The sequence below is a fragment of the Eumetopias jubatus genome, unplaced genomic scaffold (genome assembly GCF_037043125.1).
Source record: "Eumetopias jubatus isolate StellerSeaLion01/CBP00866 unplaced genomic scaffold, mEumJub1_p1.0 scaffold_16, whole genome shotgun sequence".
NCBI lineage: Eukaryota > Metazoa > Chordata > Mammalia > Carnivora > Otariidae > Eumetopias > Eumetopias jubatus.
The window spans coordinates 41,064,426-41,136,514 of NW_028274822.1; the positions used below are offsets into that span (position 1 = coordinate 41,064,426).

At 37.4% G+C, this 72,089-nt stretch overlaps 1 protein-coding gene and 1 pseudogene across 1 annotated transcript; one reads left to right on the top strand and one right to left on the bottom strand.

Annotated features, from left to right (window-relative positions):
- Window positions 1–13,598: 13,598 nt before the first annotated feature.
- DSG4 (desmoglein 4) lies at window positions 13,599–54,402 on the bottom strand. Its single transcript, XM_088019396.1, is given in 18 exon segments — window positions 13,599–14,366; window positions 17,084–17,292; window positions 18,604–18,667; window positions 18,820–18,959; window positions 21,634–21,939; window positions 24,003–24,230; window positions 26,768–26,907; window positions 28,219–28,490; window positions 34,751–34,936; window positions 35,972–36,106; window positions 36,375–36,541; window positions 38,438–38,582; window positions 38,888–39,043; window positions 40,717–40,848; window positions 42,434–42,469; window positions 48,954–49,125; window positions 53,221–53,285; window positions 54,277–54,402. Coding segments are annotated over 18 exon segments (3,447 nt in total).
- On the top strand, window positions 30,097–30,595 carry LOC148162269 (EKC/KEOPS complex subunit Lage3-like; annotated as a pseudogene).
- Window positions 54,403–72,089: the final 17,687 nt, after the last annotated feature.

Genomic DNA, 72,089 nt, shown 5'->3' on the forward strand with positions numbered 1-72,089 from the left:
ATTGGTTCACCCAGCTCCAAACCAGGAAATGACTGTCTATCCTAGAACAAGAAATATCTCTGCTCTGCCTTGTGCGGGCTTCCTGGTGAGGTCAGAGATCAGATTGGGCAGGTGTGGCTTGTTCCAGAGTGCAGCGGCCATCTTCAGGCTTGTGAGCCCAGTAGAGGCTCTGAACCCCTTTTCTGGATATGTGTCTCCTCCAGCCCTCCAGCCTGTCTTTCTGGGTGCAGCCCACTCTCTCCATTCCTGTTCCTCTTCTTCCGGTAACCCCCCCATCCATTCTTTCTTTTCTATTATTGTCCCCTTCTTTCTTTTCCCTCTTCTATAAGACCTCTGGGTGGAATGTAGATCTGAAATTTGTATTAGTCTGTTTATCAAAGGAAATTTTATGTTTCCTTTTTTCACTAGAAAACATAAATCCCCCCATTGTTTTCTTACTCTTAAAAGAAGATCCAACTAAACAAACAAACAAAAAGATCCAACTAATAAAATTGCTTACTGTTCATTTAAATTTAATTAAAATCCACTCTGCTAGAGCTTGTATGTCTGGTGAGGGTGGGGGCAGTGGAGGCACTGAACCTAGCCTCCGGAAGCCCCCTGCCCATGAAGAAGGGCAGCACAGGAAAAGGGAAACAAAAATCTCAAGGAATTCTGGAGGTTCTTTAGGAAGACTTGTTGCTTGGGGAACAATAATTCACTGCTCTTCAAGGGGCTTCATCCCCAACTTTCTCACTTGACTATAAAACATCCTGGGGATTACATACCTGGAGTTTTACTCACAGAGGATCCTCCACAACTGGTTTCTTCTTGAACAAAATGCCTGGAATGCCTCAGGTCACTCTCATTTTAGGAAAGATTTCATGTGTGATAGGGATTATCTTGTTAAGCAGGAGCAGTTCATACAGTTCCATACCCAGGGACATATGTTGTTCCAGAAACTTACATTTGGAAGGTGGTAACGGGGAAGTCTGGAGAGGTAAGGGACTTGCCTGCCATTGCATGTCTCATCAGTGGTATGGCATAAGTGAGAATCCCATCCTGTGGCCAGGTTAGAATGACAAGTTGCCACTGAGCAGGAATCATGGGTACATGCCTCAGCATCTACAAAGTGCCATCTATTTCATACTCTAAAAGTTGAAGATCAAAGCAAAGATTGTCAAAAGTGGGGTTTGCTAGGTTCAGTGTAAATGAAGATATGCTGCACCTACAACCCACTGGCTTTTCTCCATGTAGATGAACAATCTTTTCTTAGTTATAATCATAATAGGTCTATGGTAGGTGAGGATCACTGAGTGCTCATTTTACAAATTCTTCCTTAGTATTCCAGGGATTGATAACAGCCTTGCTTTCCCAGTGCTTCCTAGGAAAAGGTATTGTATATAAGAGATCTGACTAGTGCTTATTTTCATGTGATGTGAATAATATTAAGGGCACTAAGATATCTCTCACCTGAACTGCTTTTGCTCTGCTCCAAGAGGCATTTGCCCTCTTTTGTTGCTCTAGCTTCCCCATTTCCAGCCCTAAAACCCTTCTGATTTCTCTTTCAACTTGTTAAAAAATTCAAGCATTTGAGAACCTGAGGAAACTTAAGATGATCCAGTCTAGTGGTTTTCAGACTTCTTTTAACCGTAGTCAAAAACATAGTTTGTCACCAGCCAGTGCACACAGACACAAACACATACTCTTACTATGTGTGATGTACTCTGCTATTTCTTTTTCTTTTATATTCTGTTTAATTCCATTAAAAATGTTCATCGAGCCAGGTATACTAAATTGACTTAAAGACCTATTATTAAGGAGTATGACCCACAGTGTGAAAGACACTGGTATAATCCAATTCTCCAGTTTTACAAATAAAGTAAGGTGAACAGCTTTAAGTGACTCGTCCAAGAATTGGTCCCAAATATGAATAGAATTCTCAGTCCAGTTATGCAGAGCTGCAAGCCTTGAGAGGTGGAAGGTGAATATCTAATCATTTTTACCTCCCGGTAAGTTATTAATATCTCTTTATGATTTCTCTTTTAGAAAGATAGATTCTCCTATAATCTACAGCTAGTAGAAGAGATAATTTTTAAAACAATATTAAGAATTGATCGAAGAAGGGTAATTCAGTCAACAAGTACTCATTCCACTGGCGTTTACTGAGTGTCTAGTATATACAAGGCACAGTTTGGGCCTAGAGATACAAAGATGAATGAGATAGTGTTAGAATCTTAGATCAGGGTGTGCCCTTGCATAGAAAGAAAGTGACTAATTCAGTTCGTGCTGTGAAGGATTTTACATGACTAACTTGGCATGTGAAATTGACAAATATTTAATGAATGCCTCCAGTGGCGATGGCATTTTCTAAAACTCAACCTGTCTAACAAGAATGAGGAGGTAATGGATAACAGGTAGATGATTTTGAGTTAAGGGATGGTGAAAGAGATGGTGATCATTGTGAACCTGTCCAGGAAATCCAGGAAATAAGGTTACTATTAATTATGAACCCAACCCTAAGAATCACCAACTGCTCTAAATTTCAAAACTCATTATAAAGCATTTTTTATTTTGCCCAGATTTTCCAGTTGACAAAGTGATGGATGTTTTCTCTTTTATGTATTCACTGCTAATCAGTCTAACTATCATGGAGCTTAGTGGTTCCAACTTCAGATTTCACTTCTCAGCCTTTTTCCTGTTGAGCTACATGCTTTTCCCTCTTAGGTGAGAGCACTTAACAAGTACTCTGCCAAAACATGCAATGAACTGAACACACCCTTATTTCAGAGAAAGGACACCCTTTTCGATGCCACAGAAACCATAATTCCTAAACCAGTGGGATTTTCTGTAGTCTTTTCTCCCCTCCCTTTCTTTTGCTCTCTAGGAGAGAGAGGAATCTGGGAGGAGTGTGCTGTCTTCTTGACCTGCTGAGTTTTCCTTTCTGAAATAGCCTGTGGTGTAGGGCAGAAAGGCACGGTTGACTTGGTGAGTGACTGGGAGAGGATTGAATTACAGGAGGGTAGGTGTCCTGTTCCCTCTTGTTCTACTGAAGCACTGCTCCCTCTTTCAGATTCTCCTGCTTGCTTCCTCCCAACAGAAAGCAAGGCTACCCGGGGTCTCCTAATCAGAAAATCTGAAGATTGAGGAAGGAAGGCACTAAGTACTTAAAGTAGTCGGTTACCAGAATATGGTCGTGGATTTTCCTTTTCATTTCTTTAGATAATCAATTATTTTTCACTGATGCATTTTATGAAATTGAGGTGGGTGAAAAAAAGTGTTAAGGTTCCAGTTGACTTTTTGTGGAGTTTGCTGTGAGATATGGTCCTAAGTTACTGCTTGATTTCAGCAGTTGGTGGAAGCTCTTGGCTTTAGCCATGCTGTGAAGAGTATGCTGCTGTTGAATAGATGACACCCATCAGCAAGAGTTAATGAATCTTATTAGCTTGTGGTTGTTGTTTGGGGAAAGTTTGGTTGTACTTGTTTTGAAAGTGGTTACTGAATAAGCCAGATGTTCCCTCAAGTGTCCAGGTCTTCTATCCTCGCTGTTCAAGGGTAAAACAAAATATTTTATTGTGATTTTTTTAACATCGTTTGTCCATGGTAACTTCTCTCCTGACAAAATCTCAGTGCCGGTGAAACAAGGAATGTATATTCCCAAGTTAAGGGAGGCAGAGGAGAAACGTTGGTTTGAAACTGTGGAAGTGGGAAACATCAGGAACAGGAAAGCCACACATTGTGGAGTATTAGTCATAGCTTAATGTATTCTGGACAGTGTAAAAATCTCAATCTCCCATCAGGATGGGATCTACAGTCATCATATCAGATTATGTTCTATCCTTGCTGGGCATAGTTCTTTTCCTCTAAAGTATGTACCTGAATCTAAGGATCTTTCTCGGTGGATGGTGAACCTTGTTCTATCAACCAGCCTATAGGCAGTACTTGGGAGATGCCAGTGTTGCATTGTGGATTAGGTTTTCTCATACTTTTTTGGGGAGAGAGATTTTTTTTTCATGGTTCAAATTGTTAGATGATATTTGGTACTTTCTTAGAAAATTACAGCCTATAACTTTGGTTCTAGGATTATACCATACATTGATCAGGGCTGAACACATAGATATATTGTCTTCACTTGAGAAAAATGAGTCGGTTTTAAGGCCATCAAAAATAACCTGGGATCTTTTTTTTTTTTTAAGTAGGCTTCATGCCCAATGTGGAGCCCAATGCAGGGTGTGAACTCATGACCCTGAGATCAAGACCTGAGCTGAAATAAAGAGCCAGATGCTTAACTGACTGAGCCACCCAGGTGCCCCTCACCTGGGATAATTTAAGCCTTGATAGCAAGGCATAGCTATCCAAATATTCCTCTATAATGTTGGCATCCTTACAAATGAATATAAGCTTCATAACTATATGATACATCTATTAGACTCATGGTCTCCATCAGAATATTGGAAGGGAAACTGGAACTCCAGAAATCAAAAAATATATACTATTGCTGTGATTATTGTACTTCAGTGTATAAGGTGTTTTCAAGAATATCCAGGACTATCTTGTTAATAATGTGTACAAATTCTTTCATAAATGAATAAATGTAATGTGTACAAATTCCTTAATAAATGCAGAAATTTCAGTTCCAATGGAAATAATGTAAAGTGCATGTAAAGTCCCACATCATTATTTACAATATAAAGGGAATGAAAGAAACCTCAGTGTTCATTCATGGCATGAATATCCCTTAAAACCCTTTTATAAAGAATTTTAAATAGGAGCACTTGAGTGGTACAGTGGGTTAAGCATCCGACTCTTGGTTTCGGCTCAGGTCATGATCTCAGGGTTGTGAGATGGAGCCCTGCATCAGCCTCCTTGCTCAGCGAGGAGTCTGCTTGAGATTCCCTCCCTCCCTCTCCCTCTCCCTCTCCCTCCCTGCTCCTTCTCTCTCTAAAATAAATAAATAAAATCTTAAAAAAAAAAAAGACTCAGGACGCCCGGGTGGCTCAGTTAGTTAAGCGTCTGCCTTAGGCTCAGGTCATGATCCCAGAGTCCTGGGATCGAGTCTCACATTGGGCTCCTTGCTCAGTGGGGAATCTGCTTCTCTGTCTGCCATTCCCCCTGCTTGTGCTCTCTCTCTCTTTCTCTCTGATAAATAAAATTTTTTAAAAGATTTTATTTATTTATTTGAGAGAAAGACACAGCAAGAGAGGGAACACAAGCAGAGGGAGTGGGAGAGGGAGAAGCAGACTTCCCGCGGAGCAGGGAGCCCCATGCAGGGCTTGATCCCAGGACCCTGGGATCATGACCTGAGCCGAAGGCAGACGCCTAATGACTGAGCCACCCAGGCGCCCCTGATAAATAAAAATTTTTTTTAATGTTTTATTTATTTATTCATGAGAGTCAGAGAGAGAGAGAGAGAGGCAGAGGCAGAGGGAGAAGCAGACTCCCCGCCTAGCAGGGAGCCCGATGCGGGACTCGATCCCAGGACCTTGGGATCATGACCTGAGCCGAAGGCAGACGCTTAACCATCTGAGCCACCCAGGTGCCCCGATAAATAAAATTTTTTAAAAAAATCTTAAAATAAAAACTCTTCCTCTCCATCTGCCCCTCCCCCTCTCTAAAATAAATAAATAAAATAATTTTAAATATAAAATAGGCATAAGCTTTTATATATAATAATTGCAACTTTAAAGTGAGATACAACAAATAAGGGTGTGGAGAAAGGATGTAGAAACAAAGTTTAACAGTCACGAATTTGGATTTCTTGGGCGTTAATCTGTCAGCTGAAGGGTAGAGCTGGGAAAGGGTTAACTGAAGGGAAAACTATCATGGTGTTAGCAGTAGTTGTCTCTGGGTGATGGTGTATGATTGCCATTACCTTTTTATATTTTCTAAATTTTCTACAATAACTACACACTAATTTTATACTAGGAAAATAATGATTTTATACTAGGAATAATTTTATACTAGGAAAATAATTTTTATAATAATTTTTGTACAAATAGCAAAAACCAAAACCAAAACCAAAAAACCCTTAAAATCTTAACACTGACCTGTTTCAAAATTTTTCGTTTCTCTCCTTTATAAATGTAGAAAACATATTATTCTTGAAGTGAAAGTTTGGGTCTTAGTATCCATATTCTGCTCCTTTAGCAGATAGTCTCCAGGGAGAGCCCTACTATTTCAAGGGCATTTACTGGGCTTGGTGGCTTTAGGTTACAGTGCCATCTTTGGGACATAGCTGGTATAACTGGTTGCCACCATTTAGTGATGTGAAATACACAATTATTTTTTTAAGATTTATTTATTTTAGAGAGAGAGCGTGAGGAGGGGCAGAGGGAGAAAAAGAGAGAGACTCTCCAGCAAACTATCCACTGAGCATGGAGCCTGACGTGGGGCTTGATCCCACGACCCTGAAATCATGACCTGAGCTGAAACCAAGAGTTGGATGCTTAACCGACTGAGCCACCCAGGTGCCCCATGAAATACACACTCATACTACGATTTTGTGATATGGGCAGTTAATTGGTCCATTATCTCAAGGATTATGATGGGTAGATGAAACTCAAATCATTCCCTCACTGCCTTGGTTCATTGACACAGCTTCCTCACTGATCTCAATAGCTTTGTGCCCCTTCTGTCTGTACCAGAGCAAACTTCACAAGTGATTTCAAATTCACTATTCTTTAAATATTTCAATGGTTCTCTTTAACTTTCAGATTAAAATAAGAATTCCTTAGTATGCCATACAAATTTAGGCTTCTGACTTCTTGTCTCTACAATTATCTTCCTTCATTCCCCAACCTTACCAAACTCCTTCCAGTTTTCAGAGGAGCTAATCTCTTTTTCCATGTCCTCAGTTTCTCTCCTTCTCTCCCATTCTTTCTAGTTTTGAGTGCCCTTCCCATTTCTTCATCTGGCTTTTTCTCATGGGTCCTTCCAGTCTCTGCTGAAAGATCATTTCTTCTGGGAAGCCTTTCCCTCTTGGCTGGATGCCCCCAGTCTTTTCCCATAGCTCTCTTATTTATTCTCTTGGGTAACACTTGTCAAACTACATTTTAACTCTTTACTTCTTTCTGCATTGGGCTGTGAAGCCCTCGATGGCAAGGACCCTAGTTTACCTCTCTACTCCTAGCAATTAGCTCATGGGTAAATAGTGAAATGATCAGAAAACATTTAAAGAATGAATGAATAAGCTTTGGAACTAGGTTGTGGTAGTTCCCATAAGTTTTCTTTTTCTCAATTTTCTCCATATAGAAAGACAGATCATAAGTGAATTAATGAGAATATGTTTGAAAAGCAATTAGTGTAATCCTTTACATATAATAATAAATAAATATTTGGTTTTTTTATTCTTTCTTTACAACACCTTGGTTTTTTATTCTTTCTTTACAACACCTTGGTTTCATGTTCCCCGCACCTGGTGGCTCATGTCTCACTGATACCAAAGTCCCCACCCAGTCAGTACCTCCTGTGTATTTAAATACATAATGAAGACTTCCCAGTCAACCAGTGTTTATGCTGATCACATGTGTGCACTGAGACTTTTGTACCAACACCTCACCATCACTCACCATGCATATTCACTGCCTCCCTATTAAACACATAGTCAGCCTAAAGTCTCTTGCCTTTAACTTAGTCATCTTGCTAATCACAGAGAAACTCAGCTGTATGGATTTCTAACCCAACCTCTTTTTAAGAAAATTTTTTCAATGCTGAGAGTTGATCTTTTATGCCAACAACAATAAATACAATTTTCAATTTTCATTTGTTCCACTTTTATTCAACTCACTTTATCCACCCTTCCCTACATTGACTGTCTAGGCACAATCCAACGTGCATATGAGCTAATGCACAAGCACTTTGTGTTAGCACATGATGCCTGAGTTCCAGACAATTCCTATCTTTATCTATAAAAGAGAATTTATTTGTGTAATTATGAGAAGGGTTTTATTGCCTTTTCCTTTATTATTTTTTAAAATGATAAGATACCTCACAATCTTTTGTTTATTCACTTTCTTAGCAATCCACAAAAGCGCTGGCAAACCCCATCAGGGATTCCTTCCTGGTGTGAACTCCATTTCTTCAGTCTTACCGTTATTTCAAATAAGCTGAAGTAGAATGTATTTATTTATTTATTTACTTACTTATGATTTATTTTATTTTATTTTGAGAGCAAGAAAGAGAAAGAGAGAAAGAGAGAGAGGTGGGGAGGGGCAGAGGGAGAACCAGCGAGAATCTCAAGCAGACTCTGCACTGCGTGCTGAGCCCCACATGGGGCTCCATCTTCTGATCATGACCTGAGGCGAAATTGAAAGTTGGAGGCTCAACCAACAGAGCCACGGGACTCCTTAAACAAGCTGAAATAGAATTTAAAGAAGTTGTCTTAGCAAGTTAGTTTTCATTGCCTGTATTTAATAATTAGTCCATGTTTAAAATATTGTAACAATGATTTAAATATTGTAACATTCAGGAAATTATACCATATGTAGTGACAATAAGTGTTGGCTTTCTGGGAATTTTTTCCATGTAATATGTAAGTATAATTTTTAGGGTTCCTTTATTTGGTTTTCATAAAAAGTAAAGAACATTTATCTTAATATTGGGAACTCTATTTTTCCGGGCTGTAATGCTCTCTGACACACACACACACATTTTGTTACTGACCTTATATAGAGGAAATGATTTTGAAAGAGAAAAAACCCACAATCAATGGCTCTAATGAAAGGTAATCTTATTGTCTCTCAAATTCTCAGAAATTTTAACTTTCTTCTGATGTATTATTCTGTAAATCCTGAAAGTAAAATCCCTTTCTCTGTAACATTTTAAAATTTATTTTACTCAACTATAACATAATTTCTTTCAAAAAGCACCTGAGGTTTTCAATAACTTTATTACTTTTTCTGCACAAAGTAAATTTCTCCTGAAATTAATTGTGTTTGTGAGTTGTATACTTACATTTTCTTCCCAAGGATGGCATTTATACAAGCTTTTCAAAGATCATTCAAAAGGCTGCTATCCAGAGGCAATGCTGTTAAACAGTAGACAATTCCTTTTAGGTGCCTGAAAGAATTGGACTATATTCTTCACTTCTCAAATTAATGAGTGTATGTTATATGCTAGATATTCTATTAACACTGGAGAAAAGCAGGGCCCTTTTCCCCAAGGCGCTCACAGACTGGCAGGCATAGGCTAAAATCGTGTGTTAGTGGGGGTAGAAGAGAGCTAGCTAGCTAAGCCAGCAGCTTGGGGGCAGTGAAAGAGATACCAGGAAATGCTCTCAAGAAGTGGCAATGCTTGAACAATTGAGTGTTGAAGGGTAAGTAGGAAAAGCTAAGTAGATGAAGAGAGTGAAGAGGGTTCCAGGTTAAGGAACCAGGGAGCGGCAGAGTGACAGAAGTATGAGAAAGCATGCCGTATTCCAGGAACTGCAAATAGTCCATACACCTCACTTGAAGTGGGGGAAAAAAAAAAGGTCAAGGGCATTCACTGTAGAAAAACTTTGATTGATTGATTGGAGTCACTTCAGAAGGCCCAACATATACCTGCTCATCACAGTGGTGGTCCAAGAGGATCGCTGAGGCTTTGGGGCCAGCAATCTCACCTTGGAATGTTGAGTTTTTGGAGGGTCCTTGGCTCTCTGGTCTTGGGGGTGTCTCTGTGATCAACAGCACACCAGCTGTCATGAGGAGTCCTGATGGTTGCCCCAGTGTCATCTCCTAAAATGAGAGCTGGCCATTTACCAGCACACAAAATTTCACTTATTTCCCATTTTATACCAAGTTAAAACCAAACCCCTAATGGGACTCACGTTTCTTTACCATTTGCCTTTCTCACATATCCTTCCAGAATTAAGTCAAAAGAATTTGAAGATTAAGAGTAGGCCATCTTAGGTTTGAATTTTAACCCTGCTACTCACAAAAGCTCTAACATAAAAATAACAATGCTTTAGTGTCCTCATGGATGACATGGGTATCAGTCATACACCATAGTGTTGTTTTACAAATTCAATAGGATCATATATTCTGAGTAATTAGTACAGTAAGCATCATATCAAATGGCTGACCATGTAATAATTTTATAATGCCTATTTTGCTTTAGACATTTTTTATTATATTTAATTTGACCACTTAGTATTCTTTGAATATATCCTATGTTTTTAGTTTTTATACCTAAAAACTAAAGCAATTCTGCTTGGCCTAGCTCAGATCTCACCATTTTCAAGAAGTCTTCCTCAATTCCCCTTACGAAAATTCATCGTTTTCTTATTTCAACAGAAATTAGTGGTTCTGGTAGAGGAACAATAATGATAATTTTATCGAATTTAAATCCAAGGGGGAAAAGAGGATATTTAATTCTGTAATTTATACAATGTCTAGAACAATTTCTGGAATTTATTCAGTTGACTTGTTTATAGTGAGCATTTACTAAGAAAATGATTTTATTGAGAAATTTTACCATTGATGGGTAAATAAATTATTCTGAATTTCAATTTACATGTAAATCCATGCTCCTATATTATACCCATCACAATAGACATGATAATCACCTAGTAACACAATGGGGAAAGGTTTTCTGGATGCGTGTTTGCGTGTAGAACCCTACATGTGCCAAAGAGAAAATGAAACATTTCTTTCTTTATCATATATTTTTTATTGAAGAAATATATAAAACATTATTACATTTGGTAATATATTGCAATCAGAAATATCCAAAAGAAGAAATTTTTTCAAATCATTTTTTTTCTGAAACAAGTTTATAAATACTCTTTATTTTAAAAAATATTTTATTTACTTATTTGAGATAGAGAGAGAGAGAGATCATGAGCAGGGGGAGAGGCAGAGAAGGAGAAGCAGATTCCCCACTAAGCAGGGAGCTTAGGCTGGGATCATATCCCAGGTGCCTAGGATCTTGACCTGAACCAAAGGCAGATGCTTAACTGACTGAGCCACCCAGGCGCCCCTATAAATACTCTGTCTTCTTAATGTCTTCCTTTCCCTTCACCTAATAAGACTTTTCTAAGAGAACCCATTTAAGCATTTGATAATGCCTTCCCTTCAGGTAATTGCGTGGGGCAAGAGATATGACTCAAACTATATGTTATTATATTTATTGATTAAATCTCATTTCTTGGATTTCTGGATCCATTTTCAAACCTTAACATCAATGCTATCAATGCTATATGATCTTTATATCCTAGATAAATCAATACCCTAATCTTCAGCAGTGAAGGGGAAATCTTACCTGATGCTTTCTATTTTGTTTGGTATGATATTTTAATAATATTCCAACTTCAGAGGCTTATCGTATGTGAGTGATATGGACCATCTTAGAATAATGGAGGAGTTCTTCCTCACTGATAATGTTGAAAGAGAAAATAAAGTGGTTCTGGTCTTGTTTCCATGAACAGCATAAGGGAAAACATCCACGAGAGGTAGATTTCCTCTTTTGGAAGCACCCTTAAATCTTTGTGTATTGATAGAAAAGTTCATAGAGAAATTTTCTTAGCCTTCTCACAAATGGTTTCGGTTAAATGCTTAGTACTATTTTCTTCGTCATTTCTCAAATCTTATAGTGTCTTCAGTTTTAAACCCATTAGCACCTTACATTTAATTATTCACTAGTTTTTTCATAATTTTAAAAATTATTGGCCCAGTAGAATGCAGAATTCAAGAGAGAAATATCCTCTTCAGGATATGCCATAGCACTGAATGCATGCAAGGTGTTGCATCGCTGGTTGTTGACTGTTAAAATGACCATGGTACTAATGCTCGTTGGCTGCTATATGGATTCATCAAATTATAGATCTATGAAATGTAGCAGGATCTTGGTTGTGAGTAAGTACAGTGAGGAATGACTATAACAACTGGTAATACATGTAATTTGGAAAAGATGAGAAAACATGTAAATAACCTTCTGGCATTATACTGTGTTAGCCATTCTGCACTTAAACTTCACAAAACCTATTGTCTTTTTTTTGAAAGATACTTCTTCTTCCAATTAGGAAATAGCAAAGACCATGCAACAGGCCAAACTTGATCCTCTCCATGTCTGATGAAGTTATAGTATGGAAACCCGGGCCAGAGTACCCAAGCAATGGCTTCAAGGTTCTGTACCACAACCTGCAGGTTGTGGTCATTTTTACCTCTCCGGTTCTAAATTCCTCTTCTGTAAAATGAGAGAATTGGGCGAGAGATTATGTGAGATGCTCCAAATTCTACAGTAGTTTTATTTATAAAGGAACAAATTAGGCAAGAAACACTATAAATATTTCCTTCCAAAAGGAATAAGCCCTGAAAATAAGTTTATTTCATTTACCTTATTTTACGAGTCACATTATAGTTACTACTATATAGTTTACATATTTTACAGAATTAAATAAAATGATCTTGCTAGAACTTGTTTTTCTCAAGCCCGCTTTATACCTACTAAAAGTAAGCAATCTGTGCATTGTGTTTCCATTTCATTCATTCAACATAAGAAACAGTATTAAAAAGAGAAACACAACTTGGTAATGGACTTAAATATTTTGTTAATTATTCTTGGTAGGAACTCAAATCTGTATCCCCAGAGTTTTAAGTCTAGAAATGCATTAGAAGTTCTAGGAAGATAGAAATCATGTTTGTCTTCTTCATCTATTTATTCATAGAGACAAGACTGGCACTCAATACATAGTAGCTTCTAAGAAAATATTGTTGAATACATGCATAACTACCAGGTGCTTTGCAGAATATCTGATCACCAAATCAAAGTTCTATGACTTGGTCAACAAAATGGAGAAAACCATATTCATATGGTTTTCTGACATAATTAGCAAGAATAGAAAAAACATTCTCTGCAAGAAGGAAATACTCTAATGCTTTCCCTAAGAACTGTTTGTACTCTACTGTTGTCATAATTCTTTTTACTCTCCTGAATTTACAGTTACTGATATAAATCAATAAAGTGCGATAAAAATTCATCCATATTGACTTATGTATATATGCATATCTATACATATGTAATTCTTTTCAGTGAACCATTTTCAGTGATGCACTCAGCTGGCAAACTCTTTCCCTGTATTATATTAATCATGCCCTAAATAGTGCATATCTTGAGAAACTGTTTGAAGGGACAAATGATTTCAGATTGCTAATGAGATGCTCTATTTTCCTTTTCAATCTCCTTTCAGAAATGTACACTTCATTCACTTTTTCAATTAAAAATTTTTAACAGAAATATTTCTCAAGAGATAAATACGACTGGTAAATACAGGCAAGACTTCTTTTGCAGCCTCCAAGAAGAAGGGCATCCTGGCTTACATGACCAGTCCTATAGGCCTGAAGACCTCTAAGATTCGCCTTATGAGTTATGTGCTATTTATTAGACAGTATCAAAGGATAGAACACATTTTCTTTAAGTTTTTGGCACATTATTTAAAACCAGAAAGAATTATAAAAGGCTTATAACTAAAGTGCTTAGCCATATTCACCCCCTAAAAGATATATTCAAAGAGTGGCACTGACCTTAGGATATCTGAATATTTGTTGGCTGTTAAAACGTTAAATATAGTACATTATACACCTTTGATGGATATGTTGGTGATTACAAAGTGCAAGGTCTCCCTATAGAATACTGACCCAAAACACTTACTGTTGGGAGTAATGTATGTTACTATACCGTGTTACTCTGTGTCGAGATGTCATTGGGGATGTGGAACCAGTGGTTTGGCTTATGTGAATGTTGGGACTTACCATTTGTGTCACTTGAATTTCGGGCCCTACCAAAATACCGCCACTCATTACAGGTCCCATACAGCCATCATTCATGCTACCACAGCTCATGTCAGGCATACTAGGACTAGACAGCAGTCTCTCAGTATAGATTACATTGTGTGTGTTGGCTAACTCAGCAGGTACACAGATATTTCCTTGAACATCATAGACAGGTGCCATTACTGTTTCTGTCACTACAACATTAGGTGCGAGCTGAGGATCGAAAACAATTGTAGTGGGTTGCATACATTGGTCAGCCGTTGTGTAAGTCTCAGTCACTACAATATCCCCATGGATCATGGGTTCAGGTATTGCCATTTCTGCCTGGAATTCAGCCTCTGAGAGAGTCATTCCTGAGGAGTCATTAACAAAATAATTAGGCCCCAGCAAAGGCAGGTCAGTACTGATAGGTATACAGGCCTGCTGTGAAGGAAATGGCTCAATTTCTGTATCTAAGCAGATTTCAGCCAGAGTCCTGAATTTTGGATCTAAAGTTTCCATGCAGCTTTCATCTAAATCATCCACAATCCAACTGCAGCAACCAATGGAGCCAACGGGAGACCCCACTCCCTCGTGGTCATAAATGAGCAAGCAGTCGTTTGCTGGCCGACCTTCGTCTTCATCTGCATAAGCATACGCTTTCTAAAATTAGAAGAAAATGGAAATTAGAAGTTTCTTTTCCCTTAAAGTAACCAAAGAATAACAACAGTGCTTTAGAGGTGTTTGATTTGAGATTTTAATGGAATGAACTGAAAAAAAAAAAACCAAAAAACTGATGTTTTTTGCTGAAATTCTAAATGGAATTTTTAAAGGAGATCAGTCTGTATTAATGGTGCATAGAATTTGAATAAATGTGCATTGTTCTTATTCGAAAGCTAACAAATAATTTCTACATTTTATTCAGATTTTGACAATCTAGATTTGTCAAAAGCAAGGTTTTAGTTTTTTGGATTTATAGTCTTTTGTTTCTGAGGTGGTCTAGAAATAACAAAATATATTTAGTTATATTCAACATGTTATTTACTTAAGGAGAAATAGTTGATCAACTTGGAATAAAAGCACGTATAAAGATATCAATATCTTTAAGTTTCAGAGACTTATGTCCAAATGTTCAGTGGTTTTATGTGACCTAAGTGAAGAGACCCAAGATGTCTTTGGAGTTAGGTTAACAGGAAAAGACAATAAGAGGTTACCTACTGTGACTTTTAATTTTTTTTTAATGACAACCCTAGGAGCCCTCTATGTAGAACAGATGAAAGGGAACTTCTCTATTTGAAGAGGTTGGGGTGGCTGCTAGTTCTCTCCTCACTTTCCCTCAGCCGCTGTGGCCCTGTTGGGTTCCATGAAATCCCCCAGGACCTGCTATAATCTTACCCCCTCTCTATTTTATAAATAAGGTAACCGAAGGCCCAGAGAAAGTGAATGGTGTGCCCAAGACTCAAATAATTGTAGAATGCTACCTCAAGTCCAACTATCCTTTTTACACTACATCATGTTGCCTACCCTCCAGTCTGTACTATGTACTAGACTCTAAATTCTACCATTGGAAATAAATGGTTTTAAGTCTTGAAATCAGTTCTTCATGAGTTTGGTATTACCTTAAAACTTTGTTGTTTAATATTTTTTAACTATTATTTTTTATTTATCTGAGAGAGAGAGAGTGCAAGTTGTGGGGCAACGGCAGGGGAAGAGGGAGAAGCAGACTCCCTGATGAGTAGGGAGCCTGACGTGGGACTCGATCCCAGGACCCTGGGATCATAACCTGAGCTGAAGGCAGACGCTTAACCGACGGAGCCACCTGGGCGCCCTGCCGTTTAATATTTTGAAGTGACACCTCCGTAAGAGGATAATCCCCTCCTGCGTGGGGCACATGTTGGCTGTAGGGGTGGAGGGTGGTGGTGTAAAATGTGGCAGGAAGGAAGCACTTCACCATTCTGCAGGTTCCACCTAGTAGAGGGAGAGTCTGTGCCTCACCACCTCTGAAATGTAGTGCCAATTTTTAAGTGTAGAGCTGAAATATTTGGGGAAGGATGACCTCAGTGTACACAGAGAAAGGAGAACATATTTTAATTTTATTTGACGTATCAGAATGCCCAGTACAATTTTGATGTTAATGGTAAAGCTTTTTTAAAATGAGTGTGATTTTTATGAATGATTCGTTAAATATAATTTCTATGACATTTCTATGATACATATATAATTTGTGCCCATTTATTGAGTATACTAAGTGGTATCAATCACTTATTATTTATTTATTTTTTAAGGATTTATTTATTTATTTAATTGATAGAGAGAGAGACAGCGAGAGAGGGAACACAAGCAGGAGGAGTGGGAGAGGGAGAAGCAGGCTTCTTGCCCCAGCAGGGATCCTGATGCGGGGCTAGATCCCAGGACCCTGGGGTCATGACCTGAGCCGAAGGCAGACACTTAACGCCTGAGCCACCCGGGCACCACTCGATCACTCATTTAAATAGTCGATGCTATTCATGCATAGTCTGTGATAGTATTTGTAACCACCAATTTTAGGAAAGAGCTTAGAATTACCACAACATCCTTAGCATCTTGTTGTTGTTGTTAAGATCAGTGGTGAAACTCATGTATTACCATATAGGGAGTAAAACAGGCTAGTTGAAATGTGATATGAAATGGATTGCTAATTAAATGAAATAAGCATACTTAGTAGGGATTCACAAGGGGTTTATTTATCTTTTGTGCTACTCTGTTAGGCCAATCTAATGCCTATGGAGCTTTCTTCTTTGGAACGCTCATAGACCCATGATCCCTTCTCTTAGTGAGGGACAGGTATCCTTGGGATAGGGCACTGGATACAGAATAGGAGACAGGGATTCTAGGCCCTGATCTATCATCAAGTCATGGTGATGCTCTGTTCCTGAGTTACCATTCTCTTCCTTCCCCTGTCCTAGCCTTTAATCTATTTTTTTCTACTTTCTATTGGAGATACCTGCAGAGCAGAGCAGGAAGGACACTGTAAAGACAGGACACAGATACACATTTTTTTTTCTTGATCAGGATCCTCCTGTTTTGCTGCTAATATGGGAAACAAAGTAGGAAAACCAGAAGGAAACAGAAAACAAAAAAAAAAAAAGGGAAAAGTGAAGTAGGGAATGATGAGAGATGCTAGCCTTTTCCACAATATTAAAATGGATGTATGTCAATTGAATATGAAATGCATTTGGTGAATTGGCTTTCTGTATCTTAAGGAGAAATGAAATACTTTCTTTTTTTCCTGATTGGGATAGAGTTGAGAATAACTGAACGTATTTCAGAAGAACCTACTGCCATTGTTGTTATCATTCAGTCTCAAGACTATTTTGAGTAACCGTGTGCAGGGGGATTACCTCAGAGAAATAGCTGTCCAGGAAAGCCATGTTCAGGCCCGTGTCTGCATATTCCCACTGGGTCCCTATTGTGGAACTCCTTCTCCGTCGGGCTCCTGCTGGGTCTCCCACGGCCAGGCCAGCGACTGTCCCCAGCCCTGTGTTGAGTTCCACTCCTGACACACCTCCTTCCACCGTTCCTCCGCCCGCATAGGTGTTAGTGTAGATTTCTGAAAGGAGAGAGTGTTCAGGTGACAGTGCTTGCGTGGTCTGCCCTGTTCATCCATCGGAAACACTGCCGGCCACTGTGTGCCTTGTTACACACCGCATCTACCTGCATGAGCAGGTCCTGGAAAGCAAGGCAAGGGGCCATTCGAATTCTACCCAGTCTCAGGCTGGCTGATGAAATAAAAGTAAATGGTACAGAGGGAGCCAGCTTTCGGACTTTGGCCTCGCATTTGCACAAGCTTCTCCCCTAGACTCACAAGTGGAGAGCTCGCCAAGAAAGAGCAGGACCTCCGCCTCCGCCCGGGGCTCTCCATCGCTGCTTCTCGCAAGCTGCCCCGGGTGTCGGAGAGGGCTTGCACCCCACCCAGGAACCTTCCACAGCAAGACCAGCAGAAATGGAAACAGTCCTCGTTCACCCCAGCGCTGGAGGAACAGCTGGCTTCCAGAGGCATGTTCGCCCCCCAGAGTCTGGTTTGGGATACTAAGGAACCACCACTGAGAAATCTCCTGTCTGCTCTCGAATTGGGCAACCTCTCCTCTTTGTTCAGTCATTGCCCACTAGCTGGGTATTTTACAGTATTGCTAGGTGCACATGGAGCTGGCAAATTAGGAGAATATAACTGGTGAGGCAAATGCACGTGTGGATTTAAGAAAAGTGCTTCCGTGTATATTAGAAGAGCATATTTGCTGCTTTTTCTGTTCTCTTATTTTTTTTGAACAGCTTGCATTACAAATAATGGCTATAATAGCACTCTGTGCAAAGCACTGTTCTAATGTGTATTTTGTGATATATATATATAAACTTTGTATGTATATGTATATGTGTATATTTTGTGATATATATTCACATATCACACATATACATATATAATATCTAACTTATATAATATCTAATACATACATTATATATCATCCATATGTGTATGTGTGTGTGTGTGTGTGTGTGTGTGTCACTCTTTACAGTGACACTTTGAAGTAGATATTATCACAAACTCAGTTTCAAAGATAAGGCAGTTGAGGCCCAGAGAGGTTAAGTGCTGCCCAAAGACATAGCTGGGCATCAAACTCAAACATTCTAGTTCTAGAGTTTGCCTTTTAAATTGCTACACCATACTCCGCTGCCTGTAGTTTAAGAAAAAGAGAGTGCTAACTTCAAACAAGTAACTTTCCCTGTCTTTATACTGTCATCCAAATAGATTGGCAGACATACTGTTTTCTTTAAAATTACTTATACATGAAATTTATCTGGTGGAATAATTTTGTAAAGTAAAAAAAAAAAAAAAAAAGAACAACAGAATTTGTTGTCCACTGACCAGAAGAATCGATACGATCCTGGGTATTAGAAGCTGTCATGGGTACACATATATTTGACACATCCTGAAAAGAAAGAAAAATATTTTTAAAATGCATGCTTTATGTTAAACATATAAAAACTGACATATTTTTATTTTTGTGTCTTGTATAGTTGTCAAGACATGCTCAGTTCCACTGAAATCCCACACTTCCCTGGAACATGTCAGTGCACTCACCCTGTCCTCGGGATGGGCGCCTTCTATCCTCCAAGCCTGCATCACTCCATCTCCCCCTTCTGGCACAGGAGCAAACCTCGTCCCCAGGCCTTGGGGCTGTCTTCTTTTGCAACAACACATGAGCAGCAAGAGTGGTGACACTACCCAAGAAAGTGGAAAGAGAGTCCACACATATTGCCCAATTTAGGAAGTCACTGAATGTCTCCTTTTTTGAAAAACGTGGCATTATATTGAGAACCAAAGGGTTAAATGCAAGTGTAAGAAAGCATCAGTTTTCCCTAAAGGATTGAATATACATATCCATGTTTATAAACACCAAATCACATAGACTTTTGAAGCTAGGCATCATGTAATCAGGGTTCTTACTGATAGATTAGGAAATAAGGGTCTTTCTTCCCTCTGCTCTAGCACTCCCAGCTGGTTGCTGGCAGAGCCAGGATTCAAATCCAGTTTTCTGATTCCTAGCCCCTCATGTACACACATATAATTGTCTGTGTCTGTATATGTATTTGCTAGATATATATACATATGAATAAATATGTACTTATCTCCAAGAGCATGTGTAGATGCGCAGGTACCTGGATATGTATAAACGTACACATAGACTGTCTCTGTGGATATGTATATATATCTATTTGCATATCCATATAAAAACCAATATATACAAACCTATGTAACCAAAAGTCATATACATACTTATAAGTTAAATACATAATCAGTATATGCTATCAGAAGGACTGAATACAAATTTCAGTATAGGACCTAGAAATAGGTCTCCTCTTCAACCCTTATACTTATACTTTGAGTCAATCAAATATCACCCACTAAATTTAATTGAGCTATTTACATTTATTATTTTAAGATTTTTGTCTACAAACTATAATGAAAAATTTACCTCAATTCTGCACTTTAATCCATAAATATCGACTTTTTTTAAAGATTTTATTTATTTATTTGACAGAGAGAGAGACAGCAAGACAGGGAACACAAGCAGGGGGACTGGGAGAGGGAGAAACAGAGTCCCTGCTGAGCAGGGAGCCCGATGCGGGGCTCGATCCTGGACTCGATCCCAGGACTCCGGGATCATGACCTTAACGACTGAACCACCCAGGTGCCCCTAAATATCGACATTTCTTAACTTTTCTAAGATTCTAGTATATACTCAGTTTAGTTCTTTGGGTCCACTCTAGTTGTTTTTTTATACTTTCCTAATTCCCTAGTATAACATGCATTCCACTGAGTTAGTTAGAGGTACCGATGCAAATATCAAAGCTGCTAAATCAGGGCTTTTATCGATTTTGTTGAAATAGTTAATCTCACTTGGAGCAAACATCAAAAGTCTTAAATGAAGCCCCTTTGAGAAGATATTTTGGGCGGGGACCCCTCCTCTCTCCATCACACTACTCCTCCCCCACCAGGCCACAGCCTGGGCTTTTCTGTTGAGAACAAATAACTTTTTCCACAAGGGTATGCCCCTTCTACAATCGACTTCACAACTCTTATGCTTTCTTGGCCTAATTAAGGAGGAGGCGTGAAATTTTGAGTGTTAGTCCACTGGGAATGTGGCTGATCCTGGGTTTTTATCCCTGAACTGCACATTAGCCTCAGCAGAGGGCTTACACATGCCACACCTGGGGTCTCATCTTGATTACTCCTGCTTGAACAGGATTAATTTTAAAGATGGCCAATGATTCTGATGTGCAGCTGAGACGGAGACTTGGTGGCTTAAAAGCAAGCTGACACCTCGACTCATTTGCTATTGGGCATGTTCTGGGAAAATATCTCTAATACCGTTATGATAATCACTCATGATCTTGGTATAATCTTGAAAGTTCATATTAATTTAAGAAAGAAGGTCTGCTCAAAAGTCATGTTATTTTTTCATTCCTCAAAATGGTAAAGTTTCAGTGTGTACTTCTCCATTGAAACATATTCATATTATAGTTTGAAGGATTTGGTCTGCTTTAATTTTAGAATCCAGGTTTTTGATGTCCACAAAATCTAAAGTATTGCAGGCGCAGCCTAAAATGTATTAATTCTCTGAGGATCTACATGTTTTAAAAAATGATATAGGCAGTGGAGGACCCTTTTGGCGGTGTTTGCTTAGGGACCTCACCATTCCTATGACCCTGGTCCTACTTGCAGACACTCCTATCAAGAGTCCAGAGGCTCATTTTCTCTTCTAGGCTCTTCTGCCTGCTTCTTATTATGCCAGCATGAACAGGTCACCTGATGTCACACATCCTCACTGATTTCTCGTTGCCTGTGGACTGAAGCCCAGAATGTTTGGCTTATCGGGAACATTCCTGCATGATGGCTCCCAGCTTGCCTTGCTGTCCATTTCCTGAGTGTTCAATGCCTTTCCATCCCTCTCCTTGTTTATGTTTGTGTTGTTCCTTTCAGATTTCCCTCAAATGCCATCCTCCTTCTAAGAAAATCTTCAGTGTGTAGGGTCTGGGTCAAAGCCACTTTCTCCATAAAGACTCCCAACCTTTCCCACTTGGACTTGAATTGCTTCTTACCTCTCTTAAAGCACGTTGCTGAAATTTTCATGATGGGATTTACTCCATGTTTTGCTGTATTATATTTAGAAATTTGCTTGTGTTTTTCATCTCTATGACCCTCACTAATTCTAGTTATCGTTACTGAACAAGTACGCGCCCTTATCAGTCCCACTGTTTTCTTCCACATTCCCCTGAGAATTGCTACAGATACCAAAAGGACATGGCCAAATGAACCTAGCCACCGCAGTGAGCCTGGTTACATTCTTATTTTGAAAAATTGCTGAAAAGGGGGATTTGATCCAGTACTTACAAAGTAGTAGTAGGAGTCCCGTAGCGATCATGCCAATCCCTGTCGGTCCGAGACCGACATTTGAACCCCCAGCTTGTTCATCAGTAACAGTCCCATATATGTCACTGGTAGCTGAGCTGCCGTCCTCTACATTGATGCCTGTGGTACTAGAATACAAGCACATGTGGTTGTTGTCACAATCACAGGCCTCTAACACCACAATCTGTGGCAATTCGCACACTCGGTTATAGCTGTCCTTCACTATGATTGGGGTTTGGTAAACTATGGGATTTAAAGGCTGTCCAGCCGTCAGGATTGCAGAGGTAGCTGAAAAGGAAGAGAGGAAAGAGAAAATAAACTGAAATTCCTTGCGGTAACCCTTCTTAATACCCAAGACTCACCTAGGGCCTGATTTTTATCATGTTCCCTTAGTCATACAGCACCCTCTACTTATTTTTTTTTAATATTTATAATGAATTGTTGAATACTTCTTCCTGCTGAATTGGTATTTCTCTGAAGCAGGCTAGGACCCTGTTGATTATTTTCCAGAGCAACAATATTTGGCATATTATATAAATATTTGATAAATATTTGTCCAATGAATGAAGACTATCGAGCAGAAAGGCATATTAAAAGTCTTCTATTTAGGATTATGGTTTGCAAATACCCTCCTTAAGACTTGTTGATCTCTTATTCAAAGTCGCTGTTCTATCATTTAAATTTAAATGATTCCAATAACTATTATTTTCCTAAATCTTTTTGCTACCATTGCCTATCGATTTGCATGGAAATTATTGCTTAAAACATGGTTGAAATTTATTTATTAACCCAGGGACGGTTTAGAGATGATTAAATTTACACCTAAATCACGAATGTTGATTGATCCATAACATGCAATAATTATAAATATTATGGTTTCTTAATTTCATTTAGCTATATGATAAGGCAGCTATGTCTACCAAAATGTAACCTGTGCACAAGGTAAGAGTTGAATAACGTGCAATGCTATAGCACATTAGGTGAAAGTTTATTCTGTTCTTTAAAATTAACATCGAAATAGGACTCTAGGAATATTGTCTCCAATGTGATTATATTTTTTATTGGCAAATCTATAATATAATTTGAATACCTTTATGAACCTCCACATTGAACCTTTTTTTAAAAATGATTTTACTCATAATATCTAGGATCTTAATGAGGAAAACGTGGTTAGCAGTTGTTATTTAAGAATGGGATATTGGGCTTTATAGGAAGGGTGAATTCAAAGTTGTCTTGATTTTAATGGGGTTACTTTAATGTCCCTAGCTTTTTAAAATATTAAAGTGGTTTTGTGGAAAAGAGCCAAAAAGTATTATTATGAAAACAAGTTGCTTAATTTCCTCTTTTGACGAAGTCCTTGAGGGTGGCATTTTTTTCTGGCATCCTTTTAGGGTCTCTCCATTCTCTGAATGGAGAAGCTTAGCGGCTTCAGAGAGGTGGGAAATATTTCCTCTGAAATATGAGGGCCTGACCCTCATCCCATCACCCCCTAAACATCTTTTAGTGTTGCCTCAAATGAATATGAAATTAGAGAGCTATTGTAACCCAAATGAGGTTCTCTTATAGCATTTCATTTTCTATTATACATTTAACATCTCAAGGAACTAGAACCTAAGTATATAAAATGTTATGTCATCTGAAATTCACTCTCAGTACCTTCAGGCATTCATTTTTACATAGCAACCCTTAGCACAATACACTTACTACTTGGAGATCTTTACTCTTTAAATACTTTGGTTTATGTGTTTCTCTGTATCTAAATGCTTCACATAATTCTAATTTTAATGTTGTTCATACTACATCCGAATAATATGTTCTGCTGTTTGCCTAACCATTCTTCCCATATTGAGCAGTTTGGATTTAAAGTTTTACCTTTACAAAAAGTCTGAGCTTATCACTCTTTCTAAAAAGAATTTCATTGATCTTATGTACCTGAGTACCAAATACATAGATGTATGTATGTGATACTTGAGTTTCAGAAACTTTTAAGTGATTTGCCTGAAATAATTCAAAATAGGAAATTGTGACCTATGGTGAGTTAGTCAAGGGTTCTGTTTATTTCAAACTGATCAAATATTGGTGTAGCGCGCCATGTACACAAAATGGTGGATAAACTGATATTTACATACTACTATTTGTAATTGCAGTATTGATAAAACATTTTTACTTTTATTTCAGTTTAAAAATTTTCCAAATATCCTAAGTGTGAATATGAAAGATTTTCTTACTTATTATGAATATGACCAAGAATCATAGAAACAGAGATAGAAAGTGTTATTACATGTCTTGACTAAATTAGTCATTGTTTTTGCTTTTGGTCTTAAAGATGAGCAAGTTTGCATTCCACTTACCATTTATTGATGTGATTTCCCACAAGTCAGCTGTCCCTGGTGGCTGATCAACCACACAGAAAGTATAGGGAGACCCATAAGAATGATCACCAACATCTCTTGCAGAGATAAGGATCGATGGAGAGGCAATACATATGTAATTACTTTCAGCCAAAACAACTGGACAGTAATCATTGACATCAGGTACTTCGATACATATGGTTCCTGTTGCCGTTTTCCCAGAGACATCTGAAACAGCAGAGCATCATGGGTGTTGGGGTAAATGGTGTGAGGGAGAAAATTCTTGCTTATATTCCATGATGATGCTGCAGCATAGAGGAATAACATGAATGACTCTTTGAGGTGGTACCTGATGGGTTTCTGCTTATTTCAATGACCCAAAGCCACCCTTGCTTTTGCTCACTACCTTCCAGCCACACTAGCTTCTTTGTAGTTCTTGGAACAAGTTTCTTCCTAACCCAAGACTCTTGTACATTCTATTCATTCTTCCCAAAACGTTTTTCATCTCAGTTTCATTCAGCCAACTCCTACACATCCCAAGATGCAAAAGTAAATGTCCTTCAGAAAAGGCTCACAACTTTCTGTTCCTACCCTGTCCCCGTGAACAAGACTCCCAGTCCAGCCTATAGCCTTCCATTCAGGATCCTTATTGAGTTCTGTGTTTGTAGGAAAATACCCAAAATTGAAATGCAATAATTGTTTGTATATTTTTACTTTCTGTTTTGCTCTTTATTTTAATGCCATCCCTTAGATGTTATTTCTCTTCGAAATGACACTTCTGAAAACAAATATAAATCTATTAAATTTTTTTCCTAACCTACTTGGAACAAATTTTGGGTTAATATAGTTTATTAGAAAGGGCAGGGGACCAAGGAATAGGAATCTGGGCTTTTAGTTCACTTTTTCATCTGGTTGGCTTGTGCTTGTGCAGGTACTCTGCTTAGGTACCTAAACAATAGCTCTTGCTTTTAGTTTTCTGTTGTACATTTTGATAGTTTTTTCCTCCTTCTATTCACTCAATGACTAATTTTTATTCTAGTTTTTGAAGATATTCACATATGACCAATATGCAAACATAGGCCGTGATCAACATGGTTAGAATCCATTATAGGATAGGTTTTCTAGAATACTGAAAATAAATCAAACTATAATATTTTGATAACTGACCCAGGTGTTAAAATGACACTCACAGGATGAAGACCAGAATTATGGACCACAGTTACTTGGGTATTATCATGGTTTCTTTTTAAATCTTATACTGCCCCTTTATCTTTGTCTTTGGCCACTGTAAAGCTCGGATAGACAGTACAAACCTATAGTATCTATCTTCTATTAGGTATATGTCTGGAACACCTGTTTTTGCTCTTCTTTCCTGGTTATTGACCTTTTTCTGTTTTGTTCTGTAGTAGCTGGTTTCCTAGGCACTGTTTAGAGAATGATTAACTATTGATAAATAAAGCCCTGTTGTTGGAGTGGTAGGGGGTGGGAGGGGTGGGGTGGCTGGGTGATAGACATTGGGGAGGGTATGTGCTATGGTGAATGCTGTGAATTTTGCAAGACTGTTGAATCACAGATCTGTACTTCTGAAACAAATAATGCAATATATGTTAAGAAAAAAAGAAGAAGAAGAAGATAGCAGGAGGGGAAGAATGAAGGGGAGTAAGTCAGAGGGGGAGACGAACCATGAGCCATGGGAGACGATGGACTCTGAAAAACAAACCGAGGGTTCTAGAGGGGAGGGGGGTGGGGGGACGGGTTAGCCTGGTGATGAGTATTAAAGAGGGAACATTCTGCGTGGAGCACTGGGTATTATGCACAAACAATGAATCATGGAACACTATATCAAAAACTAATGATGTAATGTATGGTGATTAACATAACAATAAAAAAATCCCTGTTGTAGTCACCAGGAAGAATGCCTAATAGATTTTCCCACATGAGAAGCAGCTCAGTTAAAAGTTCAGTGTATCTGCAGTTACGACTTTTAATTTGGCTCTTATATTTGGAATAATCTTGTGCTTTACTTTGTGCTTTACAACATGTCCACTTAAGCTGCATTTACACAGGCTTCTCATTGTAGCTCAGTTTTAGTGATTCTAAAATAACTATACTCTTGGGGCACCTGGGTGGCTCAGTTAATTAAGTATCTGACTCTTGGTTTCTGCTCAGGTCATGATCTCAGGGTCCTGAGATGGAGCTCTACCTCGGACTCCACGCTTGGTGTGGAGTCAGCTTGTCCTTCCCCCTCTGCTCTCCCTCTCAACCCCCAGCCCCGCTCGCATGTGTGTGCACAATCTCTCTCTCATAAATAAATAAAAAAATCCTTAAAAAAACTATACTCTTTGGGACACTGCCTTTCCCATAGGTTATCCCCAAATGAACTTTGTGTACACCTTGTAGCACTTACCTTATGTAAACATTCCTAACATACTCTGAAAGTTGGATTAACCATTTCAAGAAATGAGGCCATAAGCAGAAACTGAATTTTACTTATAGACTTAAGCTTTTATGCTTTCTGCTGTAAGTCACATACAGTTCTTTTTTGGAAGTAGGTAAAATAAATTATGATTTAAATGTAAATTATGGTTATGAGTGTACTGAGTTCAGTTCTTAATCTAAGGTATTTAGAACTCTCTATTAAGTCTTGTAGACAGGCACATTAAATGATACATTTTATTTGAGTCAATCTAATATCAATATTAGAATTACATTTATATTTAATGGAATAATAATTTTATTAAAATATTGAGAAGAAATTTTCTTACCGTCTATAGCAAGGATCTCTGCTGTGTATATCCCATTGGTAATATATTTTGACTTCTTATCAAATTCCCTAGAAAATTTTATCTCACCAGTCCTTGAATCTACTTTTAACCAGCTGCCTGCATCATGTCCTATGATATACCTGTTTTTTAAATAAATAAGTTCATCATTTGTTCATATGAAAGTTAATAATTTTAAGTCACATACAATGTGTTAAACATAAACATGGTGTTTGTATGGTTTATGGTGATAATTGCCTTGGTTTACAAAATATATATACATATCAATAAAATTTTTGTGTTGAACTTATTAATACACAGGTTCACAACAGAGTTTTAAAATTTCATGATTCTCACTCTTTTAGCTCTTACTATAATTGTTAGTAAAATGTATGAGTCTCTTTCAGATTTATTTATTATAGCAATATCTACTGAAGGAATATCCTTTATTCATTTTCACATGTGATGTACTTCGTTTTTCCTAGATTTTAAGGCATATTAGTTTTAGGGTACCTCACTGTTGGCTTGTTAGGGATTGTGGTATTATATTAATATAATATAATATACTATAATATAATAATGGATTCAAAGTGCTTGACCTTAGTGGAAGAAGATCTCTGTACCAGGCACAATTTCAAGGGACCAAAGCACTTATCTGACACACCCTCTTCCTCTATCCCATATTGATAGACTTCATAATTTTTGTTGTCTGTCAATTTGTTAGTCTATTAAGTAATCAAAACTGTTAATATCAAAGTAATTTACAAGTCAATGAACTGTTCACTCCAAAAATATTAGGAGGAGAAAAGAAGAGAGATAAGGAAAGAATACTTAAATATTTCACTAAAGTCATTTTCTAGAGTATTTTGTAATATAATGTAATTCATGTATAATCTGTGTACCTAGTGCCTCAAATGCTTACCTTTCTATTTCTCCAATTTTGACTTTCTTTGTACTCAACAAATTTCTGAAACACCTGTGTTTCAGCTTCTCCTGTTCTCTTTTTTCTTCCTTTTAAATTAAGCTGGGGGTTGAGATTAGCCCCAAAGTCATTAGATAACACGGGTTTTAAGGAAACAAGCAGTGATTCATCTTTTATGATGTCTCATAGTTTACAATATGGCTTAATCAGCCTGGGGCCAGGGTGGTAGCAAGTGGCCACAGAAGATTAGAGAGACTCACAAAGTCTCTTAGGTAGCCCTTTGACCTCATAGTTTCTCCCTGGACACAATTACCTTTCTAACCAGTTGGAGGCCATATTGCCCCTAAAATACTATTAAATCTTGGAAAAATGTCAGTGCTACAAAAGTGTTCTAAAACAAGCAAATGAATAAGAGAAGCAAAGCAAAACTCAAAAAGTACTTCAACCCACATAATCTAGCACATTCTCTGTGAGCTAATACTGGACAAAACCCCATTTTATCACTTTGACATGAGCACAGTATTTGTGGTACCTGACATTGGTGGCAGGATTTCCCGTGTCCAAATCTGTAGCTGTATAGGTGCCAAGCACATAATTCAATAAGGAAGTCCCTCTTATTCCTTCTCGTATACTGAAGGTCATAGAGTTTGGATGAAATGTGGGTCCTTCTCTCACATTAACAACCTGAATTCTCACAGGGGTTGAGTGCATTTGGAATCGAGAGGCAATTGAGTGGTGAAATTCAGCTTGGTTTTTCACTCCAATACCAAGATGAATATTAGGCATTTGTTCATAATCCAGCATCTGAAATGATGGAAAGTAGAAAATTCCAAAACAGCAAAAAGACTCTCTTTTGATAGAATAAGTAGCCATGATAAGAAAGCAACACACGAGAGTGAAGTCCAGGAGCTATGTAATTCAGATTTTTAATGGATAAAACTTTCCTAATTACTGTATCAGATATTTCAGACATATTATTCCCTTTATCTCTTGGCATAATCAGGTATGTAGGTCATTTTGGCCTGTGACTTAAGTTGGACTCAAATCCTAGAGTTTTAAACTTCTTTTATAAAAACCCTGAAGTCAAAAACAATCTCTTTCCAAATGAGAAACATAAAAAATAAACTTAGCTTGAAATAAAAGGTGAATTCATTCACCTGGTGAATGAATAAATAAGACCCAGGTTTTCTTTGTAGAATCCACATCTGAGAATCTCTTGAAATCAGCAGAATAAAGGAGCCAATATATATGATGTAAATGAACATGTAATTTAAAAAAAAATGATGCAAACAACTTCTAAAAGAAAATTCATGATTATTAAATGCAGCCCTAAACTATAATTTCATTGTGCTGGGTCTGGTGGACAAGAAGATTTCTTCACAGGGCACATTCAAATAAATAAATACCTTTCCCAGAGAAAAGCCACCTTTGAAATGGGTTCTTTGGATAAAAGGTGAATGGACTCGTTTGATCCAGAATGATTGATGTGGTGACATGAAAAGTCACCACCGACAATTCAGCTGACTGTGAATTGTGTACTAAAAAATGGATCTTCGGTTGGAAGAGATTCCCCTCTTGCACAACAAGTGAGAAAGCAGTTGTGAAAAAGGGAGTCCTGGACAAAGTCTGTTTAGAAGTGTTCTGGAAGCTAATGTAAGCATCACTTGCACCACATTTACCAACAACAGAAGTCAAGATAGCAGCGCCATCAGCAAGACCCTGAGGTAAATCTCTGCTTCTCAAAGAAATTCTATGACATCATAAATATTTTCTCAGTAAATTTTAGTTAATTTCTTCACAAGAGCTAATAAGATAGAAGTATTCACAGGAATTCAATCGTGATCACATGATTTTCTTAGATTTCAGCTCAGCCTCTTCAGGTTTGGGGTTTTGATTCTTTTGTACATCTGTTCTCCTCCCTGGTCTACAGGGTGCCTTGCACAGAGCCGACTATGAATGGTGTACTCAAAAATAAATTTTTGATCAGCAGAAACCCCTCTTCTATAACTCAGCTTTTATTTTCTAGAATTCCATGCTGTCTTTAAACAAATGAAAGATCTGAGATCCTCTCTTTTGGTAGAGAAATCTCTTGGAGCTGTTTTGTGTGTACACACGTATGGGCTTTTTGTTTGTCAGGATAGTTCTCTCCCTTTTGAATAGTTGTGAAAAATATATTAATATGTATATAACATTGTGTCAATTATAGACATTCACAGAATACAGTGACAGGAAATTGGTTGGGGGCTAGTCTTCCCTCCAATAGCAGAGACTCTCTCATATCCTATGCAAGTGGAACCTTTTATCAAGAGTTCTGCGGTTGTGCGCAGAAGTTGGGATTGTGCGAAGAGCAATAAAAACAACTATGAGGAGTGTCGCCGGGATGGGCTCTAAGGAGGCGGGCCCACCAACCATGCAGGCCCCAGACGACGGCGCAGGCGGTGCAGAGGCTGGTGCTGGAGCGCCCACTGGCCCTGGAAGCCCCGGGAGAACGTGGAGGCTGGGGTGGCACCGCAGCCGAGGGCACAGTGGCTGCAGGAGCTCCCCAGGTCGAGGGGGCATCGTTTTCCCCAAGGCAGGGTGAAGAGGCTTCAACCTTGGCTTTGGCCTCGGGCGAAGCCTCAGGAAACCAAGTGTTGGAGTTCACCCTTACGGTGCCTTTCCTGTGCTACATGGATGCGGAGGTGGCCCTTCAGTACCTGACCTCAGGTGCTGAACCCTTCCACGGGGCCGTTCAGACGGAGCTCACAGTGACTGGCATTGACCTGCTGATCAAAGTAACTGCCGAAGACTCTGCCCTCCTGCAAATTTCCACTGCCTCCTTGCTCAACCAGCTTTCCATGGTAGTGCAGACCATGCAGCAGTTTGTGCCCCCCTTTTTTGCTAAGCCTCGGCCTGGAACAGGGGGCTGAGTCCACAAGAGAATCCCATTTTAGGCAGTGTGTCCTTCCCTAGGGGCATGATTTTGGCAGTAGTTGCTACTTTGTTTGGGGGGCATAATTGTTTGCCTGTACTGGCCCTGGGGTACTCGCTGCTCACCTGTTTTCACTGGTGCTTAAATATTGGTTACCACCGATAATAAAACTGAGCCAGTGTTAAAACAAACAAAACAAACAAAACAAAACAAAACATAACAAAAAACCAACTATGAGCCTCTGCTTGGAGTTAGAATGGAGTGGCTAGAACAACTCCGTTTTTTGCACTGTAAAGCTGACTGAAGAATACTCACAAAGGATACGCAGATCTATGTCCGAATGTGTGGAGCGAATGTTAAGAGAGTCTACAGGAGGCTCAGGAAGGGCTCAGGATAAAGATGACCCCTTCAGAAACAGATTTGGCCTCTGGGGAGTTTTTTGCTATGTTACATTTTAACATAGAAGCTTAGCTGTTAGAGTCTCACGTGCAATTTTGTTTGTTCTTGCTTTGGGTCTAATAGGACCCTGCTATTTCTCAGGGGGCTGCTGGTTCATTTCAGAATTAAGGTTGGAGAAAGTGAGGAGGTTAGCAGTCTGTATACAAAACGGCAGTGGCTCTGTGGCAGGGGACTGAGGAAATGGTTATGTGTGTGGGGGTGTGTATGTTCTGCTTTGCAGGAAATGACATTTTCTGGTGGAAACGGGTCTGGAAGACAGCAGCAGGCACACACAGTCGGGAAGGGGCTTACAGGGGTGAACAGAGGGAAATGTCTCAAGGCACGAGTTCTTGCGCCGGACTTGTTTTCCTGGCCCCACCTTCCACCGTGAGGCACGGCGGTGGCAGTTAAGTAAGGCTTTGAAAACAAGAGAGCTCGGGTTGGATCCTGTCTTTGTCATTGGCCACCTGGGTGAACTTAAGTTAGTTTTCCTCTTCGGTTTTTTTTTTCACTTTCTGTGAAAAAAGGAATCAGAATATTTTCTTTCCAGAGTTGGGATTTTTAGATAATATGCACGGAGGTGGCAGTTAAGTAAGACTTTGGAAACAGAGAGCTCGGGTTGGATCCTGTCTTTGTCATTGACCACCTGGGTAAACCTAAGAAAAGTTAGTTTTCCTCTTCGGTTTTGTTTCACTTTCTATAAAAAAAGGAATCAGAATATTTTCTTCGCAGAGTTGGGATGATTAGATAATGTGCATAAAACCTCTATAATGCATATAACTGACTAGCTGGTATTTCGTGGCTGCTTAGTAAACGTTAATTAGAATTATTATAAAATCAGGGAACTAATATTTCTTTGTTAGAATTCCAATTGGATAACATTTTGCTTTTCTTCTCAGTGCTGAAATGAATGTGTGTACACACACACACACACATGCACACACATTTATATTGTTTGTTAGTATTTCCATATACATTTATCAATAAATACCAAAAGGAAGTTATTAATGACAGAGGGATCTTTTACCTTCTTAAAGGTTTTCTCTTGTTACACTACAAGTTCCTTGAGAACAAGAACCATGTCTCATTCACCTTCATATCTCTAGCACCTCGCAGTTCTCAATACATTTGAGTTGAATTGAATCATTTGTAATATCCTTTGACTAAGAAAAGGGTTAGATCCTTAGACTAAGAAAAGACTTATGGAAAGCTTAGTCAAAACCCATGACTGAGGGGCAAGTTTCCACAAGGTTAAATGGCAGCTTGGGTGAAAATGGAGAAGATGCAGGAGGGCATTAGTGACCTCATTCCAAATGCCAAATTTGGGAAATTACACATATGTTCTCTAAATACATAGTTCCTCTGGCTGTGTCCTGACATGCATACTAAGGTTTTACATTTATTTTAATTAGCCTTTCCATATTATTTTGATATTCTTAAGCATATTTTTCCTGCTTTCTTTAATAGACTTGAGAAGTTATCATCCAGGAAAGAGAGACACTCTGTCTACATAACATCTAACACTACCTTGACCAATTTTTCATGAAACTGAATTTCCCATAGTTTTTCTTTGTCATGAACTAAGTCTGTTAAAAAAAAAGCAAAACACCTTTTTAGCTCTCACAGAAGACACATCATGTAAGTTATAGTGTATTGCCTGCCTTATAAACATGTTTTCTTTCTCATTTTTATAATTTTTTAAGAAGTATGAAATATGCAATCAAGCCTGGTGACACCCATTTGGGTGAGAGCCACACCATCCTCAAACTTTTGTGAGTTTCTACTATCTTCTGGACACTGGGCCAGGTGCTAAGAGTGGAATGATATTTTAGATCGAGTTGTTTATATGCAAAGTTCTTACTATGTTTTTTAGAAGGTTCGGAAGCAGACCAAAGCAAAGAACAGTTACATGTTATGAGATAACGGTCTAAGTCAATGATGAAGATGGTAAGAAATGGGTATGAATTATATGACATGTCTAGATCTTGGTTTTTAACTGAGATAAAAGGTTGAACAAATTCTGATCCCTGGAAACAAACTTGACTAAATATTCAGAGTTTGATAGGATGGTAGGTGATTTCTTGTCTCTTCCTTACCTATGTTAATTTGCCAATGGCTGTTATTCTTGTTCCCTCATTTCCATTTTTATTTCTATTGCCTTAGATCAGGTTCTTAGCACCTCAGGACTTGCTTTACAGTATATAATTATTTTCTTTAATCTTTCCAGAGTTGAGCTCATACTGGTGACTGCTATTTTTTTTAATATCCCCAAGTTTTCTTCATCTAAAAGTAGGGATTAGTAAAATCGTTTAGGTAAGAGCAGGTAGTAAATATTTTAAGCTTTGGAGGTCATATATAGTTTTCGTCTTAAACATTCAGTTCAGCCATTGGAAGGTAGAAATGGACACAGAAAATAATGAATGAGTGTGGCTGTGTTTCAATAAAATGTTATGTGCAAAAAGGTGGCAGGTCATATTTGGCTTTTGGGCTATAATTTGCTGACCTATGGCCTAAAGCAATATTTCTCAAACAGGAAGGCTCTGGTATGTTCTTAGAGTCCTTGTGTTCTGTTCAGGAATTTTGAAATTTTGTGTGTTCATTTGAATGACAATCTTAGAAGGTATACATAGATATTTTCCATAATTTTGGTGACCACCTCATGAATTAATGCAGTGCATGATTTCAGTGCTGGTGATTGTGTTTTGTGGTAAAGTAGTAATACTTTAATTGCTCCAGACAACTGCAAAAAGAACGGAGAAAGACTCTATAGAAATTATATGTTTGCATTAGATGAAGGCCAAATGGCTTCCTGATATATAGTAATTGGGATAAAGAAAAGTAGTAACAGAATGGAATAATTACAGTTCACCTTGTGTACCAAATTAAATGTGTGTATTTTTTCTATTAGTATATATTTTCATAACTGTAAGTTCTGCTTATGTTGTTAGTAGTAATTTTGTTTGAGAAAAAAATTAATTTCCCTTATTACGTTAAAGTTAATTTGAATCTTACTGGTTTGCAGTTTTAGTTGTTTCTAATTTGTATTTTTAGATTTGATTGCTGTCCATAAGGTAAAAATCATAAAGTAGTTTAAGAAAAATTAATTTACAGGAAAAAGTCAAACCAGTAGACCGACTCTCACTCAACGTCTTTGTTCTTGCATCTTTGTTTCCTTTCATGAACACTCTGCTGCAGCCTCAAAGAATTGCTCACAGTACCCTGAACATGGTTTACCTTTCCTCACCTGAGTGAGTTTGCTCATTTCAGTTCTCACATTAGCAATCTCAGTTCTAAGGTCTTGCTTAAGCTGTATTCTCTGCACGAAATCTTTTCAGACAAATCCAGCTCAGAAAGATCTCACCTCTTAGTAATTATTTTACATTTCACCCATCTGGCCATTAATTAATGTTTAACATTATAACATCTATACAACTACTTCTTTGTTTTTAACTCACTATCTAATTCAGGAGTGCATGCCTTGTCTTCTCAACTAGATATTGGGCACTGTGAGAGCAAAACACCCTCCTTATTTCTTATTGCTCTTGGTAATAAAGAGCGGGTTGCTGAGCTGCGAGTCTCAGACTGACATAGTGAGCTAAGTTACTGCACTCGTCCACATAAATAGTATTTGAGGTTATAGAGTGTTTTCTTGAGGCAGATTCTGTCTGTAAGAGTATTTTAAAACATTAGAAGTATTGCAGATCCCATACTGTACCTTGACGACTTTCAAAATGCCCTCATTGGTTTGTGGGTCTGTTTGAATATCAAACCAATTCCCATCATTTCCGGAGAGAATTAAAAATTTTGCCAACCAATTATCGGTGCCTTCTTCATCAAGATCAATTGCTTGTAATCGTATCAGTTCTGAACTTAGACAATTCTCTTCAATATTTGCTGAATACTGAAATGACATAGATCAATTTTATAATCAATAAAGTTTCAAAAGAGGAAAGATATTTACTAATACATAACTGTCATTTAAGATACTAACAACAAACCCCATCAATAATTTTTGCATCATTATTAAATGCCATACATTCCAATCAGAAATATAAGAATAAAATGATTATAAGATAATAAAACTGATTTATTTTGGTGCTGTATGTGAAATCAAGGTCAAACTGTTACTTTGTTTCATTTTTCTTGCTTATTTTTAATTTTCCTTAAGTTACTCCCTCCTTTTACTATGAGGAGTCAGATAATAATATTTTAGGGTTTGTGAGCCAGAGAGTTCATGTTGCAACTAGTTTTCTCTGCTGCTGTAGGATCAAAGGACCCACAGACAACATATAAAGGAATGAGTCAAGTTGTGGTCCAATAAAACATTTTTTTAACCAACATTTTTTTTTTTGAGCCAGATTTGGCCTTGTTATTTTCAATTTTATGCTTCTTTATGCCTAAAGATGAAAATGAAAGTTGAGAATGTCTGGGACTCTTGTGGAATTATTTCAGCAAATTATCAGACCCATAAAGATAGATCAATAATGTTACATGATTCCCAGATTTATATTAATAAAATCCCGCATTTCTATAAGTAGAAAGTATGGAGGAGATGGTCTGCTGCTTTCATAGATGCGAGTTGCACAGAATAGTGACTCAGAGGTAAACATGAATAGTAAGGCATATATTTATTTTTTAATGAAATACAATTGAAATACACTATCATTTTAGTTTGACGTACAATGTAGTAATTCGATGTTTATATACAGTGAAATGATCACCATAGTAGGTCTAGTTACCATCTGTCACCATACAGAGTTAGTACAATATTATTGATTATATGAGGTCTATTATTATCATACAAAAGAAGTTCCAAGGTTTATGCAGCAAAGCTGAGTCCATCCATACATATAACACAACCAGGCTCACAAACTACCAAGAAAGTAAATCAATTATTGACACTTAGGGAAAAAAGATTATAAGAGTAACAGCTTACAGAAGTTTTCTCCAAGGTGGGGAAATTATCGTTGACGTCTAAAACCTTGATTCTACAGTCGCACTCAGAAGACAGTCCATCTGCAGCTCCGTCTCGATCTGAGCCCCTCACGAGGAGGTTATACATACTGTGTTGCTTAAGATGAAAAAGAATTGTGAGACATAGATCTCATTTTGAATGAAATCCAACACATTCTGATGTTGTTCTTCCAATTTCCTTTTATAATTTTATGTAAGACTCTAATATAATTTTTTCTTCTTACAATTTTCATTGAAAAGTCATGGTTGGATTATTTTTCCTTCCCTCCTTTACATTGGAGGAAGGGCATACATAGGTCATTTTATCATTGTCTTTTGAAAATGGAATTCTTTATTTCTTATCATTCATTCATAGAAGGCTTTACCTCTCTGTCAAGGAAACTGGACATCGTGCGAACTTCTCCAGTGTACCTGTTCAGGATGAACATTGGTGCACCTGCTGGCTCCTGAGAGATGATCTTATAGGCTATTTTAGAATTCAGATGATTGTCTTCATCTGCATCTGTGGCACTTAACTTTACAACCAGTGTGTCTAGAAATGAAGATGGAGGTGGAGAATGTTTGGGGTTCTGTTAGAATCGGTTCAGCAAATCATCAGGCATAGGAGGAAAGAGTGGTTGGCCTTCCCCTGAATTTTCTTTTGTTTTAGTTCCCATGAGAATATAGTATCGTAACTTTCAGCCACACCCTTGATTGCAAAAATAATGGTGGTTTGCTTCTATAAAATCCTTTACAGTTTATAAAGTACTTGCACTCTTTAAGTGATTAAATGGTAAATTAAGAGCAAACTAGAGTAATCATTAATGTATGAAAAGTTCTATAGCCTTTATCATAAAGCTGAAAAATGGATTTTATCAATTTGTTTTTGCTGTGGTCCTGTGACATTATTTTAAAATGCTTAAGTAAGAAAGACTATAGCTTAATTAAATTCAATTTTAAGATTATTTATTGAGCATCTATATTCTTTATTTTCATTTGTCCAGAAAGTAGAGAATTACCATTGGTTGCCTTGGTGGATGATAGTACTTTGTTGATTCATCAAAAACATATAACTGTTGAAAAGAAGACTGTCCACAGGAATAGAAAAAGTTCTTACTTATTCATAGGGACAAAGAACAAGCATCTTAGGCAGTCCTCAAGGACATCAGCCCACAGGACAGATTTTCCAGAGCTGGCTTCTCCCTGATGTTTTTCGCCTTCCTAGCCCAGTTCCAAAGCGAAAAACCATAACACAGAGAATCAGGGACCCTTTCAATAGAAAAAGCCAGTTTTCATGGAGTTCATAGTTTATGAAAATATGCCCTGGCCCTGTGGTTCACTCTTCTTGCTTGTTAACACTCGAGGGAGTGTTAACAACACTGCTAACCAGCAACCAAGCAGAGGTGGACGTGGACTTGGGTGTGGATTTGGATGTGGGTTTCACCTTCTTTCTCTTCATCAGGTTGTGTTGGAGTATATTAGTGAGGAAACAGTGATGGGCTTTGGAGACCTTCTCTCTGTTTGGCCTCTCTTGGACAAAACAAAACATCACCATTGTTAGGGTCTCTGAAGAAGGAGTTCTGCAGACACCATGTCTCGACTCCTGCCTTTTTACCTCTTCCTTCTCTCCTCCAGCATTTCTTGCTTTTTGTCTCTTTTCCTCTAGACGTCTCCATCCTTCTTTCTTTGACCCTCCATCAGTATCTCTAGTTTGCTTTCTATCTGCCTTTCTTCTGAAATTTCTTTTTCTATTCTTTTCTCCAGATCTAATTTAGAGGTATACGTGCAGACATAGATATGAAAGGAAAAAGAATATTAGAGGATTGGGAAAAGAGAGAGGCAGAAGGAAAAAGGGAACAGAGGAAAATAGCAACATAGGGCAGGCACAGAAAGGGAAGACGTTCAGGAGAACTGATAGAAAGAGGGAGAAAAGAGTATTGGGGCTGGAGATGGAATTAAGCAGGACAGAAAAAGTGAAAAAAATGAGAGAATGTAATGTAGCTTGCTGTGTAGACTGTGAAGAACCAGTGATTACCCTCTGGGACCAACCCGATGGGTCCTGTCGGAGATGCACCCTTTATGACTCTCTGGTGTGCTTCAGCCCAGAATTTGAGGAATAGGCCGACATAGAGCCCTTTTCCACATCCGTGGTTTCTTCTTCAGTTCACTCATTTCGATTAATTTAGTCATGAGTCAGTAATAATCTTTAAGGAAGGCACGAAAGCTCCTGCTAAATCACATGTATAAGAATCCTCCACAAATAAGAGGATATTCAACAGTTTAGATACAATTTTTTTTCTAGGTCAGTTTTAAGTTAGAATTTGTAGGGTTTGTTCAAAATACAAGTTTGACTTTTTCTGACCTTTAAATTACCTGTATGTCAATTTTCTACAGCTTTTGGCCAAGAGAAATCGATGTGGTATAATGCAGAGGATTGTCATCTACTTACTTGCGTCACTGTTTTCTTCAATGCTGGCTGTGTACACATTTTGTGTAAAAACGGGAGGATTATCATTTATGTCCATAACCTTGACCCTGAGCTCAAGAGGTCTTTCTAAATCTTCACCCCGTGAATTCAGAGCCCGGCAATAGATCTGTTGGAGAGTGGGGAAAAAACTGTCTTTTTCCATCAAAGGAAATTAAGTAACATGCTCAAAAATATTTCAGGAAATATGCAAAGAAACAATTTACTTAGTGAATTCAGACTATATTACAGTTTATTAATTTAAACATCATCAAGACATTTGATGGCATACCAATGCAACACGCCACATAGACACTCTTGAACTATAAACTTATGTTTTCGTACTCTTTTCATCTCTTCGATCCCTTTATCTGGTTTCAGCTTTAGGGGAAGAAAAATAAAATGCATAAATTAAAACACACTGCTGTGACTTACCAAGAAAAGTGGAGTTATCTCTCTGTCCACCACTGAAGTGATGTTAATTTCCCCAGTCCGAGGATTAATGGTGAACACTCCGTAAGGTGGTCGATCAATTCCTACCCCAGAGATGCGGTATGTAATCTTCTGGTTCACTTCACAGTCGGATCGAATCTATAAAGAAAATGGCTAGGACTGTGATCTTATTGAAAACAGATCATGAACTACAGAAGATAATAGAATGAGAAGGGAATAGCTTTGTAGCCAGATGGGCTTTGGGTTGAAACCTGGCACCATGATTTAGGCCTGTGTAACCTTGGAAAGTTCACTTAAATTTGCCATGTATCAGTGTATAATGAAGTAATCCCACCTACATCCTAATTTTGTTGTGGGGATTGTATGAGGTAACATGCATACACCCCACCCCAATGCCTGGCATAAGGCACATACATGCTTGATGCTGGATTTGTTATTATTAACAACACATTGTTCAATTCTCTGATTTTCTTTGCATATAAAGAGTTTGACAGAAGAAATCACCATCTTTAGTATTTGTTAAAAGATTGAGTCATACTGATATGTACCTTGACTAGACTTTAGTTGCAGATGTAATCAAAATTCTAGATAACTTAAGAAAACCAGAAGAGAAACACAGTGTTTAGAGATACAAGCAATAATTTTTTTGAATTGAAACCTACCATATCATTCATTCATCTACCAAATTGGTTTTATAGCAAATATTCTGCCATATAGGTTTTGTTTTAATAGTTTTATATCTATTGCTCATAATTTTAAACAAAGATAGTTTAAATTTTGAAATCTCACCTGTATACTGAAAATGAGAACATTCAGTAAAATACTAAGATTTGTGACCCAAATATCCACAACTAAATGAGGACAACTGGAAATACAAATTGGATTAGTTCCACTCTGATCCAGAGATCTTATTTATATAGATGAAAATCCAGGAAATCCTCCAAATACAGTAAAAAGAAAAGAATATGCTGTGCAGTGAGAGTGAAGTAATGTAAAGCTATAACTGTGAGTCGAAAGGAAACAATAATTATTTAAAGCTTTCCAAAAATTTCACAAATTCTGAAAACTCCCAAGAGAAAATATATAATCTCTTCTTGAGCTGAGATTGTATTTGTCACATCACTGCTGATGCTTACTATATTTATGTAAAACTTTATATATACATTTAAACAATGTATAAATATAAAGCTTTCAGGAGAGAATTCTGGTTGATTGCTCTACTGATTTTCACTAGTGGGGCAAGGCCTAGATGCCCAGAAAGAGCTAGTGATACTGCTAATGTGGATCCCATTCTTCATGGATCAATTTACTACACTTTCTTCCCTTAACTCTCCTTCCTTACAATTATTTGGGGTACTTTTTAAGTCTCTCCTAATTTCTGGATATAGGAATCTAGTGGGAACTTTTGACACTTTCTTTTTTTTCTTGGAGAGAATTAATCAATACTGTAAACCTTTGATTTGGAGGAGGGATAGTCAGAAGATTATTACTACATGCTTACATTTCCTATAACATGTACATAAGACAGATAAGCAGAACACAAATTAATAGATAAAGCCCAGTTGTGCTGGAGATCCAGGTCTCTCTTCTAGGATTACTCAAAGACTCTCTGCTCTATATCAGTTCCCCAAAGGTGATATTCAAAACAGTGCCTCAGCAACATGAGCAGATGACTGAATACATGTCACTCATCTTCCTAAATCACTATGGAGTAGTGAAGGCTGCCAATCTCCAAAACGTCTGAGGGCTTTCCTGCCCTGCAAAATCATTTGTTATCAGCGCAGCGTGCTCCTGTTTATTTCATCACTTACTCTGGCAATCGGATTCCTCTTGGAGTTGTCCTCTCCTTCTCGACAGGCAGCAGCAAACTTGATCCACTCCCGCTTTTGTCTTCTGACAGTCTGCCATTTTGTAGTGCCATTTTCAATGTCTAATTCTTTCACCTTATGCAAAAATAGTTTATAATTCTTTCACCTTATGCAAAAATAGTTTACATTTTGTACGGTGTTAGTACAGTTTTACTTAGGAAGGATATTTATTCAACATTATAAGGTGCACCCAGAAGAAGCAATGGTATTGAATTTGAGGAACAAAGAAAGTGTTTTTAGTAAACACTTCATGACTCTAGATAGGTGTAGCTGGGTCACCTGCCTACCTACTTCTTTTGGAATCCATCTCACTTCTAACTATATGATTCTAGTGAAACAAATTTCATTAGCTATGTGTGGTGCTCACAGTGTCTTATACTGAATAATATGTTATGATTTTTCTTTTTTCAATCTGTCCTCAACATGTGGAGGCCTTGCCTATGTCACCCTTCATTAACTCTGACCAGGCTTTCTGGTCTCCTGAGTTTAAAAGACTACTAGTGTTCCAGTGAGTACATCCTATGCAAAAGGGAAGTTGTGCTGGTGAGTATGTTCACCTAAAAGAGGGAAGGGATTTTTCTTTTCTGTTGGTGAGGACACCACTCTGGCTAAGCATCCAAATATATTATTGTAGGATTAGAAGAATATATATTTTAACTGAATTGATGGTACTTGTAATAATCCCATGGACAATTCTGTGACTTCTCAATGTCGTCCATTTGTATCTCTGCTTGCTATATGTTTTTCTCTTTGTAGTCTTATGTTGCTTTTGTTGGAGGATGTCTAAGAATTTTATAGTATTCGAGAGTTTAGAAATGTTACTACATGCATAAGCATTTGTATGCATGTATAAATGTATGCATATATTTATATGTATAAATATATATATATAAATTTTTAAGTAACTCCTAATGTACTCATTTGAGACACAGATGATTGTAGGTTTGTTTAAGCTAGGGCTGCATTTAATTAGCACTTTGTGGGAAGGAAATGTTCCCTGTGAATGGAGCTTATCCTTTTAAGAACCAAAGCATGTACATTTTCCTCCCATTTTGATACAACTTCCTGAAATGTACCACATGTTCTCTATTTTGTCAACAGAGATTAGAAAAGTAATTTTATTTTCTTCAGTGATTTGCAACTATCATAATGAAAGTTTAACTACTTAATAAAATAAAGCCCTTCCAGAGATCGAGGATGGTTGCTTTATTTCCTGAGCTCCACTCTGGCACCAGATTCTCTGTTGTTCTACTTAGTTATGATTACATATTTTTTTACTTTTCTATCTTTCCCTCATTGGTTGATCACCAGTTGTCTTTCTTGATGATGTAACTGTCTAAAAATCCTCTTCCCATCCTAACGTGTTATTGCACTTCTTTTGTTTTGCTTTAAGTTGGGAAATGTATGGATAAACTACTAATATAGTTTGAAAAGTGGGAGTTACTATGACATTGAGCTGTCACAAACTATGCCTGAAAATATGGATATTTGGGAGTTATGGGTTTTACCATTGCTATTTCAATTTGGCTGAGGTTCTTTCTCTTACCTTTTATCTAGATGATTATGATTTCAAATATTCTGGTATTTGATAGATGATGCATTACAAAATTCCATTTTTCTTTCAATTTTAAATTGAGAAAATAGTTTTATTATACATTACCTCAACGATAAATTCGCTGTTTACTTCCAGCACCACCTGTTACAGAAGGTACAACATTAGCAAAAATTTGCATAATTAAAGGAAGCAGTATCATAAAACCATTGACAATATTCTTTTATTAATTCATTTCTTAAATATGCATTTTGTTCATAATATGGAATAAACATGGGTAATACAAAATAAATAATAGACTTTTTGCGCTCCAAAGGCTTTTAAACTTTTAGGGAAGAAAGACGTTTAATTACAGCAAGGCAGGTTAGGATACATGCTTCAACAGAGTCACCCATGGGCTCAGTGGAAGGGTATAGTAGACAACTCAAGTGATCAAAGTGAATTTTGGTAAGGCCTTGTAGGAAAGTAGGGACTAAAGGGGTTCTGCAGGATGAAGCTGCTTTGATAAGAGGAATTGATGAAAAAGAAAGTTTCAGCCAGAGTAAAACATGAGCACAGGTGTCAAGGATGTTCCAGAAATGATAACTAATATTATTAGCTGGAAGATAGAAGAAGTATTATGGAGACATGGGAAACAAGGTTTGGAATGTCAGTTTGGAGACAGATCATGAAGTGCTTTATATACCAGATTAAGGAGTTTAGACTTTATTGGATAAGAGACTAGGAGTGACCAAAGCAGTGTGTGTAAAACATGGCATTGATACAAAAGGCAGATTTTAAAGGAAAAGCACTTGAAGTCGAGACACTTAGGAATTAGCAACTGCTTAGGTAGGACATGGTTAGAACAACAACTATTCTAAGTATGCTGAAGTGGCACTGGAAAAGAAAGAGGAGAGAGACATTCCCAAAGGACAGATAGGGCTTATGGACCATGGGGTGCCAGGGGAGGAAGGGGCAGATGGTTCTGGTGGTGTAAGCTTGGCTTTCAGGGGCAACAGAAACAGAAAATTCAGCAAGAGAGTGTCACTGCAGCGAGAGGGTGACTGATGTTTGTTTTATTTATTTTTAATGATGTGATTCTAAAATTTGGGATAGATATCGAAGCTAAAGAAGTAGAATTTTCCAAAAGGGAGTGCTATTTCAAGTTAAAGGAAATGAGGATATTACATGAAATGGTTTAAAGTAAATAAAGTAGGCAGGGAAAAGAATCTTATGGGAGATGCTGACATTTGTGCAGTGTACAGAAGGAAGAAGTCTAAAAGCCGAGGGCTCTGAGAGACTAGGGGAATAGAGAGATCAAGGGACCAGGGTTGTGGGTGCACAGCACATTCTGTCAGTGTCAGAATTCCCAGAAATGGCAGTGATTGTGGTGGTTGTGGTGCGTTGATGAGGAAACTGACTTCAGAAAGGAGAGATTGGATAAGTAGGTGGAAAAGTGGCAAGAAAGGAAGCAGAATGAGTGGAGTGAGGTGATAAGAAGTTAGACAAAGAGGGAATATTTAATGATTTATGTGCATAGCAAGGTCAAGGTGAGTGGGAACTGAGAAGGTCGTGGGATCTTAAAGCAAGCAGTCATTGCTAACTTTTGCTGGTGGCATAAGCCAAATTAGAGTCGAGGGACGAGTTACTGAAAAAGTGGAAATAGCAAGCATAGATTACATTTTCAAGTTAGGAAGTAAAAGAGATGTGGGAGGTAGGATGCAGTTTGAGGTGTTAATTAGATCAAGACGTATTTTTTATGTTGGGAAATCATGACCAAATATACAGTTTAAAGGGAGAGGAAAAGGGGTTTGTGGAGAAAGAGTGTTAAGAGGAAAAGGGTAAAGGGAGGGGAGCAGGAGGAAGACATCAAGGAACAGTTACAATTGTGACTAAAAGAGGATAGGAATGGCTGGATCAAAACTGTGAGTAAAAGAGATTGGGTAATGAGGTAGACCATTTCTTCCTTTGAAATAGAAGAATAAAGAGAGAAAATCATTTTGAGGTATAACTGAAGAAAAATTATACCACCGTTTTGTGGAGTTGGAATGAGCAAGAACGGGGAGAGGTGAGCGAAAGTGACGGGAAGCCAACTAATGCCTCAAATCAGGAACAGTAGTTCCACTTAGCATTCTTGAGTTAGGGAACACTTGAGCACCGAAATTCAGAAACAGAGGAAACCAACTATTAGTCCATAGTTGTTGAGTTTGAAGACTAGTTGAGATGAGGAAGCAAAAATATGATGTGCACCCCATCATTTTGTGCCTTTTCTAATAGAACTTGGCAGCCTGGGAGCAGGAAGAGAAGGAATGTGAGGGCTATCCTTTAGTTGGGGATTGTTACCAAGGCAGATGGGAGATGCAGAGAGGTGATAAGGTACTACTGTGAACTCCAGTGAGTCAGGGAGCAGAGTGAAATCAGGGAGAGACTGGAGAGAGACTGACTGGGTAAGGATGCAGAGCAGATCTGCAGGTGTGAGGGGGGTATAAGAGCGAGTGGGGCTATGGTGGGGATTTGGAATGGCACCTGAGTCCAGAAAGGGGAAAAACACAGATTAGAAATTTGGCAGTGGGGCATAGTGTTTCCTCTTAATTCACTTTCTGCCTAACATGTACTTTTATTAGACATCAACAAAAGATCTAGACCTGGAAAAAAACTTCAGTTTTTATTGATTCTTTTTAAGATTGTTTTTTTAATTGGTCGGAGAGAGAGAAGGAGGGCACAAACAGGGGGAGAGGCAGGCAGAGGGAGAAGCAGGCTCCCTGCTGAGCAAGGAGCCCGATGTGGGACTCGATCCCAGGACCCTGGGATCATGACCTGAGCTGAAGGCAGACGCTTAACTGACTGAGCCACCCAAGGGTCCCAAAAGTTCAGTATTTAATAGAAGCTGGTTTTATTTGATTGCAAAGGATGCTTTATTTCATAATAAATAATGCTTGTTGGGGCTTAGATATTTTTCTGTTGTTAGAAAATTAGATGATTCTGGAAGGTATGAGGAAAAGTAAAAATCACACTAAATCCTACTACTTGGAGATTACCACTGTTACTATTTGGAAACAATTTTTCAGGCTTTTTTTCTTCCTCTTCTTCCCCAAACACATACATACACAAGTTGTAATATTTTTTTTAACCTAAAAGGAGTTATAATATGCCGTTTGGTAATTTGGTTTTTGTACTCAATGGTTACTGTGGTAAAGTTCCACATCAGTGAATACATAGAGACATCATACATTGTGAAGTTTGCCTTATGTATCACTCTAACAGGTGTCTTCCATGCAGGTCTTTGGGTTATTAGGTAACAGAGAACTGACTAGTTAGTGCTACAGACTAAATCTGACATGAGACTGTCAGGCACTGTCCTCCAGTGGGAGGTTAATGTAATTGGAAGCACGGCCTTCCTTGATGGATGCCAGAAGGTTGGTGAGCTTGGTGCATGAGCCCACTGTTAAAGGTTCTTGTTCCTCATCTTCAGCTTCCCACTAGTCTCTATTTTCTCCTTCTCCTGCACTGTCTTCTCTCTTTCTCACACATTGAATATCTCTCTAAATCTTCTTTCATTTCTTTCATCGGAATTTGGTAGATTTTCTCATGTACACCTTGTATATATTTTGTTAGATTTATATATAAAATTTTAATTTTGGAATATTTAAATGATACTGTGTTTTAAATTTCAAATTCCACTTGTTCATTGCTGGTATATTGAAAAGCATTTGGCTTTTGTATATTAATCTTGTATCCTGCAATCTTGTTGTAATTGCTTATTAGTTCCAGGAGTTGTTTTGTCAGTTCTTTTCAATTTTATACATAGACAATCATGTCATTGCATTTGTGTTGTGCTAACTTTAAAGGACGGTTGGAAAAGCTTTCTTGCTTGAACACCTTTTTTATTTTTAACTAATGAATTGTACCTCCATTGAAAACTATTGTACAAACAGGTTTATTGTGGAGTATAATGTATAGCTTTAATAGATGTTCCTTAGGAGTATCAAATCTTTTCTCATTAAGGTTCTTTCCTAACTGGTTATCCCCAATTCTCTTAAGATTGAAAAAGTTACCAAATACAAAGTCCTTATTTAAATCTGATATTATATATATATATGGTATATATATATATATATATGGTAAAATATCTTAGGGGGCTACATCATGGATCTTTTGCAAGGGCCAAATAAAAATGATTTAATAGCTAAGGCAGGCTTTTTAAAGCATAAATTGGATTAAGTCACTCCCTTGCTTAAAACTCTCCAGGCAACTTCCCAGGGCCATTAGAATGAAATTTAGACCACCTTCATAGCAAAGAAGCTGTATCTGATTTGGCTCTGCCGATCTCTCAACTCTATCCCTTATCTCTGTCCCTGCTGCTCTCTGTTCTTCCAGGACCCAAGTGCTCCCTTGTCAGGTTACTGAGTCACTGCCTGGAAAGCTCAAACTTCAATTTTCAAAGCACTAGCTCAGTCCCCTTCTCAGTGAGACATCCCTGACTTCCCGACCTCCACGCTCAATCAGCATCCACGACCACCACTTTGTTAATGGTTGTCAAATCCATCATTGTTACATCTTCCTCTGTAGGAGTCTTCTTAGCATTTTTCAGTGTCCGATGTTATTTTGAAAAGCTATCCATTTACTTCTCTATTATCTGTACCTGTCCATTACTATATATGTTCCAAGAAAGTTGGGACTTTGGGGATCATGTTCTTACTCTCTCCCCTATCAGAATGTCCAGTGTCTAGGCATGCAGTAAATATTTGTTGTAGAAATGAATGGACAATCACTATAAAAATGATAAAGATACTAAGCCTTGCAAAAATTGAGTGTGGCATTATTAGAAAATGTAGAAGATATAAAAGGAAAAATATACATAGATACATAGATGTACGAAATAATCCACATAATTCTTTGAAAGAAATTGTTTTACAGTGGCTTTTGATATCCTTTTCTTTTGGTTCATGATATGCATGTGATCACTCACTATCCCTACTCTTGGTTAAGCATTGAACTTAGAGCAGCCTTGGAATGAGTGGGCTGCCTTCCACATCCACTCAGACATACTTCTACCTTGTGGAGAATTTTCTCTTTGCAAATTTAAATTTCTTAGACTTCTCATGTACCTTAAGTGGTAATTTTCTGAGATTTCTTTTCAACTTTTTACCTTATCTATAAAGCATTAATCTAATTATAAGTATGATGAACGCACATGAGAAAATAACTCTTTGATTAGCATCATCGAAGGCATGACTAAACTCGTATATCATACATTTGTACCATAGGACTTTTAGTGTAACTGTGACTAAATTATGGTTTTGTACAAATGGATAGATGATAGATTAGAAAACCAGTTGGGTAGCAGTGAATTGAACTCTACTCCTTACATATACATTGGCACTGTGATAAAATAGCTAGAGGGGACTGCCTTCTACAGGGCCATGTGATGGCTCTGTGGGATGATTAAAGTCTTAATAGACTTGATCTTTGTCACAAAACTCTGTTTAAGAAAAATGGAATATATAAACTTGGTTTGAAATCTAGAAGCTGGCTTTGTTTATAATCTGTATTTACTTTGTAAATAGTTGGGTGAGATGTAGCCCTTTCAGAAAAAGTGGGAGTTTAAAAAAGAGAAGACAAAATAATATTTGTAATTTAGTACTGTTCTTCCCCTGCCTCTTATCCAACTGCTTGGTCTTCATAAAATTAGTTCTACTATATATACAGACTTTAGATGAAAATATAACATCAATGATTATGGAGACTTATTGTGCTTCAAGTTGTGCAGTTATGGGAGGTATACATGGAGATATGTGTTGTAAGTGAAAGTCTTATTCTGATCTAAAACTAGGACAAAATAGGTATTTTATTTTTGCTGAGTGACTCTTTGGAATTTATTGGTAATAATGAATCTGCCAGAGGCATTTTAGTGTTAAAAAATATTTTAAGAAATAGAATACAGGTGTAAAATTTAAGAGAACAAAATTTTACTTGTATCTTCTTTCTTTATATTTCCAAAATAAATCTCTGGATTTCATATTCTTATAAGTGATCCTGCAGATAATTTTAAACACTATCATTGCCATGAAAAGAAACATTTTTATAGTATTTTGCATTCTTGAGAATGTTTAATAATATTTCATTTATCATTAAAAATGATTTTTAAAATGACCTATATGCTGACAATTCTATTGGGTCCTCTTTTAATATTGTTGAAAATAAATAATTGAAAATCAGGGACGCCTGGGTGGCTCAGTTGGTTAAGCGACTGCCTTCGGCTCAGGTCATGATCCTGGAGTCCCAGGATCGAGTCCCGCCTCGGGCTCCCTGTGCAACGGGGAGTCGGCTTCTCACTCTGACCCTCTCCCCTCTCATGTGCTCTCTCTCTCATTCTCTCTCTCAAATAAATAAATAAAATCTTAAATAAAAAAAGAAAATCATATGACTTGCAAGAGGACACTTCATGAGTTTTAGAGTCAATTTTTTCTCAATACTGACATAGATACTTCGAATTATCCCTTGGTTCAGTGCCCCCAGATACTTTCATAATCCATTGCAGTGCAACATAATAATATTTGTTGAGAGGTGTGACTTTTTTTAAAGGGAGATTTGGGAGAGGACAACTAGCTTGATACCTCAAGTTCAGGTGCATGATCATAAGATTGACTTAAGGAAAGAATATATATATGAGAGCTGAAGATCTAGTAAATGATTCATTTAGATTATCTGTACACTTGTGCCCTCCGAAGTGATCATGTATGTCAGGGATTTCGGTGCCCCAAATGAAGATTATTATTATAGCAGCAATTAAGTTGGTATCAAGTTTCTTAAGTCTGTGTCTAAGTCAAATAATTTATATTTCAAAGATATGTAGCCCTAAATTATAATTTAGCTTCATAAAAAGCAATATGGTTTAGACACATTGGACGCAGAAGAATTGAGTCTGAGTCTTGACTTTGTTTACCAACTGCGTGATCTTGGATAAATTTCCTAGCCTCTCTCTGATTCAGGTTCTGATCTAAAAAAGAATAAAAAGTGTGAAAGTGATAGGCACAGTAAATGCTCAGTATATTTATAAAGAGGAAGAAGAGTGAAAGAAGAGTTTCCTTCTGTGCTTTAGAGGGTATGTTCACAGCACACCCTATCATATAAAAGTACTAGTCATTCATTTTTAAAGACTTGAAATTAGCCACATCAACCTGATTAGTCCTCAGTTTAAAGGGATAAAGGCAATGTTTTGAATTTATTTTATTTGCTTTTGTCCTCTCTACAGAATCCAACTCAGCTGAAGAGTAGCAACGATCCATGGTTGCCCTATGAGTCTGCGAGTATAAGGTGTAAATGTCTCTGACTTTTTTCTTTTTTTTTTAGTTTGGGGAAGTTGCAATGTTAGATCCTAGGGTTCTTATCTAGGAGAACTTATGTTGTGCCTGACTGGGGTGGTACACTTCTGGTATTTCTGTTTTCTGCTCAGCTGGCTCTACTGATGAGAGGCCTAATAGCCATACTCTCCAAATCCTGTCCCTTTATGGGCAGGTGTTGCTGAACGAACTGTGGGTTTTATTCTCAAGCCCTATAAAATCATGAGCCCTGTCAGGAGGCTCCTCACTTTCCAGGAAATACCCGTGAATAGGTGTTTTGGAAGAAACATGAAATGACATCATCTTTCTAAATTGCATGTAGTAGCCTACCTGCATGAACCTCAATTAAACTGTGCAGAATAGTTATGGGTTCCTGGCTAATTGCAGAAATTCCTTGCCTATAAAAGTCACCTTTTTGGAGTCTATGTAGGTCACACATCAGGCTAAGGTGTGGTTTGACCTGAGAGCCTGGCTAAAAGACATCACACAGAATGGAGAGGGTTGAACCAGTTGCCATAATGGCAGAATACACGAAAAAGGGTGTTAGAGGCACGTGCAGGTGAGGGAGCAGAAATAACCCAGAGAGATGTTTGGTATGCTCGGTGTGCTGTGCTCTCTGTGGCCTAGTCTGATGAGAGGGTTTCCCATCTTCCTTTTTCCTTTGGATGTCTTTACCATAAATTGCATCAGTGGAAGTAACATGAAAAGGACTTTTTCTGGCAATATAAGAACTCCTCAGAAGCTAAAAGCTATGCGCCTGTGCTACTTACTCTCCAAGAAAGTGATGAAGACTAAGGCGGAGTATCTGCCCAGAAGGGGCTCCCACATTCAAAGAAGGGGGAAAGCAAAGACGTGTAAAAAGAGATTGGCATCCTATAGGCACTATCAAAGAAGCATGGATAGGATAGAGCATCCGCCCAGTTATGGAAAGGAGTCAATGCTGGAACAGTGGATAAAATTTTGGACATGTAGTATTGATAACTGTACCACTTATGGTACATTTATGAATTATTTATGCCCTGAAAATTTCTTTATTTGTAAAGCGAGGATACTTCTCTTTATCCTTGAGGACTTCTTTTATGTGTGTGAAATGACTTTGTTAACTGTAAAGTGCTTTGTTAGTGTAAGACAGTAAAATGGGAATGCAGTGGCAGACCAAATCCCCAAGATCCAACTCCATGGTTGTCTCCATTTTAAACCTTCAAGCTCACTAGCCACATTAAAGTGGCCCTTTAGCATATAGGTGGGAAATATGGTGAAGTGACTTGGGAAGAAAGATAAATTAGAAATGAAACCCATTCATTATTTAAAAATTGTCACTGATAAAATATTATGGAACAAGTACTGTCCTTTGTGTGCAAGTTCCAACTGTAATGACGCACCCCATTCTAGGCAGAATAAAAGACAGACAATATTCTGTAGCCTTCTAACTTTTGGCAAATTGCTGAAGTTTTCCTGGGCTTATTTTTCTTTGTCAGTACTTTCTCCTAGAGAGAATAGGATGATTTTTATATAAGATATTGGAATCTAAGTCCTTATGTGTGCTTCCTGCAATATTAGACTACACATGATTCTTTTACGTACTGTGATTTAAAGCAGTAGCTACTGAACAAGGCTGTTTTTCATTTTTGTGACTTACCTTTTTGAAGTCAGTTTGTGAAGTCACTTGCACACCTAGGACTAACTTATTAATAAGCAGTTCTCTCTTGAATAATACTTATAAAAATAATTGTGTAAAGCCATTGGTATCCTCACAGAGGTATGTTAGAGATGCCAAGTACAAGCCTAATTATACCACTTTTGTTTATAATTGAAGGTATATCGAGTAGTGGCATTTTAGTTTGTAAACCGTGTAATTTTCCATGTAGAAAGGAAAGGCAAATACTTCTCATGCAGGTAATATCTGAAGGTTTCACTCCAATCACTCCTTCCACAAACTCTCTCATCAGAGGTGCTCCCTGTGCATGAAATATTCCAACAGTGCTCCCACTTGGGAAAGGGAAGGGAATGTCCTGGCAGCTCAAACAATAGTTTCATTACTTTGTAAGGAACTCCTGCCTGGATACTTAGGGACTAACAAGGAGTCAGAAGACTATGTAGTCAGGATTGAAGAGTTCTCTTAAAAAGAGAAATATCTTTGAAAAAGGGGAAACATCATAGAATCTCAAGAGCCATGAAGTATTTTTAGAGCAGGATTTTTATCCTACAACTCTACAGGTAGATATTCTTGAGAAGACTATAGTAAAATTATGGGTCATGTTATGATGATAATACTAGATATCTCTTGGGCTATAACTTTTTTTTTTTTTTTAGTCCAACATGAAGTCTGCAGGAATCTGAAGGCAAAAATATAAATTTGCCAACTGGGATTAAAATATATATTATAATTCCTTAGGCACTTATATTTACAACAACAAAAATAATAGAGGTAGGATTTGCTTCCATGCAACCTTTGGTGTTACGTGTTGAAAGAAGGAGGAAAGCCTGTAAGTGAGAAAAGATATTGGAATGTAATAGACAATATAAAAAGAAGCATGGAAAGGATACAACATTGGCCCAATTGGGACATCATTGTTTCTGTGACAAGCAGTACTAAAACCAGTCATTTAATGTTATCTAGGGCATTCTGGTTAGCACAAGTGAAAAACAAAATCAGATAAGGTGTTTTGTTGGTGGTGGTGGTGGTGTTCCCATAAGTCTATACTCCTAGAGATTTGCCTGACAATAAAATAAAACAAATTTCTGTTCTGTATGGCAGAATCACATGGTTTTATGTGAGAACTAAATTGGTAAGTGGCTCGGTTAGTTCTAAATATGTTTTTAAATTCTGATGTCTGTTTTCAATTTACAGTGAGATAATATTTGTATGCTTTGCCATCTACCTTCTTTACTTTCCAAGAAGGAGAAGACTTAGTTGAAATGTTTACATCTCATATGTAGCAGGAATGATCACCATATGTGCACAAAAATTCCTATCTGATAAGAACTACTTGGCTGGTTTTTCTTTTTTATAGTATCAACTTGATAAAATATAGGTCTCTCACAGCTAATAACTGTTCTGTCTTAAGTGATTCTTTCCTGGTGAAACTTACACAATCCACAGCATGACCTAAATCTTTAGATTCTTTGACTAAAGTTATGAGAATAATATTTGGGAGCCAGAGATGAACTTCTACTACCCGACTCTTCAGTATAGGTCATTAAAGGATCTCAGTTTCTGCATTGGCAGAAGCTTCATGACATCATGTCTAACAGTGTGTCCTGACACGGGGTACAATGAGGCCCTGAAAGGTTGGGTACTTTGACCAAAGTTATCCAGCCCCTTTGAGGGGAAGCTGTGAGTCACCCTTGAGGCTTCTGAGTCCCAGTTCAGTTTTGACTATACCTGACCACCCCAACCCATTTTAAGCAAAACATGGTGAACGTCCTTAGGAGGAAGATGCCGAAGGGCTCATGTGATAAAATGAGACACCCTATTGTAGCTTAGAGTTTTGGGCACCATTTATAGATCATGTCAGTCAAAATCTTGTTTAAAGTACTCTTTGTGGTTGAGATATAGATGACACAAAGTACCCATCTCCATCTCTGAGAAGCTGCCCCACCCTCATTAGCATAAGCTGCTCTGATGCCCAGATAGCCTTTGATTTAGTTAATGAAAAAAGAGTTCATGTTCAAGAAATGAAAGACAAGTAGGTGTGCCTATTTTTCACAACATCCATAATATTATACTGATTTTTCCCTAACTAATTCCAATCTTGAGACATGCTAGAAGTTTCTACTTCCTAATTACAGAACTTATTATTTGATATATTAAAAGCTCTATTAGAAATCTATTAGAAAAGACCTTAAATCTATCACAATTACCAAGAAATGTAAAACACAAATACTGTAGTATCAGTGGGGAGTAGGGAGAAATTAAGCATCAGAAACATGAAAATTAGTAAGAATAATAAAGCAATACTACCAAAAAGAGATGCTGAGAATCTGACATATAATACTCTTTCAAGATCAAGGAGAAGAAAAATTAACTCTTCAGTTAAATAATATTGTCATAAAACATGCCTGTGCAGAGAACAGGAGGCAAAATTTAGTGCTCAGAAGTAGCCTTTAAAATCTAGATGCATGCAATCAGTTTTCCTTATAAAAACAAAAGATTTATCTGAGTTTAAAATCATGGAGATAACACACAGAAGTATAACAAGAGGTCTACACTGATGATTCCCTTTTTTTGAAATACTTTTTTAAAAAGGATTTTATTTATTTGAGAGAGAGAGAGCGAGAGAGCTAGCATGAGTGGCAGGGTACAGAGAGAGAGGGAGAAGCAGATTCCACGCTGAGCAGGGAGCCCAATGCAGGGCTTGATCCCAGGACCCTGAGATCATGACCTGAGCCAAAGGCAGACGCTTAACTGACTGAGCCACCCAGGAGCCCCTATATGGATGATTCTTAATTTCTATTAAAAATTAAGTCAGAGTCTTTCCTTTTCCTTTAGTAACTTAACATAAATAAAAATGATCATTATAACAGGGCATTGCACTTCTTTTTGGAGTTTTTCAGTTTACAAATATTTTTCAAAAATGATCTTATTTAATAATCTGTCTCCCAAACTCAGAGAATGGAATGTTCTACCACTGTTCCCTTCCAAGCTTGGGCTGTGTGCCCTTTGGCAGCATTAGGCTCCTGCACTGCTTTTGAAGCTCGTGGAAACTGTGAAGCCCAGAAGAATGGCACCTGCTGGGCCAACTGGATGGCCATGTGTTCCCATATCTCCCTAGCCTGGCTGTCCTTTGCCTTTTAGAACTGATGTACAGATGAGTCCCATATAATGCCAGTTGCCTGAATATGGTGGGAATCATTTTCCACGCTAATATCATAGCATCACTGTGGATATTCCTGGGCGACTGGGTGAGGCCAACAATAGGGTATTTGCCTTTATTTACTTTGAAAAAAAATATGTACAATTTCAATGATCCCCTCCTCTTATCATTCCCTTTAACTTTTCTTAACTGTGTTGACTGAATTGTTCTGAGCATCAATAGACTTATGTCTAATGTAATCTAACATAAGTTTAATTGATTTTTTTCAAAGATTTCTTTATGAGAGAGAGAGAACATGAGTGGGGGGAGGGGCAGAGAGAGGGAGAGAATCTCAAGCACACTCCTTGCTGAGTGCAGAGCCCATCTCGGGGCTTGATCCCATGATCATGAGATCACCTGAGCTGAAATCAAGCGTAGGATGCTTAACTGACTAAGCCACCCAGGTACCCCTTAATTTTTAAAATAGATTTTTCTAATTGAAAATTGGTGAATTGACCAACCTGATTTTTGTTCTCTAGGGCCCTGGCATTAGGAGCTGCCTTACCTTTTTCAAGGATAGGACACTTGCTATGCATGATACCTATCTGGAAAGTACTTCATGCCTTGAGCACCCAAGGGTTGGAGGAAAGTAGTATAATATCCAAAATGCCATGTTTATTTTAAAGAAATATATCATCTAAATGGTTCTTTCCTGGACTGTAGGAATGCTTTAATAATGCCAGAAAGGGTTTGTCTTGGTGGCTTGGTTTTCCTCATTTCCTTTAGCCATTTCTGATAGGAAAAAATTCTCATATGACTTAAATATTTCATAGTTATTCACAGTGTAATTTTGACATAGCTACCATTCCTTCACCTTGAAACAAACTCACAGGGAAATAACTGTTTAAAAGAAATGGCATTGACCAACTTTACTTCCCTACACATATAGAATCCATTTGCACTGGGAATTTTGACAGCAATCTGTTTGGTTTAAGTATAAATAAAAGAAAATAGAAAAATAATTTTGTTTCTGACTATAAATTTTAGAATTGTTCTGGTATTTAATCTGAATTAGATTATGTCTGTGATGCCATTGAATTCTAATTTAACCAGATTCTCCCCCTGCTTTTCTATGGTATTTGGTCTCTCAAATATGGAGAGTCCTTTCAAGTCACCACTGGCTGAACTCACAGAACTCTCTTTACAGGAACAGGTTTAGAAAGGAATAAATCCCACGTAGAAAGTCTGAAAACCAACAGAGGAGATAAGGCTGCATTTCCTTTCCAGGCCTTTAAATTCTACTTACCATTAAAATGATCAAAAGGCAAATGTTCCTGAAAAGGAGCCAATCCATTCCTTCGAGTCTCTCTTGCACACGAATCCCAGTGAGATTTAATTTTAGTCCCAGTCCTCTGCGTTCTGAATTCGGCTCTGCAGCAAGATGTGCTTCAAGATGCCCTTTTAGGAGGGCATGGGTGATAACTCTGGTGCTGTCTGGGCAGAGGAATGAAGATGTTCTATAATGACTCTGTTTCCCCACCCCAAACTCTTGGGCTGGTCTGGAAGGCTGGCATTGTTTGAGCTCTGGGTAAGAACATAGACACACCTTGATTCTTATTGCAATGAAACCCTTTGTTGGACACCAAAGAAAAATCTTATAGAGTGAGGACAAGATTTACAGGGAAGATACCCAATGAATAATAAATTACTCACAACATGAAAAATAATTAAAATGTTAGGGCCTATCATCATGCTGAATAAAATTAGTAGGCTTCTTCTTCTGCCAACATTGTAAAAGCAAAATTATATATACTGACAACACACACACACACAGGTCTACTACAGAACCAACTTCAAGGATGACACTTTGAGCAGAGGACACTGTGAAAGGGTATCAGGCCCAAAGGATGGTGTAGGGAGAGAGAGAGACTAATGAAACTCTCATCACTTAATTCAGGTGATTCCTGCTTCCCTCCTTAAGGAGTCTTATGGTCAAACTGCATTCCTCAACTTGAAAGATGTTCTGAAAAAAATAAGGTTAGGATAAAGAGATTCTGATTTCTCTAGTATGTTTGTTCCCACATTTTTGCACTTTCTTTCCTCAATATACAGTTGAACCTGTTATATATGGTATTAATTAACTAAACTGTTTTAAGGTAACTGCAAGACAGAGTTTGCTCATTCTTCGTGGCATTTCCACTGGTAAAAAAAGTACATAACATGGGTGAAGAACACATTTGAATCCCTCATAAATATTTATTAAGAGGAAGCTGAAATTGAGAACCTGAGAATTTAGGGGGAAAAGACCAGAGCAGTGGCTGGATGTTCCTGAAAATCATTTCCCTTTTTTCATTTCTCTCTTACCCTTTGTTAGTGTGAGTTTAGAATAGGTATAGTTTCCCCATGAAAAAATTGCATGTTGGCAAGCATCATCAACAAACATAAAAAGAAAATGTAGTTGAATGTTCTTTAACTGTTAATACATGTTGGGTTGGAGAATTTGATACAATTCTCTAACTGCTAATACATGTTGGTTGGAGACTGCCTCTTGTCTTCACTACCCCATTGCGGCAATTAAGAAACAAGATGGGCTCTATCGCTGGTAGTGGAAAGTATTCTAAATAACACTTAGTCTTTGAGAATCTTAGTTTGGCATTTTGGGGAGCATAGGAGAGAGCAATAGAGGGCTGGCATAGTACCTTAAAATGAAGCTAAATGAATTATATGTTGAAAAGATTTATAAGAAAGAGAGCAGGAAATTATATTTAAACAATGGGAAAAGTGAATTGTTACAAAAAGCTGGTACTTGGATACATCTGCCCAAGCCAAATCTAATATTTGAAGATATTTACCTAATTAAAAAATATATAAGCTGACCTGATAAAGCATGTGTATGATATCAAGTTTTAAAGTACATCAGGTAGTCCTCCAGATATTAATTTACTCTTTCGTTGTGTGTTAGATAAGTCCTTAAACCGAGTTATGGAAAGCTATGCTTGAGTAAATAAGCTTTTACAACTGTTTCACACACAACTGAGCTTTCATCCTTTGTTTTCATGAATTGTTCAGAGGTTTGAAATGTGACAATTTTATCTACCTTGGAAAAATTTTCTTTTATGGAAACGTTAGAACAGCATTAAATTAAATATTTTTACTCTTGAAATATAACCTCTATCAATAGTGCTAGTGAGCTTTGGGCTTTGGGGACACAGTGGCATTTTCTCTGTGTTTCTCTACATGAGAAATACAAAGGGCGTCGTTGTTTGAAATGATTTCCAAAAGACAGGGTGGTGTGGAGTGGTTCTTTCCATCCAGCCTACCAAAGACCTTTTCATTGGCTAAAACTGTGTTGTGGCTTTGTTTTTCTGTTTTTGCACAAAGCACTCAAATTATTTTGGAATAAAGAAGGAAGGACAATGAGAATTTGCGCTGTATCGGTTAGTAGGGAGAGTCCTTGGCTAACGGTGTGCATTTTTATCTCTAGAAATGCACCAGAAACAGCTATGGAGATGGTTTGTGTCTTATGGAAATTCAGTGTGCAAGGGTGCTTCAGATTTGAATTATAGAAATATAAGAGGAGAATATAAAGTGTCTCAAATAAATGGAATTTTAGGCTTTAAAAAAATAAATGGCTGACATCTTCTTTCTATGTGCCACCCAGTTGGCCATGGCCTGTGTACATAAGATTTCCTTTGGTGTCTGTATCCAAAGGAAAATATGAAGGCATAGAAAAGAATGTGTAGCTTCAGTATTTTCAGTATGATGCTCTGGGCCATCAAGCAGAGATGAATCTGGGAGACCTTTTCATTGCAATGGGACTAACTGCACAACAGTGGAGAATGGGAGAAGCCAGTAAGGATTCTTTAGCAGATTTATGGTTATAAACAATGGGTCAGTCAGAGCTTAAGAAGGAAATAAAAGTTCAGGGAGAAGTCAGGGGCTGATATGATGGTTTTATTTTCACCACTACTTTATTTCCACCACTATATGTTGGCTCCGAGTCAACATATAATAGTGCATTACATTAACAGGCATCATGGGGCAAGTTGATTATTGTGTAGCCAGCTAAAGAAATTCATTTTTGTTTTATTTAATTGTTCAGTTCAATATTTAGTTAATATTGAATTAGAATAATTTAATTTGCTTAAGAGAATTAATGAAACAGATCTAGATCTCTCTGTGTTATTGTTTTTCACAAGGGGAAAAATTATACTCTTCCCTGACTGTGTCTGATGGAGGTATTTGCAAGGGTTTCCACCCTTTGTTTGTATCATGATTGGTTGATTTCTCCTGAAATATAAAATTTTCTACTTACCCAACTTACTGTTTATTCATAGGGTGAGTTTCAAAAAAAGGAAAAAAGGAAAGAAAAAGCAAACAATAGAACTAAGTACTAGATCTTTTAGGTGATTCCTCCAGATTTCCCCATTTGTAACTCCAGTACTCAGTGATCCAGAATTTGAATCTGGTGATTATGATTATAGACAGATTTAAAAAGTACAGTAAGTGAGAAGTGGACACTGGATGCCCCATCACCTCATTTGTATTTACTCCTTGGGACAGTTGTGGAAGTGATCTCAGAGTAGAATCCTGAAAGGGTTTCAGTTCATGGCTAGTTACTAACTGAAATCCTTTTCTGGGCAAAACTTAGGTCATGATTCTGAGCTTAGGTAGATAAAGAGCAGCTACTTTTCTTTCTCTTGTGGGGTACCAGCCATCATAAAAACAGAACATTAAAATATTAATGCTTAAAAATACCTTAGAGATGATCTAATCCAATTCTCCTCTCTTCCTTCTCTCCGATCCATGTTACAGGTATAACCCTGAGAGGCTGTACAGTTTATTAGTGGCAAAGTAGGGCAAGAATTCTACCTCCTGATTGTAGTCAATTTATATAAATACCAAACCACTATTCAGTGTTGGCTGGATATGTGAAAGCAAAATAAAAAAGAGTTGATGCCTAAATGCTATTATCTTTTACAAAAACTCTTTACAGAGTTTAGAGTTTACCAAATTATTAAGTTTAATAGCTGGCGCTGCAAGCAAATTCTAAAAGTAAGTTTGTCCTCTTATTAATGTTCAATATCAAACCAGGAGCATCTCATTTGCTCATTTGCAAGTGTACATAGAATTTCAGGGATGCTCTAGATATTTAAGCATTGTTCTGTGCTTCTGTAATATTGTCTTGTACTGGGACATTTTAAAGTAGTGGGACATTCTCATTCCATACCTCATGTCCATCTAAAAGAGTATTTTAACACTTATATATTTTTAAAAGTAATGCCGTCAAAGACAGGTAATGAATGCATGCTAGTACAAATTCTCTTTGAAAAAAAGAAATGTAATCTATTTAGGTCAAATATTGTGAACATGATGTTAAGGCAGCATTTGCCATCAAGTTATCAGTGTAGGGTTACCAGTGGATATTATTTAAGTATCCTAGGGCGGCTCTATTTCTTGATAGCAGGTGTTAGAAGAAAGGAAATTTTAAAAATATTTATGGTCCTAAACTATGTTTGTCAAATGCAGTAGGCAAGTAGGTTCTAGAGTTGACTCAAGCAAAAGGGTTTTCATTAACATGGGCCTAGGGGGATGAACAAAAATGTAAACAAAGCTTGTCTTGGTTTTGACCTAGAGCCGTGCTGTGAATACACCTCTGACTATCCACCTTGAGTTAATGGCACTAAAGGTAAACAACATGTCTCCTCGTTAAAGCCAATTTATGTAAGGCAACTGTGGTCCCTGCAAACCAGGTTATTTAGGAGGTGTTGGAAATCACAGAGATTAAATGTCGGTTTCCTAAAGAGTTATGTTAATACCATAAGGATGATGTCAATTTACACCCTAAAATCATACTTACACCCTGACAGAGGGGCCTTGTTGACTCTCTCTGTGACGTCATGTCCTTGGTGTGGGTTGTCTTCTCAGTCAGTGCAGAAAGACTAGTGTGGCTTCTCACTCTGTATTAATTAAAGTGTGCACTTACATGCTTATTACATACTTGCTGCATCCTTATCCCACAAAAATGTCATCTTTGTCTGTCCCCTGACTCCTGGTCATGATGTCAGTGGCTGCACCTTCTGCACTATGATAATTACTTAAGTGTCATGCAGGCTGCTTCAGTGGCTCTGGCAGTGACCCCCCTCTTTGGCAAAGTTGTATAGTGTATATAGTTTACCTTTTATGCTGTTAGTTATGCATCTAGCACACTCTGAAGTGGGATGTGCGCTTAGGCTGTCTAGGAAGAAATTCCCGAGTAGGAAGGTCAAAAGCTAAGCAGTGGTTTTTGAAACTATTTCTTGGACCACTTGTACCAAAAATCATATGGTCCGGTATATAGGAAATACAGTTTCCTTGGCCCCAGACTTACTGAATCAGAATGTCTGGAGATGGGACCAAAATTATTTATTCTTAACATGCTCTTCACATAAATCTGGGGGTGCAGGCTGAAGTTTTAAGAACTACCGAGTCAGGGTAATTAAGCCTAGGTTGGCATAGGCAGAAACGGCAGCTGGTAAACATATTTTTCTACTATGATGAGATTAGCATCTCTTCATGGGGGGTTGGTATTGGCTATTTGTGTTTCTTTGAAAAGTTTACTTCCTTCACCCCCATCAGTGTTACTGATGCATTTACTATGGATTTGTAAATACTCGTCTTATATAAGGGAAATCAACTTCTGTCAAACACGTCGAAACTATTTTTTGCTTTTTTTCTCTTTTGAGTTTGTTTTGATTTTTCTTTCTTTTTTTTTTTGCATTTGAAAATGATTATGTTTTTATTTGGAATAGACTGTTATAAATAGTCCTACTGTCTATTAGCTTCCTGTTGCTGTGGTAATAAATTATCACAAACTTAGTGACTAAAAACAACAAAAATTCATTATCTTACTAGTATAAATGATGTATTTTCTTTAATTACAGTTTCTAACATTTATTTTCTTACATACAGGAATACATTTGGGGTTCCTGGGTGGCTCAGTCAGTTAAGCGTCTGCCTTAGGCTCAGGTCATGATCTCAGGGTCCTGGGATCAAGCCCCGCGTTGAGCCCCACTCCGGGCTCAGTGGGTAGGTCTGCTTGTCCCTCTCCCTCTGCCCCTCCCTCCACTTGTGCTCTCTCTGTCCCTAACTCAAACAAATCAATAAATAAAATCTTAAAAAAAAAGAAATACAATTGATTTTGGCCTTTTGATTTTTATATCCAGCAATTTTGCTAAACTAAATTTCTCTCCCTTCCTTCCTTCCTTTCTTCCTTCCTTCACATATAGTTGACACACAACGTTACATTAGTTTCAAATATAATACAGTGATTCAACAATCCTATATGTTGTGTTGTGCTCACCGCAAGTGTGGCTACCATCTGTCACCATACAATGCTATTACAATACCATTGACTATATTTCCTATGCTGTACATTTCATCCCCATGATTTATTCATTCCGTAACTGGAAGCCTGTACCTCCCACTCCCCTAAAACAGAATTTTCCATCCATGTTCATGTATGAAATTAACATATACTTTTCCTTTCTTACAGTGATCTTGTCGAACTTGTCAAAAGGTTATGCTAGCCTTATAAAATGAGTTGAGGATTGTGAGGTCTTATTCTCTTATGTAGAAGAGTTGTATAAGATTGAAATTATTTCTTTCTTGAGTGTTTGGCTCTTGAAAGTTTGGGTAAATTGTACTTTTTACTCTGAATTTGTCCACTTCATCTAAATCTGCAACAAGTTATTTATAATCTCTTATTTCATTAATGTCTCTGGAATCTACAATCAGGTCCTATTTTAAAGAACTCTTGATATTTTTTATTTGTACATTCTCTTTTTGTTTTGATCAGCCTCACTAGGTATATAAATTTTACTAGATTTCTATTTGTTTGATAGTATATACCTGATGATTTTCATATCTGAAGTCTTTTTAGGTATTTTTCTGCTTTCCCTTGTTTCTACTGGTTTTTACTCATTAAATCTAGTTGGGATTGGTCTCTGAGTTACGTTGAACGTGCTGTTGTGTTCTCTCTCTCTCTTTGTGCCTCTCCATCCTGCCTCATACCCAAAGATCTCTATGGGGGAGGAAGCTTAGTGACAAAAAATAAAGGTGGTATCTTTAAGGAATCTGCCTTTCAGCTAAAATTCCCCTACTGAACACTGATGTGGAAGTGGTTCCTCGAAGAATGGTTTCTGATAATTCTATAGCTTGCTTACATCACTAGATCTTGAAAGAATGTGTTATTATCACATTTGTTAGCTTTTGTCGTGTAGAATTTAATTATATTTATGTAGTTTATCTCTAATTATAGCTTCTAGTTTGTCATGCTCATAGAATTATCTATTTAGAGTTAAGGTAAATGTGTGATGCTAGTGTAGCAGATTGAAAGGGATAAAGATGTAGATCTGGTTCAAATTCCAGAAATTTCACTAACTTGGTTTGTTTCTATGAATGAGTTAATTTATCTCTGTAAATTGCAATTACCTCATCTATTTCCTTCTCCGGCAGATTTTGGGAGTTAAATTAGATACATTTATATAGAGAAACTAACACATAGTCCATCCACTCTCTTTGACTAGTATTCTTTCTTCATCATTTCTAGAGTGTGTATGTCTGTAACAGACTTGCCATTTATTAAAGCCTATGGCATTAGGTATAGATATGCTATTTTTTCAGGGCTCCTGGGTCGCTTGGTCATTAAGCATCTGCCTTCAGCTCAGGTCATGGTCCCAGGGCCCTGGGATCGAGCCCTACATTGGGCTCTCTGCTTGGAGGGAAGCCTGTTTCTCCCTCTCCCACTCCCCCTGCTTGTGTTCCATCTCTTGCTGTGTCTCTCTCTGTCGCATAAATAAATAAAATCTTAGAAAAAAAGATATGCTATTTTTTCCATATACTATTTAATTTGTAGTGACAGTCAATAAATATGGTTTTCCTTATTGCTTGCTCCTCTAGTTTATAACACATTAATTTCTGACAGTTTTATACCTGTGTTTGAAATTTTATTCTATTTAATTGGTTTTTAATCTTCATTTTGGTTTTAATGATTTTTAAAATACATTATATATCTTTTTTTAAAAAGTTTATTTTTATTTATTTATTTTTTAGATTTTATTTATTTATTTGACAGAGAAAGCACGTGAAAGAGCACAAGCAGGGGGAAGGGACAGAGGCAGAGGGAGAAGCAGACTCCCCGCTGAGCAGGGAGTCTGTTGTGGGGCTCAACCCCAGAACCCAGGGATCATGACCTGAGCAGAAAGCAGCTGCTTAATGGACTGAGCCACCCAGGTGCCCCAAAATACATTATATATCTTTTTAAAAATTTGGTTCATTAGGGGTGCCTGGGTGGCTGGCAAGCTTTAAATTCAAGCTTTCTAGCCTCAGATTATTTTCATCTTTATATTGAAAGTAGATTAGTTTTCTTGGTGATTGGTGTTCAATAATCATGTTTATAGAAGATGATTTATGAAGTAAAATATTAATTTATTAATTTGCCATGAGGAGATTTTTCCATTGTGGGATAATTATAAAGTTTATATTCTCTCTCTAAATGCCCTCCACTTACCCTAGCAATCAAGGTACTAGCTCAAAAATTGTTTATTGGTCATGAATGGAAAGCAAAGATGAATAGTTATTTTGACATGCCTTTCGTCTAAGCTGAAGGGGTATCTAGTAAGATATTCTTTTACCAGGAGAGGAAATACCTTTATTTATTCTCCCAGGGAACAACATATGGAAAGGCCTGAACTTCTACAAAGATTTGATTTAATTTATCAGGTGATATATTTTAGAAAAATTGAGTAGTGAATGGATTGCATTTATTTATGTATCCAACATATAATTATTGAGTTTCTGCTTGTTGATTTATCAATCTCACAGAGTTCTGGGAACACTTTTTCAACTGCCACCATGACCTTTGTCATATGAAGAAAGCCACATTTTCATCCCAAGTTTTTTTGGACTCTATTTTCCAAATATTTTCCACTTGAAAAATGTTTAGTTGTATTTGAAAATAAGCTACTTTTTAGTTTACCTTGAATTCCAACTACATCCTAGTAAGATCTAAATTTTTATATATCTAATCTTTCTCCAAAGCATATTTAAGACAATTGGTCAAAATGTATTTTACAATCTAACAAAATTAAATTATATTGTCCCTCATTTTAAAGAGGAATCATCAGGCCAAAGAGTAATTTAGAAGGAGAAGTCCTATTGGGAATGGTGGAATTTGACAAGCAATATAGTGTAATCTGGGGACTCAGTTCTTATATAGACTCAATGCAAGGATGGATTTTAGAAAAGTTGGGTAGTGAATGGATTGCATTTACATATGTATTCAACAAATAACTATTGAGTTGCTGTTTGTTGCTGTGCTGACCTCTGTGTAGCACACATAATTTCAAAGTTTATTATTTAATCACTTCCATATCCAAAGAATGGCAATGCAATTTTTGGTGTACCTTTTTAAATAAGCCAGGTAAAGAACATGTCTTAGAAACTGAGTGAAATAACATGATGTTATTGGAAATAAGCTTTTAAAACGTTGGGCTGCCTATACAAAAAATGATGACTTTAATGGACTCATGACCCTTTTTTCTAGCAGTAAACAAACATCTAAACCAATTATCTATCAAGGTCACTCCTAAGTTTATAACAGTAAAGCTAAGTCATCTCTTAGAGGAGAATGATTACATGTCTAAACACTTTAGAGGGACAGGCATCTAATTAACATGAATCATATAATATCATAAAGGTACAAATTAATGACAAGGGGGACTTGAAGACTTTCCTATTTTACACCACCGGGTTTTGTTATCCAGTTTATCAATATGTTAACTTACAATCCATTCTTATTTACAGTGGAATGTTGAGGAAAGGCCTGTGAAATCCTCCTTTCTGAGATGGTTTAACTCTGTGGTGTGTGCACCTACACTGACTTCCAACATTTTCCCCAAGAGGGCTGAGCTTCAGTTGCCCATGGGGGTAACTGGCCTCTATTGGCTATTTTCCCTTCTCTATTTCATTTCTCATTTACTTAGCAGTGTTCCTTTACATCCATCCCCTACCCCCTCAGGTTGCCCACAAATCCTGTTTCTCAGGGTCTAATTCTGGGTAAACCCAACCTCAGATGTGGTCAAAACAAATCGAGAAGCCCAGGTCAGTAATTTGTCAAGTAGAAAACTGACATATATTTTGAAAAAGATATCTATTAATTTGAACACAGCTAAGTATTTTCCACTGAAAAATCTGACAAATTACATTCTGGGCTGAACCAGATATGACTTTTTTTTTTAAAGATTTTATTTTTATTTATTTGAGAGAGAGAGTGAGAGAGAAAGCACAAGAGGGGGTAGGGTCAGAGGGAGAAGCAGACTCCCCGCTGAGCAAGGAGCCCGACGCGGGACTCGATCCCGGGACTCCGGGATCATGACCTGAGCCGAAGGCAGTTGCTTAACCAACTGAGCCACCCAGGCGCCCCCAGATGTGACATTTTTTTTTAAACATTTATTTATTTGAGAGAGAGCATGTGGGCGTGTGTGCATGAGTAGGGGGAGGGGCAGAGGGAGAGAAGCCAACTCCCCACTCACTGAGTGCAGAGCCCAACAGGGGGGTTGAATCTCATGACCCTCAGATTGTGACCTCAGCTGAAATCAAGAGTTAGATGCTTAACTGACTAAGTCACCCAAGCACCCTCAGATGTGACCTTTGACAAGAATTAGAGTCTGACATTTTGAGCAGTTGTGGGAAAGTTCTTGAGGCAAGGGCTCTTCCCCTAGGTTTTATTTTATTTATTTATTTTTATCTTATTTTAATTCCAGTATAACTAACATACAGTGTTATATTAGTTTCAGGCATGCAATATAGTGATTTAACAATTTGAATTGAATTGAATTGAATCAGAACAGCTAAAATAAAAAAACATAAGAAACAAGTATTGGCAAGGATGTGGAGAAAAAGAATACATGATGATCATCATGAGAAGGGTCTCTTAATCTCTTCACCTATTTCACTCATCCCCCATCCTCCCCTCTGGCAACCAGCAGTTTGTTCTTTATATTTGAGTCTGTTTTCTTGTTTGTCTCTTTTTTCTTTGTTTGTTTTGTTTCTTAAATTCCACGTATGAGTGAAATCATATGGCATTTGTCTTTCTCTGATTGACTTATTACACTTAGCATTATACCCTTTAGGTCCACCCATGTTGTTGCAAATGGCAAGATTTCATTCTTTCTTATGGCTGAATAATATTCCTATATATATATCACATCTTTTTTATCCATTCGTCTATCAATAGACACTTGGGCTGTTTTCATAGTTTGGTTATTGTAAATAATGCTGCAGTAAACATAGAGGTGCATATATCTTTTCAAATTAGTGTTTTTGTACTCTTTGGGTAAATACCCAGCAGTGGAATTACTGGATTATATAGTAATTCTATTTTTAATTTTTTGAAGAACCTCCATACTGTATTCTAGAGTGGCTGCACCAATTTGCATTCCCACCAACAGTGCACAGGGTTTCCTTTTTCTCCACATCCTTGCCAATACTTGTTGTTTCTTATGTTTTTTTAATTTTAGCTGTTCTGATAGATGTGAGGTGATATCTCATTGAGGTTTTGATTTGCATTTCCCTGATGATAAGTGATGTTGAGCATCTTTTCATGGTCTGTTGGCCATCTGTATGTATCCTTTGGAGAAATGTCTGTTCATGTCTTCTGCCCATTGTTAAATTGTGTTATTTGTGGGTTTTTTGGTGTTGAGTAGTATAAATTCTTTATATACTTTGGATACTAACCCTTGATCAGATATGTATTTTGCAAATATCTTCTCGCATTCAGTAGGTTGTATTTGATTGTTTTCTTTGCTGTGCAGAAGCTTTTTATTTTGATGTAGTCCCAATAGTTTATTTTTGCTTTGGTTTTCCTTGCCTCAGGAGACATATCCAGAAAAATGTTGCTATGGCCAATGTCAGAGAAATTACTGCCTGTCTTCTCTTCTGGGATTTTTAATGTTTTTAGGTCTCACATTTAGGTCTTTAATCCATTTTGAATTTATTTTTGTGTATGATGTAAGAAAGTGGTCCAGTCTCATTCTTTTGTGTGTAGCTGTCCAGTTTTTCTTCCAACATTTATATTGAAAAGACTGTCTTTTTCCCACTTTCTTGCCTCCCTTGTCAAAGTTTAACTGACCATATAATTGTGGGTTTATTTCTGGGCTCTCTGTTCCCCTGATCTATATGTTTGTTTTTGTGCCAGTACCATACTGTTTGATTACTCAAGCTTTGTAGTATATCTTGAAATCTGGGATTGTGATACCTCTGGCTTTGTTTTTCTTTCTCAAGATTGCTTTGGCTATTTGGGGTCTTTTGTGATTCCATAAAAATTTTAGGATTATTTGTTCCAGTTCTGTGAAAAATACTGTTGGTATTTTGATAGGGATTACATTAAATCTATAGATTTCTTTGGTTTTATATAAGGAGGGATTACTAATACATAGGCACAGACGGGGATATACCAAGTTTCTCATAATTAAGTTTTGTTTGTAAAATTAGGAAAAGGGTCAGCTAAAGTTTGTCTTATTTGAACTCAGTCACTAAGTACATACCCAGAAATTGGCTCATTTTCAAACTTTTGGACCAATTTAATATGCTACACTTGTGTTTATTATGCTTGAGTTTTTTTAAGATACTTCATAATGAAATTTGAATTTAATCTAATGGAAATCCATTAAAATTCTTAAAATAGAGGATTGGCTTAATCTAATTTACGTTTTAGAAGGCTACATAGGCTCATCTGTAGAAAATTGTTTGAAGAAGGCCAGTATGGAAGTAGAGAGACTACTTAAGAGACAGTTCTAGTAGGATGATGGCAGATGGAGATGGAAGCTATTGGATGGCCTGAGCTATATTTTGGTTATAGAATCAGTCAAAGTCATTAGCATTTATTAATGGATCAAATGAAGACAGGGGATATGAGGGAAGGGATGAAATCAAGGAGGAGTACTTAGTTTCTGTCTTGAGCAATGGATTGGTGGAGTCATATTTATTAGGGGGTTTTGGGGGTACAAGTGTTTAATTTTAAACATTTAATTTAAATCTTTGATGAGGTCTCATAGAGACAGTGTAGAGTGTTAAGAGCAGAGGGCATCTTTAGGGGGAACATCACCATTTAATAATTGGGCAGATGGGAAAGAAACAAAATAAGAGAAAGAGTGGCCAATGAAATGTAAGCTGTATTTTGAAAAGATGGAATAAAAGCCAAGAAAGAAAAGTGTTACAGGGAAGAGAGAATAGTTACTTTTTTCAGATTCTTCCCAGAAGTTAAGAAAGATGAGGGCAGAAACATGGATCTTGTGTTTGGCAATCTATAAGTCTTAGACAAACTTGACAAGGGCCATTCTGGCAGATTGATGGGATGGGTTGAAGTTTGATAGGACATGGGAAAGTAAAGAAGGCACATGTATATGAGTCTTAAGAAGTTTGATGAAACAAACAAAAAATGAAGCAGTAGCTCCAGGGAGGGGTGCTGATGAAACAGAGGGAGGGGGAGAGAGAGAGAGAGAGAGAGAGAGAGAGAGAGAGAGATGGTTTCAAAAAAGGACTATTAGGGAAAGAATAAAGTCCTTGAGCACAAATAGGGGATTGTCTTTTTATATAAATAGGACACTAACTCCATTGTAATAAGATGGAGGGAGAGAGTACAAGTACAGGTGGATGTTTAAGTCTGATGAACTATAAGATTAGGTCATCAACTAAGAGTGAGGAGGAAAGAAGAGGTGTGGGAGTTTTGAGGACAGAGAAGCTATGGAATAGTGACCTAGTACAATGAGATGGGAGGTCTATGGGAGAGGTAGGTAGGATTGTGGGAAAACATTTTATATTAATCTGAGATTTGAGAGTGAGTATTCAAAATGAAAAACAAAAAATCAATTGCCTTGAATCACTTGTTTGGCTGTTTGTGTGACGACAGAAGATGGAGGGTGAAAGAGTTGGGATACGAAAGGGGAGAGCAGGCAAGCAGTTCGATGGCATTCACCAAGAGACAGCATATTTGAACTCATGAAGCTTGACTAGAGATGGAGGAAGGCGGGGTGGTGGATAGTGGAAAGTGGGAGGAGTCAAAACAAGGAAACTTCGATGAAGCAGAGGAGGTGTGCAATCAGAATCCATGAGCAAGTGAGCTGGAAGGAGAAGGAGGAAGTGGTCAGAGGCTGGGAAGACTGAAACAGGCATCCAGAAGGCTGCCCTCCTGGGGTGGGATAGGGAGAATGGAGGTCAGAGAACTGAGAATTCCAGGTGTCAGCTGCCTCGCCCATGGGGTCAGTTGAGTTCCTGTGAATGCTCTCTGGAGTTGGAAGGGTCACAGCAAACTGTGGTCCTGACTATGAGTCTTCAGTAAAAGTGAGGACCTTGTTGGGAGGTCAGGGAATGACACAAGCAGAAGAGAGGGAGACAAGCAGATCACAGGAGTCTGAAAAAGGTAAGGTTTTGTGTAAGACGAAGGTGATCATGTTCTGAAAGTGGCATTGGAGAGCAAAAAAAGAGATGTATGCCCAATAAAGATGAAAGGGTGGGATTTGAAAGGCAAATAAGAAGAAAATCCATTTTAATGTTTTTATTTTTAAAAAGATTATTTATTTATTTATTTGACAGAGAGAGACACAGCGAGCGAGGGAACGCAAGCAGGGGGAGTGGGAGAGGGAAAAGCAGGCTTTCCACGGAGCAGGGAGCCCGATGCGGGGCTCAATCCCAGGATCCTGGGATCATGACCTGAGCCGAAGGCAGACGCTTAACGACTGAGCCACCCAGGTGCCCCAAGAAAATCCATTTTAAAAGAAATATAATGCTAGTTTAAACAAAAATCAACATTAGAGTATGAGAGAGAGAAAGATGAAAGCATAAAGATGCTAAAACTATCCAATGGATGTTTAAAATCCTATTTGTCATTTATGTGTTAGTGTGGGGCTATTCATGCCTGCACTCAGACACTGCTGGGAAGTACTCTTGGAGAGGAGCCTCCTCAGTAAACACTGAAAAAAAAAAGAAAAGAGCTAGAAAATGGAAAATGAAAATAAGTTTTAACAACTCTAATTATTCCTTACAGTCTAAACCTCCCCACCTTTACCATTCAGAAAAGATAATGGAAGCATACCAATCATTTTATTGCTGTAAACACAAGCCTTTGGAAATTACAAACCGACTTAAAATAGCCAACAGAGGACCAAGCAAGGAACTAGCACCCAAATAAGCCAAGAACTTTTATATTGAAACCTGAAAGAAAGCACCTTGTTTTAAACATCACCGAAGATGAATATTAGAGCTTAAAAATACTTGTAAAATAGCAAAAGAAAAATAAGTTAAACTAGGTACCGCTTGATGATAAAATGTTCAGTAATTCAGATATAACTAAATGGAAAGAATACAGACAGCTAAACAATAGATTATTCCTTGTTTTAAAATTTTTTGATGGTTATTTGGTTGATCCATTCATGCTTTTGTCCCAACATAAATTGAACAATCTAGAACTGGGAGGCAGATTCTATTTCATGGGGACTAGTAATCTATGTGGACTGGTGTATTGCAGTGCAAAGGGAACTAAGTCTTAAAAATACTGGAAATCCTACCAAAAGTTGGAATTTATTAAATAGGCATGGGAATTTATTAAATAGGCATGGGAAAATGTAGCAAATACTTTTAGAAGTTCGTTTTGGGTTTCCTAAATTGGCTATTTTAGCCAATGATTATAAAACCTTTTAGTTCCTACTCTAGCCAAAGGGTATCATATGTGTTACACCCTGGTTGACCTTCAAATGTTGGTATAAATTCAGAAATGAATTGTGTATATAACTAAAAACATATAGTTAGAACGCATATGTAATTTTTGAAGTTATATAATTAAAATTCTGTCAGGAAATTACATTGAATGGAGATTATAAGGCTAAAAACCATACACCAGTGTAGAAGAGATGTCCAGATGAAGGCCTATATATATATCCCCAGATAGGTAATTTTTCTGCAGATTTTTAGTGCACATACAGTTACATCAGGCAATATAAATAGAGGCTAGTAAGATGTAGCACATATATCTGGAATTCAATGTCAAAATTAGCTCAAGATGGTATTTTGGTTGATATTAAATTATAAAGTATTTATGATACACTAATTTTTGACCCTAAGGGCCACCTCTTTAGAAAGTCAGATGTTTTATAAATATTAAACTCTTTGTTTTCAAACTATATACACATAACATTTAAATTACTATTTCTTCCTTCTCCCTTTTGTTAAGAGCATGTTGATCTGAGATTCAGCTTGCAATATAGATTTGAATTATAACTATTTACTTATAAAATAATTTCCATATCTTAGGTCTGTAGAATGACCTAAGGTCCATGAGTTGGAGTAAAGGATCTACAGAGAAGAACTGATTTCTGCCCAAAGGTTGTTTATTGAAAAAAATGACAAACCTTTAAATGATTGTTAGAATTGTATCTTAAAAAGATAATTTTAAAATTTAAGAATAAAGAGTTAGAACATAAGTGTTTAATCCTGACAAAAAATTTATTTGAAAGTATCTTCCTAGAAGGATTGACAACTAATATTGTCACTTTTTATATCTTCCATGGTTTTTTACTAATGGATCTTAATAATAAGAGTTACTGAAGATGG